At 45.8% G+C, this 70925-nt stretch overlaps 2 protein-coding genes across 6 annotated transcripts; both read left to right on the plus strand.

Moving 5' to 3' along the window:
• Positions 1-896: 896 nt before the first annotated feature.
• On the plus strand, positions 897-6436 carry STMN1 (stathmin 1). Its single transcript, XM_060142761.1, has 5 exons — positions 897-970; positions 2561-2633; positions 3135-3307; positions 5255-5446; positions 5874-6436. Exons 2-5 carry the CDS (start codon positions 2621-2623, stop codon positions 5943-5945), a joined length of 450 nt encoding a protein of 149 aa, XP_059998744.1. The 5' UTR covers positions 897-970; positions 2561-2620; the 3' UTR covers positions 5946-6436.
• A 30811-nt stretch (positions 6437-37247) lies between these two features.
• On the plus strand, positions 37248-47573 carry PAQR7 (progestin and adipoQ receptor family member 7). Of its 5 annotated transcripts, none has more exons than XM_060141001.1 (3): positions 37248-37382; positions 41451-41553; positions 45474-47573. In XM_060141001.1, the coding sequence occupies exon 3, from the start codon at positions 45495-45497 to the stop codon at positions 46545-46547; it is 1053 nt and encodes a 350-aa protein (XP_059996984.1). In that variant the 5' UTR covers positions 37248-37382; positions 41451-41553; positions 45474-45494; the 3' UTR covers positions 46548-47573. The 5 variants fall into 5 exon arrangements, with proteins under 5 accessions (XP_059996984.1, XP_059996985.1, XP_059996983.1 ...); XM_060141002.1 differs by having other exon boundaries at positions 37272-37347; XM_060141000.1 differs by lacking the exon at positions 37248-37382 and adding an exon at positions 37416-37621.
• The last annotated feature ends 23352 nt before the right edge of the window (positions 47574-70925 follow it).

The raw sequence follows: 70925 nt of genomic DNA on the forward strand, positions 1-70925 counted from the left end.
CCTTTGTGTATCTGCTGTGCTTCTGATCTATCCAGGGCAGGGGGAACCGTGACCTTGTGGCTTCTTTTGTTTTGATTCTTTAAAAGGGCCCCCACCGATCAGGGAGCACATGCTTCAAGAACAAAAGCAACACTTAACTGCAGTCTGTGTAGTAGTCTAGAACTGCTATTGCGCTTCCTTCCCTATCATCCGGCAAAAGGCTTGGCAGAACAGATGGGAGCCTGCATTTAAGCCGAGTGACTTTGTTAGACCAAAGGAGATCAAATTCCAGAGCCTCTTGCTTTCCCCCCACAGGTCTCTGGTCACCAGCTCAGGGACCCTAATATGGTAGCGAGAACTCACACAGTGAGTTAAGGGCCACGCCCGTCCCCTGTTAGGGCTGAGTGGGTTAGAAATTATGATGATGTCACAATACAGGTGACAGATGGGGGCGTCGAGTGGCATTGTCCTGTCACAAGGGCTTGGGCGTCTTAGGTGGCGGTACAGGGTGGGGCACCGAAGGGGCAATGCGCTGTCCGAGTGCTGCCCTTGGGGCGACGTGGGGCAAGTGGCTCAACAGACGCGGAGTCCAGGCGGCCACCGTCTGAGAGGTAGAAAGGGACCCTGCCCCGCCCTTTTCCTAAGGATGGGAGAACTGGTTCAGACCCAGGCAGGGTCACCGCATCACCCTCTTCCGCGGCCAGACGACCGTCCCAGCCCCCGGCTCACACCTGGAGACACCGCCAAGAAGCCCTCAGCCCTCGCATTGTCCTTCTGTCCCGCCAGCCTGAACTACACTTCCCGAGGTGCTCCGGGGTCCCCAGGGGCGGGGCTCACTTGGGCTGTCGGGGGTGGGGAGGGGCCGGCACGTGCCGCCTCTCTCAGCCAATGCGGAGCCCTGCGGGGAGGTCACGTGCCGCTGTTTGGCGCTTTTGTGCGCGCCCGGGTCTGTGGGTGCTCAGAGTGTGGCCAGGCGGCTCGGACCGAGCAGGTGGGTGCGGGGTTCCAGGAGGAGGTGGCGACGGCGGCTGCAGGCTGGGGGCAGCGAGAGGGACGCGGCCGGAGGGAGGGGCAGGGTCTTGGCAGCGACCCCTTGCTGGAGGGCGGCGGGCGGGGCCGCGGCCCCAGAGGGGCTGGCGGGCGGGGATCGCTCCGCTTTGTGTGTGGCTCGGGCGGAGCCTCGGCTTTGTCCCTGCTCCCCGGGGGCGCGGCTGTGGTGGGGAGGGGGCGCGGCCTGCTGGGCGAGCTCGGTGCGTTAGCCTCGGGAGGTCGTCGAGGAGACAATAGGGGGCGTAGGCCCTCGTTTGGCCCCCACCTTCCTCCTGCAGGCGCGGCCCCGCTGGGGTCCCCATTGTCTGAAGGGGCGGGGCGGCACCCCCGGGGAGCAGCGCCCGAGAGGTTGACACCCCATGAGAGCGCTCCAGTCCTCATGGCGTGGGGCGCGGACCGTTTGGGTGGCGGCAGATTGGGAGTGAAGGAAAGAGGTGGTGAGCCGATGGTGGGGTACCCCACGGTTTTTTTCCAGGGACTGCCCCACCCGCCCAGCTGCGGCGAGGGTGGGGGCCGCCGCAAGGTGTTTTTGGCGGGAGTTGGTGGGGGCGTCCGCACGGGGCGAGCCCGGGAAGGGCGGAGTTACCCGGATAGGACCGTTGGCCCCGCCTATCCCGCCCCTTCCCACGCGCGCGGGCTCCGGGGTGTTATGAGTTCGGGGAGATTCGAAAAGGCGCGGGGAGGAAGGGGGCGGGGCCAGAGGCCGGAGTGTAGGGCATGCTCTGATTGGTCGGGGGCGGCCTGCCGCTCTTCCTCGCTTGGGCCGGGGCCACGCCCACCCTGGATCTGGTGCTGAGTCTAATGATCCGCCGGGGTTAGACCGTGTTGCTGACTCGGATTTTAAGTTCCAGGTGTTGAGACCCTGTATTCCTACGGTTTTGGTACTAGTCTGGGGTCTACAAGAATCATGACCTTTAAAAAAAATCAAGGGATGTAGAATTTTTCATGAAAAAATTCTACACAAGGCAGCAACTATTGTAACCTAAAACCTAGAGGTTCATAAAAACTAATTAATGTTACCAGCTGTTGGACAAGGAGCTTAAACCGCAGGAACAGTGGGAGTTCGACATTATTGGTTAATATTAGCTTGGGCGTTTTGTTTTCCACATGGCAGACACAGACAAAGCAGGGTTGGGTATTTCATTTGCACAATGAGTTGTAGGCAGTGTTAAGATGGCTCCGGTCTCGCTAGGCGTTGAACCTGGAATATCTTCTCACCAGGGGGAAAATATAGGGGAGGAAAAAATCTTGTGACTTAAACTCCGTCTAATTTAAAAAATATAAGTATTTTTTGAACAGGCAAGCTCAGTTAACTTCATCTTCTGCAACCAGCGTTCTATTCAATTCACATTTTCCAGTGTTGGAGTATTTTATGGATTTTTATAATTTTCTAGTTAATGATGTCTTATTTAATTCCACAGTAGTGATTTTTCTGACATTGATTTATATGGATGTGATTTGAGGTCCCTTTGAAATCGATGGCATGGAAATGCAAAGAAATTGATCGCATGCTTTTGAAAATCGTTTCCAGGGTTTTCCTTGCTAGTGGATTGTGTAGAATACACTGCCAGTCTCTTGTCTTCTGTTCACCATGGCTTCTTCTGGTAGGTAATCTATTTGGAAAATCCGAAATTGTGATGGGCTTCTAATTTTAGGAGATGGCTCAAGTCTTAAGCTTATAATTTGGCACTTGTGTTTTGGTCTTACCAAAAAAAAAATCTATTTTATAAATCAGAGAATAATTAAAAAAGAAAAAAATATTATTACTTGAATGTACTGAGAGCTCATAATTATTGTTTCATTATTAGATGATTTGGCTTGGTGTAAAGCAAAATGTGGAGTTTTGCATAAGTCTTTGTTTTGTTCAGGGAAATGATTGTCAAATACTGATATCTTAGAATGGTATTTATTAATCCAAAAATGTTGAGCTTTGTTTTTCTGGGAGGTGGTATTTAGATAATAATTTCTTGCCTGTAAACACAGCTGCTTCATCAGCCCTAATTCTATTCATTAAATTGATTTGGTTTTTAGAAAACGGTAGAACAGTTTATTAGAATAGGAAAACTCCATTTTTCTGAATATATTATAAATATGATCAAATCCAGATATCCAGGTGAAGGAACTGGAGAAGCGTGCCTCAGGCCAGGCTTTTGAGCTGATTCTCAGCCCTCGATCAAAAGAATCTGTCCCAGAATTCCCCCTTTCCCCTCCAAAGAAGAAGGATCTTTCCCTGGAGGAAATTCAGAAGAAACTAGAAGCTGCAGAAGAAAGACGCAAGGTAAACATCAATTCACAGAAAACAGGATATTTATTTATTAATGTAATATGGCAAATCTGTGTTATTTTTATAAGAGGAAGAAAACAGAATTGTAGCCAGATGGTGATTATAACTGTGAAAATTACATATGCCAGTGGTGGGAACAAAATACCAGCCATCATTTATTGAGCTCCTATTGTGTACCATCTCCTTTACTTATATTCTCCTTTTCTACAGTGACCCTAGAGGGTAGGTGTTGTCTGAGATGCTAGATTAGAAAATGGTCTCAGGAATGTTGTCATTTTTCTGAGTCATATAGCTAGTGAGTATTGGAGCCAGAATTCAAGCCCAGGTCTGCCTGAAACCAAAGTTCATGCTTCTCATGCTTTCTTTTTGAAAAATAGATTTGTTGGTGGATGATTCTTTTTTTGTCTCTTAAGGTTTGGGATTTTTTTGTTTTGTTTGTTGGGTTTCTGTGTATGTCTGTGGTTTTTTTGTTTTGTTTTTTGAGAGCTGTACAATAAAAACATTTTAAATTGCTAGTTATGTGATTGTGTTGCTCAGCTGGCATACTGGTATTGTGGCAGCTATTATCTAAGTACTTCTGTTATAAAGTAGCTATCTTTAAAAAGAACTAGTCAGAAAAGTCAACAAATATTAATATGCTTGTTATAGAAAAATTGAGAACCGCAGAAGTTTATAAGTAGGAAATTAAAAGTATCCGTTATCTTACTTCGCAGAAATAACTATTGTTAACATTTTGGTGTATTTCCCTCTATTAAACGTTTCATTAAGAATTTTACAGAAATTCTCATTTAGTCCCCCTTTCCAACAACCTTGTTTGGGGTAAGTGGGTTTAATTTTAAAATTAGAGGAATGAAGGCACAAAAAGGTGAACTAGTAACCTGCCTACGACCAACACAGTTAGTGTTTTGAAGTCTGGTACATGTAACCACACACATACACTTTGGGCCCCTTTTTAAGCTGCTGTAGCATGTGCTGTGCACCTTTTGGTGCCGCATGTTTTATGTATGTGTGCTGACCCACTGTCAACATGGAATTATTTCCCCAGGAAGAGTGGCTGTGTTTGCAATGGTGTTTCATCTCCCACCTGCTCTTCTTTTTAGTCTGAGTTGATGGAGTTTGATGGAGTTCACTTAGTTTGAGTTCATGGAAGAGATGTAGCCAAAGGCTGGACAGAGACTTTTTTTAGGAATCAGTGCTGGCCCTGTAGTCATTAGTCTGCGCTTTACATAGTAACTGGCTAAATATAGTGAAACTCTTATCACGACTGGGATTTTGAAGAAGAGAATTAACAGAACTAGTGGCAGATGCTCTGAAGTTTTCATGCAAGTTGATGCTTCCAAACACATTGGAATCTGTTTGGCAATAAGCTATTCTGAGTCTGTTGAAGGAGGCACACCGTGGTAACAGAGCTCCAGTGGTCTGGAATTTAATGCAGCTTCCACAGAAAAAAGCTAATAAGCCTTTCCTTGAAACAAATCCTCTGACTTAAATAGTAATCTGGAGGCTTAGTCTTACATTTTCTATCATTGCCATGTATTTTCTTTTTATCAATATGGTTACATTTTTTATAATGACCTAATTTTCTTTAGGTAGCCTTTGAAGTTAAAAAACCAAAATTCTTTACAATAAAGTGTCATTCCTAAGTGCATGTCACTCAAGTCATCTTGATACCATTAAGCAGTAAATCTTACGAATATTTCCTTAAGGAATAATTGGGCAAGAATCTCTGAACAAATACGGGCAGTCTTCCAAAGTAAATACAAACACTAGAAAAAGAATATAATTTTCACGGTATTTTGATATGGATAATTCAGGTCCTGACTTCAGTATTATTTAGAGATCTAATTTTCTATCTTCAATCCTCAATTAATAATTTCTTTTGTGATTTTTAACTACGCTAAGTAACATTTCAGAGCGCCTAGCCTGTTAAATCTTTTCCAGTCCCATGAAGCTGAGGTCTTGAAGCAGCTTGCTGAGAAACGAGAGCATGAGAAGGAAGTGCTTCAAAAAGCGATAGAGGAGAACAACAACTTCAGTAAAATGGCAGAAGAGAAGCTGACCCACAAAATGGAAGCCAACAAAGAGAACCGAGAGGCACAAATGGCTGCCAAACTGGAGCGTTTGCGAGAGAAGGTTGGTGTCTCTTCCTGGCTTTGAGGGGCTTACGAGCTTGAGGTTTGATACACCAACGAAGTGGCTTGGACTCTGCCTTGATCACATGTGCTTGGTGTCTTTGTCATCAATTTTGGGGTTAACATGTTAAATCAGAGGCATCTTATATTAAATAAGAAGGAATATTCACCAATTCCCAGCATAATTGCACATTCTTTGGAAGAGCAGTAGAAGGCTGAATCATTAGGTTCCATGAGTGACCCAGGAAGTTCAAAGATGATGTCTTAGAACTCTAGTTATGTGATTCCCATAATATATAATTATATAATAATAGTATATTATTATATATGTTATATAACATACTTACTGATGCTGATTTGGGCCTCTTGGGGGTGTGACCTGGCAGGCTTTTTTTACTTGACTGATGGTATATACTGTTTCTTTACAGGACAAGCACATTGAAGAAGTGCGGAAGAACAAAGAATCCAAAGATCCTGCTGATGAGACTGAAGCTGACTAATTTGTTCTGAGAACTGACTTTCTCCCCCTCCCCTTCCTAAATATCCAAAGACTGTACTGGCCAGTGTCATTTTATTTTTGCCCTCCTGACAAATATTCTAGAAGCTGATGTAGGACTGTATAGGTAGATCCAGATTGTATGATGTTGTTTTAGGGGCTAAAGGGGAGAAACTAAAAGTGTTTTACTCTTTTTCTAAAGTGTTGAAGTCTTTCTAATGTAGCTATTTTTCTTGTTGCATCTTTTCTACTTCAGTACACTTGGTGTGCTGGGTTAATGGCTAGTACTGTATTGGCTCTGTGAAAACATGTTTGTGAAAAGAGTATGTAGTGGCTTCTTTCAAACTGTTAGATGCTGAATATCTGTTCACTTTTAAATCCCAATTCTGTCCCGATCTTAACAGATGCTACTGTACTTGAATGGTTAATAAAACTGCACAGTGCTGTTGGTGGCAGTGACTTCTTTCTGTCCAGGTAATAAATTGTCCAGTGATAGAGACCCTCCTAGTTTATATTTGTTCCAGATGGGGCCTTTAGGCTGGCGGAAATACCCAGCACACACATCACTGCGAGGTCTCTGCCCTGGAGTTTCTCGCTCCAGAGTCGTATGCATTGTCTTCTTCCACAATCGTCACTTTGTTGTGATGCCTCGGCTCCGATCAGCTGTTACGATAGTGTTTCAGATGTTTATTGGCAAACAAGCATTTTTTGTTTCTGTGCCCCCATTAAAAAGGCAAATGGTGTTTCTAGAGAATAGTTCAGAGAAATCTTAAGATCCTAGTTAGATATATTTGATGGTTTATTTGCTTTATGTTACAGCTGGGGGTGGCGTGAATCCTAATGCTTTCCTGCCATAGGAGCCATTTCTCAAGAATCAAAAGAGTAGTAAAACCTTGTGGACCACTATAGCAGCCCTTATGCACTGAGAAAGGGAACCTTATTTTCTGGAGCAGCATTGACTTGGGTGGTGAAGGTTGGCAGTTGCTTCATCTTGTATCCAGAGGTTACAGTGTTCACAGTTGTCAAGGATTGCCTCTCAATTCCGGGAAAGCCTTTGGTAGCTTTCCTAGGCTATTTGGGAAATAGCCTTAATTACATATGATTATTTGCTTCTCAGACATCTGTGGAAAAGCTCTTGGAAGCCACGCTCCTTGAAAGTTTCCAGGATGACTGCTAATACTGCAGTGGGGTCTGCATGTTGCCATGCTTATGCCTCTGCAGCTCTTGATTTGGGTTTCACCAAACTTAGAATAATAGCCTACCAACCTTTCTTCTATGTTGTTAGGATTAAGTGAGTGTGTGTGTGTGTGTGTGTGTGTGTGTGTGTAGAGCACACTTAGAACTGTATTTAGTATATATTTAGCACTATATATAAATAACTTTTTAACCAGAGGCTAGTGAGTGAGCTAAGTATATACTCTTGAGGTAGAAATGACTATGAAGCTTTTGTATGCCTTGAATTGACTTATAAATTTACAAGGTGATGAATTGTAGGGGTTCTGAAAGAAGGCTGAATTTAAAGAGTCATGACCATGTAGGGCAAACAGGAAAAGGATCAAGTGTAGTTCGGTTAATGATGGCAATACCTGAACACATAGGCAAAGGTGAGGCTTGTGTGCATATAGTAGGTATTAGAGGTTTGCATGGGTGAGGTGGTGCCTCTGGGAGTCTTTAAAGCACCAGTTCTGAGTAGTTGGGATATAAAGATGGCGTGAAGATAGAAATTTGGAGTAATGATCCTAGGTGTCCTACGGTTAGCAGTAAGTTTTTGTTTATATGGGACATGTAGGCTAAGTAACAGAGATCAGGAAAAAGCAAGAAGAGGATCAAGATGGGCTTGAGAGATCCCCCAGTTAGTTACAGCCAACCCCACAGTGGCCCTGACTTAGTATCAAAAAGTGGTCCTGAGCTCCCACCGTGTGACAACAATTGTCACAGGGAACTGAAGAGGATGCATCTTACCAACAAAATCAGAAGCCCTGGCTTTTCTATTTTACCTCTGACCTTTGGAGACGTACTAGTCCTGGGCCTCAGTTTTCTCCAGGATAAAATGAGAGGGTTGAACTAGGTTAAGTAATTTCCACGCAAAGTCTTTGCCTATAATTTGGAGGGAAGGAGGAGTGGGTGTTCAGGAGCTTCTGGGGAATGTCTGTCTGTGCTTTCCTGGGCCCGGGGACTCCGTCCTGTACTTAGAGTGAGCAGGGCCAGCCTCTCCTGGCAGGACTTATGTCATAGGTTGGGCTTGTAAGGCCAGAGTGGTTTGACTGTCACCACGGAGCACACCCTGTTTCCTTTGACTTGAGTGGAAAATGAGGTGCGTCCCTTCTTCCTGAGGCTTTTGTGCTTGGACATGGTGATTGAGTGGCCTCAGCAGAAGAGAGAGGTTTGAGGGATGAAGAAAGCCCTTAAATCCACGTTTAACAAGCTGCTAGAGTGTGCCCCACATTGAGCTATGTGCTAGCGATGAAAAGATGAGATGGGGTCCCAGCGCACCTTGTGCTTATGGATGAAGCGGGCAGGAGGGTTGTGGAACACTTTGCTGAGAATACGGTCTCGACCACATGCTTGTACTTGGCCAAGTGTGTTTTGGTGGTTTGGTGGAGAGTGTAACCACAGGCGTCGGTGGTCTGGAAAGCTTAATAGAGGAGGGAAGACTTGAGCCAGTCCTTTGAGAAGTCAGATGTTGACCCAAGCATGCACTGGTGAGCACGCACTTTTTGAGAACCTGCCATGATTACTGACTCATGGCAGGCTCTCACTCCCTTTATCCTAAGCAGTGGGGCTTTAGAACACAGGAGTGGTAGTGTTCAGTGAACAGAGCCATTTTGAGGGAGAGAAAATGGAGGCAGGGACAGGATGAATTGGAGAGAAGGCGATGGAGACCACAGCAGGAGGCTGTCTTAGCAGCACGGGGATGAAGTGATGAGCGTCTGAGCTGGAGGGCGCCACCCCTGTCCTCCCAGGTAATGGTTTGACCACCTTACTGTTAGTTTGGCTTCTGAATCACTGTTGAAAGTGATTTGTTTGGGAACAACAAGAAGATAAGGCCAGGCTCCTTATAGAGGAGATTCCCCCTTAGGACGGGAGGCTGGATTAGGTGCCCTGGAAATTCCCTTCCACATTCAAGACTAGTTGCAGGTCTTCGCTACCTGGTTAGATCAGGGACCAACCATATCTTGGCCATTGAGGATCCCTCCACTGAGCTGAACTTCAAGGCCCCAGAAACATCGCTGGCACTTAAGCGTCTTGCCGTCTGCCTCCTCCCTCTTTGCCCAGGTCAAATAGAAGGTCCACAGTGTCCCCATGGCTCAGGCCCCTGCCAGTGGAAGCTGGTGTTCTGCACTTCAGCGGCACCAGGAAGGTTTTCTGACTTGTTTTATACAGGCACTCAGATTTGTAAAACAGTTGCAGGGTTTGATAAGTTCTGAAATGCAGCAACCTCAGTGGAGGGGCTCTGGCCCATAGTGGGAAATGCCTAGCTTTCTCCCAGTGTGGTCAAGAGCAGTACCTTCCCTGTCCTTGGGCACCAATCCTACTAGGGGCCAGTGGGCTGTGAAATTGATCCAAGGGGAGAAGAAATAGGCGGGAGATTGGCCAGATGCCCGTGGCCGCTACAGCAGAATGGTGGGTACAAGGAGGACTGAGCTCTGGGGGTGCAGCAGTCCCTGGGCCTTGCTGGGAACAACAAGAAGATAAGGCCAGGCTCCTTACAGAGGAGATTCCCCCTCTGGATGGGAGGCTGGAGGCCTGTGGCCTCCCACTCCCCTCTCTGGGGAGAAGCTCCAGTATCGCTGGGATTGGGGGGGCCTTGGTGGGGTTCTCTGCGAAGCCTAGGCTCCCTCTTACGTGGTCTCACAGCTCTCTGTACTTCATGGCAGCGGCTAATAATTATTTGCATGATCTCAATGGATCCCCAGAACAACCCTATGACATTATCATGCCCATTTCACAGGCAAGAAACGAGGCAAGTGAGACAGGTTAAGGTATTTGCCCAAAGTGACATAACTGGCTAGGTGTGGAGTCAGGAATCTAACCCGAACTTTTTTTTTTTGCGGTACGCGGGCCTCACTGCCGCGGGCCTCTCACTGACGCGGCCTCCCCCACTGCGGAGCACAGGCTTTGGACGCGCAGGCCCAGCAGCCATGGCTCGCGGGCCCAGCCGCTCTGCGGCACGCGGGATCCTCCCGGACCGGGGCACGAACCCGCGCCCCCTGCATCTGCAGGCAGACCCCCCAACCACTGCGCCACCAGTGAAGCCCTAACCCGAACTTTTAACCCCCATGCTATGCTGCAGCTCCTCATGCTTCACAAATGAATTCATTATCATGCAATTATTTATTTCAGGTGTGTCTCTCTAGTTAAAAGGCAGCGTCCCCCAGAGCAGGAGCTGTGCCTGTCACATCACTGGATCTCCAGCACTGAGCCTGGCACATGGTGGGAGGTTAATAGGTGCTGAATTATGAGTGGGTGGTGACTCCTCTGGGCACCCGCTTTGTTCTTGTCCTGTGTAGACCCCGTGGGGAGTCAATCCGATTTTCTAGAAGCAAAGACTGGCTCTGTCCTGGCTTTGCAGACTGGCCTTGGAGGTGCCCAATCCTAAACAGCATCTTCCTAGATCCAAAGGCGCCAACTGGTGGCCTGCAGCCAGAGTCGGTCAGCAGGCGTGTTGTCTTCACTCCATGCTGTGCTTTAAATTTTTGAATTAGGTGACAATTAATTACACTTGGAAATATGATTTCAGGCTTATCTTGAAAAACCAGATCTGGCCGCCCTGGGCTCACAGTCCCACGGAGCAAGCTCTGGGCAGCTGCTGCCCCCTTGAGGTGGGATGTGTGCTCTCTAGCTCTCCATTCCTCTGATCCACCCACTTCCGTCCTTAAGGACTGCAGCCCCAGGTATAAATACAGGCCTAGAGTTTGCAGTTCCTGACATGGATGACAGCCACACGTTTTTTTTAGGTCAAAGTCCAATCAGTACAAAAGGATATATAAAAGTGCCACTCCTTCCCAACGTCCCCCAGCTCCCCTCCTGGAGGTCCCCGAGTCTCCTTCCACAGACATGCTGCACCACTATGACCACAGTCACTGAACACTCGAGGGCACCTCTTATGGGCCAGACACCAGCTGGGCATCAGAGTCACATGGCACTTTTTCAAAATACAGAGATTCAGGACCCTCATCAGACCTTTGGAGGTAGACTTTCTAAAATTGGAGCCCAGGTGTCTAGATCTCTGAAAAGCCCACAGTATTTTCTGTTGCTCAGCCAAGCAGAGACCACTGTACTCAGATGCAACATCCCAAACATGGGCGCCTCTCTGGAGTACCCCACAGTCTGGTGGAGATGGGCCCGGAACCCCAGTCATCAGCGCAGCTGCTCAGAGTTGTGCAGATAATACCCTGCGCAAGAGCGCCTAGCCAACGCCTGAAATCTGGCCAGACCCGCAAACCAAGGCCTACCATACCCCAGAAGAGTAGGCACCACTTTCAAATTTTCCACGTCAGCCATTCAATGAGAATACAGGGAGAAGTGTGCAGTGGGGGCTGGGGACGCCTCAGTTCCACTGTGGGCCTAGGATGACTTCCTGTAGGAGGTGATGCTTGGGCCAAGTTTGCTATAGGGGTTAGATCACAAAGAAGATCACAGTTCTACCCTGTACTTCTCTCTCTCCCAGTTCACCCCACTCCATCCCCTACCTCACCATTCCCTATACTTATCAGGGGCCACAAACGGGGACACATTATTAATAATGCACATCAAGAAGACCCTGGGAGAGAGACTAGGGTGGAAGAAGGGGTCCAGACATAATTCAGATCAGTGTGCCTGGTCTGGGGCTACTTGGGGTGACTGGCTTGGTATCCAGAAGTACCTGCTTGGGGAGCAGAAACCTTGTTCCTTCTGGAAGTTCTCCTGAGAGGCTCTGCAAAGCCAGAGTCCACCTCTCAGCAGCCTGAATCAGTACTATCAAAGAGCAGACCTGGGGCTTCCCTGGTGGCGCGGTGGTTGAGAGTCCGCCTGCCGATGCAGGGGACATGGGTTCGTGCCCCGGTCCGGGAGGATCCCACATGCCGCGGAGCAGCTGGGCCCGTGAGCCATGGCCGCTGAGCCGCAACGGGAGAGGCCGCAGCAGTGAGAGGCCCACAAAAAAAAAAAAAAAAAAGAGCAGTCTTGGGACCGCTGTCAGTTCACAAAATGTTACTGGTCTGCAATGAGATAAGTACAAAAATGGAAAGTAAGCATATAGAAACTCTCATAACAATCTTACAAGGTCTGTTGAAGACTATTAAAGTTGAGGCTAGCATTTTGAATCTTTTTTTTTTCATTTCATCAAAAATTTTTTTATTGTAAAATATACATAGCATAAAATGTACTGTATTAATCATTTCTAAGTGTACGATGCAGTGGCATTAAGAACATTCATAATGTGTAACCGTTACCACTATCTAGTGTATTTAATTTTACAAAAGTCTAAGTTCTTAGCAGATTAAAAACCAATTTTTTTTTTTTAGTTTGAGAAGCACTGACCTAAATCTTGACCTGTGGGCTCCCCAAAGCCTTGAAGATTTGGGGGGAAATATGCTCCTGATTGATTCATTGTTTTAGTTTCATTTCCCCAAACTGCTGAGCTGAGATTTGCCCTAGAGAGTGGGGGGTGCTGAGGCCCAGCCTCCCTGGGCTAGAGGCATGGAAGGATGGGCACCACCCTGGAAGGGAGGGGAGGAGGCATAGTGCTGCCTGGGGCTGGGGCAGGACGAGGGGCTCTCCCTGGGCAGGGCTGCCCTGTGCTCCCAGGGCAAGAAGCCCGCATGATAGGCTGTGGGGGTATCTGGCAGGCCTTCCTCCTGACTCAGCTGGGGGAGGCTTTTGTTTAGAATTCTAAGAATGTCAGCTCCAGCTGGAAGGGCCCTCAGTGACCAGTGTCTACCCTCCTTGTTTAGAGGAAGAGCTTGAGGCCAGAGAGAAAGGATTGCCCAAGGTTACAGCCAGTTAGTGTTGGTCCCAAATCCAGGCCTTTCAATTCCCAGGCAGAAGCGGGGCAGGGCTTTTTGGAGTCACACAGACTGAGGTTGAAGTTCTAGTTCTGTTAGCTCTTCAGGGGCGTTGGGCATCTGTGCCCTCACCTGTGAAATGGGCATAATCCCTCTCAGGCTGGATGAGTATTGAGTCTGTGCTGGGTTTAAGGAAGTGCCTCCTAGCACAGGGCCTGGGCAGGACAAGTCGGTCCCCTGCCCCTCCCTGCCCCTCCCTGTCCCTTCCTGCCCAGTGATCCTCTTCTCAGTCTGCTGTGCTCTGAGGGATCACTGTGGCTGAGGGGACAGGAAGGCAGACCCTCTCCCTCTGGACTGCAGAGAACAGGAAACGTAAGCCAGGGCACCGGCCCGTCTTTGCGGCTCCCTCCCCAGCTGGCCATCATCCCTCCACACTTGGCTCCTCTGCCAGCCCTCTGAGCATCTCAGAGACATTTTTGTTCTTTCTGGGACTCAGAACCTTTGTAAAATGAGGGTGTTGAACCAGAAGAACTCAAGTCCATTTTGGGGAGTGGGTGCTAAAGTTTGGATGCTTTACCTTTCTGTATCTTTTGTGGGAGAGTCAAACTTCCAGCGGGTCAGACTGGGCTGCCCCTGGGTTACCAGCCACCTGCCTCTCTCTGTCTTTCTGACTCTCTGCTGTCTCCCTTTCCTCCTCCTTTTATGGCTAAGGTGTTTTGAGCACTTACTATTTGCCACACACCATATAAGTGTTTTACATATTCCATCTTAATGAATCCTTAAAACTTTCTTGTGAATTAAATATTATTCTTATTCCATGAGAGGAAACTGAGGTTCAGAGAGGTTACAGTACTGACCCCATAGCTTGTCAGTGGCCAAGCCAGCAGGGGGCGCTCTCAACATTATTCCTCAGATGGTCGGAATAGAGCAGACTCCATGTGGTGCCCGCCTGTGCTCACCTCCTCCCTCCCGTTTTCCCCAAATGGGCTCTCACTTCCACCCCAGGGGCACTCTGCCTGGCAGGATCACTTGGGCAGTGAGGGAGGAGGGTTTGGATGTCGGTGGAAAGTTGGTCACTTGTTGGTTTCAGTTTCTGACTTATATCTCAGGTATCACGTTCCCTACCCCCAATCTCCTTCCTCTCCTTTCTATTTAGATGTCCAAGAGCTGGAAGTTTCCTTAAGGGAACACCCAAAACAAGCCTCTCCACTCATTCATTTATTCACTGAATAAATACTGAATCCTCCTACATGTCCGGCGCAGTTTTAGACCCTGGGGATACAGCTGTGCACAAGGCAGACATGGTCTCTGCCCTCATGAGCTTACATCCTGGTGGAGGAGAAAGACAGTAGAAAAGCTTATGAGGAGTGCATGGAGAACACGAAAGGGGTGATGTGTTGCAATAATAGGCAGTGACCATGGCAGGGAGTGAGGGGTCTCCACAGATAGATGGGCAGGGGGCAGTGTGTTCCCGGCAGAGGAAAGAGCTAGTGCAAAGACCCAAAGGCAGGAGCCAGCAGGTGTGAGGAAGGGGCACATACAAGGCCTGCTTAGCTGGATGAGGTGAGCAAGGAGGTCTGGGGCAAGGGAGGCTGTTAGGGCCCAGCCATGCAGGCCTGTGGGCCGCCGGGGTTGCATTATATTCTGTGTGATATGAAGCCTCTAGGGGCTCTAGGGAGTGATGTGATGGGGTTACGTTTGTAAGGGATCCTTCAGCCACTGTGAGGAGGATGGATGTAAAGTGAGCAGGAGTGCAGGAGGGAGAGATGAGGGTAGTTTGGACTAAGGTGGGGTCAACAGGATGGAGAGACAGGGTCGGATTCAGGATCTATGTCACAGTGGAGCCAACAGGATGCTGATGGGCCGGCTGTGGGCTGTGGGGTGAGGGCTGACCCCTGGGTTTTTCACGTGGGCGACTGAGTGGAGGGGTCATCTACTCCTATGAAGAAGTCTGGGGACGGAACAGATGTGGCGGCTGCAGGCTGGGGAGAAGCAATGACTCCATTTAGCCATCATGGCAGACGTTGCTGGCTGCCCTCCCCATATCAACTCTCTCCTTCCTTGTAACAGAAGCCTGACAGGCTTTTCTTTAAGTATTGACCTTTTGCCCTTTTCCCATCCTCCTCCTTCCTTCCTGGAATGGAGCCATGATACTAGAGGTACAGCATCCACCTTGTGACCACGAGGATAAAAGCCACATGATAAGATGGCTGGAGCAGGAAGGTAGATGGAGCCTGAGTCCTTGGTTATACCAGTGAGCTGACATACCTGGACTGCCTGCCCCCAAGTTCCTGTTATGGGGAGCAAGTTTTTCCTTTTACTTCTTTAAGCCACCATTTTGTGGCTTTTCATTGTATGCTGCTGAATGCAATTATAGCTAATGGAATCATGCTGAGTTTGAGATTTGGGTGGGGGGGAGCCAGAATTCAGTCATTCATTCAAGAAATGTTTATTGAGGACCTATTATGTACCAGACACCCTTCTAGGTGCTGAGAATTCAGCAGTGAATAAAACAGGCAAAAATACGTGCCCTCAAGGAGTTTACACTCTGGTGTAATCTGGAAGCCAGACCTGAGTTCTGGGCTGTACATTCTCACTTGATCCAAAGGTAGTAAGGTTTGAAGTACAGGCAGGTGACGGGGCTAGAGTGTGGCACATCTGTTCTCACAACCTTCCTCACCCACCCACTATGTTCGTAAATCAAAATGGTCAACGTATTTCTCTAGTGTTTTCTATGAGCCGAACACGGGGCTGCATTCTCTATGAGGCAGGTGTTTTATTATCACCCCCATCTTGCAGGAAGTTCAAGAAATCAGCCCCCTGGGACTTCCCTGGTGGCGCAGTGGTTAAGAATCCGCCTGCCAACGCAGGGCACATGGGTTCTATCCCTGGCCCGGGAAGATCCCACATGCTGTGGAGCATTAAGCCCGTGTGCCACAACTACTGAAGCCCGCAAGCACGAGAGAAGCCTGTGCAACGAGAAGCCACCTCAGTGAGAAGCCCGTGTACCGCACTGAAGAGTAGCCCCCGCTCCCGGCAACTCGAGAAAGCCTGCGCGCAGCAACGAAGACCCAACACAGCCAAAAATAAATTAAAAAAAAAGAAATCAGCCCCAGTCACACAGCTGATAAGCGGCTGTGCTGGGATTTGAACCCAGGACTTTCTGACTTCAGAAACTCCACTGTACTCACTGCCCCCCGGGCAACCTCGTGGCCCCTTTTCCCTACACCCCTTTTGGTCATTGTTTGACAAACCATTTCCTGATTTCCCCTTTCTCCTTGCTTTGGGCGGGGATTGTGTCTCTTTTTCGTCTGTCTAGTCCGGGCACCCTTCATTCATTCGTCCCATTTTTCAAGAGGATTTCTTTGCAGTGAGTGCTAGGAATGCAAGACAAGTCACAGAACAACACACTCAGCCCAGGAGGAGGACAGGCAATTAATAGGAGTCAGTGTACGGGGTGTTGGTATCAGAAGAGTCAACAGAAGCACAGAAAAGGACAACCAACTCAGATCGAAATAGTGGTGACCAGTCAGGGAGGACTTCTTGGAGGAGTTCACACCTGAGCTGAGTCCCAGAGGAGAAGCAGGAGTTGAGCAGGTGAAAAAAAACAGCGGTGGGTGTTTCAGACAAAGGGAGCGTTACGTGGAGGGCTGAGAGAGGCGAGGTGGCAACACAAGGGGGTGACTGGACTGTGGATGGAGGGGCAGTAGGGAGGCACGAGGCTGGGAGACCACGCAAGGCGTTGTCAGCCAGGACGAGGAGTTTGGACTTGATTTGGACTTGATTTGGTAGCCACTGGGGAGCCACCGATGGGTGGTGAGCAGGGTGGGTCCAGGTCAGATTTGTCTGGGCAACCCATAAACACTTGTTGCTGGAATGAACCCGTGGAAGAAGGAATGATAGCTATGGGGCTCCGTGCAGGGAGGGGACGGTTGAATGAGCTAACAGTGGAAGGACACATCAGGCAGCCACCTGGATGCTGGACACCACTTCTGTCACCTCCTCCTCCATGACTCCCATGACTGGACCAGCACCATCACTGTCTGGGATCTTTACGGGAGCCTCCACACTAGCCCCCCACAAATGCTGCCCCGGCACCTCTACAGTGTGTTCTCGAAGGCAGCCCCATGACCCTCTGGAGTCAAGTTCTCCACCCCAGCGCTCTGCCCGAGGCCTTTGCTACCTCGGCTACATCAACATGGAAGCAGCAACTGCCGCGCTCATGCAGCCCTTCACCCTCAACGACTCTGGCACGTGCAAAGCTGGCTTTAGCGGGAATGATGCCCCCAGAGCGTTCCATGGGACAGGACAGATATGTGAGTGATGAACCCAGAACAAGAATGGCTTCCTGAACCTGAAGGGCCCCCCCTTGACCTGGGCTGACATGGAGGAAGACCCGGCATCACGCCCTGTCTCACGGCTTCACCTTGCCCCGAGGAATACCCTGTTCCTTTCACCAAAGCTTCACCAAACTCTAAGACCAAGAGAGAGGATGACCCAGGTGGGATGTGAGACGTCCAGTCCCCCGTGCCCCCCGCCCCATGTGTGCTGCTGCCCAGCCTCTGTTCGTGCCACCGGGATGGTTGTGGACTCGGGAGCAGTGCCACCTACACGGTGCCCAACAGTGAGGGCTAGCCCTGCCCCCCACCAGCATCTGGGCTTGGCCAACAGTGACTTGAGAGACGACCTCATAGAGATCCTGACAGAAAGAGGTTATGGCTTCACTACCACAGCTGGGAGGGAACTGGTGCTTGACGTTGGGGGGACGCAGTGCTACGTCACCCTGGACCTGGAGCAGGAGACGGCCCTGCTGTGTCCTCCTCCTCCTTCCCCTAGAAGGGCCATGAGCTTCTGATGGCCAGGAGGTCGCCCCTGGCAAAGAGAGGTCCTGATGCCTGGCAGGAAACTCTCTGATCCCATCACCTTCTTCTCTTCCGCTGCTGTCCTCAGCAGGCCAGCCAAGGCCCTGCTTCAGGGCTTTTGTACAGCAGTCCCCCCTTATCCGTGGGGGATATGTTTCAAAACCCCCGGTGGATGCCTGAAGCCGCAGATAGTACCGAACCCTATCTACATATGTGATGTTTTCCCCTTTATCCTATGTATACATACATACCTATGATAAAGTTTAATTTATAAGTTAGGCGCAGTAAGAGATTAACAACAATAATAAAATAGAACAATTATAACCATATACTGTAATAAGTTATGTGAATGTGGTCTCTCTGTGGCTCTCTCTCAAAATTTCTTATTGTACAAATTTAATGCCTTTTCCATCTTAACTAAGCATTCGCTGTGCACAGTGGCCATAACTTTTGTAATTTGAAGCGTGACGGCAAAACTAGCTCGAATTTCTTTACCTTCTTGACAATTTCATGGATAGACGATTCAGTCAACCTCAGCGTAGAATTTTTTTTCTTTCCTTGTTAAGTCCACAACTTTCACCCTTTCACTTAAAGAAAAACTTTTCTCTTTGGTGCATCCGAATTGCCAGCATCACTGCTCTTGTGCTTTGGGGCCATTACTTAGTAAAATAACGGTTGCTTGAACACAAACACTGCGACTCCTGACAGGCGTCCTGATAACCCAGCTGGTTACTGAGTGAGTAGCGGGTGGGATGCACTGGACAAAGGGATGATTCTCGGCCTGGGCAGGACGGGGCTGGACCACACGAGATTTCATCACGTGACTCAGAATTGTTTACTTCTGTAAATTTCCCATTCATATTTTCTGGCTGTGGTTGTGGTGGGTAACTGAAACTGAGGTAAGGGAAACCGCGGATAACCGGAAACCATAGTACTTGCTGTTCCCCTGATAATCACACAAATGTCGCCTTATTCACAGCAAGGCCTTCTTTGGTCACCCTCCCGACCCTGCCCCCAGCATCACAGCCTTTTCCTTACCCTGCCTTGTTGTATTCACAGTATCTATGTATATTCTCTTTCCCCCATTAGGAGACAGGTGTCTGTCCAGTCCTGAGTCTGTCCTGTCCTGAGTCCCTGGCACCTGGAATAGGGCCCAGCACAGAGTAGGCGAGGTGCTTCACAACTACTTGTTGAAGGAAGATGGCTGGGCCACTGACAAAGCCTGTGTGGCCTATAACCAGGTGTTTGTCCCCCACGACCACTGCTGTGACCTCTCTGTTTCTCCAGCTCCAAGGCACTGTGTCTCCCACCAGCTGTCAGAGGGATAGTGGAAATTTCCATTAAAAACTGGAACAATAGCCACGTTCCCTGAGCTTGGCTAGAGGGGCTGAGAGGAAATTTCCAAGAACCATGTCTGGCAGCCTGACAGAGTGGCCCAGGAGCCCAGGGAGGGGCCAGGGGAGGACCAATCTCATGGACCTCTAAACCTGCCCCAGCCCAGACTGGTGTGCAGCATCCTTTGCAGATCTGCAGATCTGGAACTCCATCTGGGCTTATCTCACACTAGGCCCAACCTGCTGGGGCCTTGGGCATCCTCCAACCCTGGAGCCAGAGGGACCTTTAGCCATCATCAAGTTCAATCCCCTCCTTTTCAAGATGGAGAAACTGAGGCCCAGAGAAGGGAAGCAATTTGTCCCAGGTCACACAGAAAGTTAGTGACAGACAATGGACTGAAACTCACTGCTCTGCCTGGGTTTTTGTTCTCTTCTCTTCCATTCCTTCCCTCCCTCCTGCCCTTCCCTCCCATGGTCCTCCAGCTAATCTTTCCCAAGGGCCACTTCCGGCCAGCCCAGTGCCCTGGGCCCTGAGCTCCCCACCCTGGAACCTCAGGCCTTGAGGTTATGTCATTGCCACTTCCTCCTATGAGACCTCCAGTGCTCCCTGCCCCTCCACTCTATACCCTGTCCCTGCCACCAACTTTGCCACACATTTAAAAATCCTGATGCCCTGATTGTTCCCCATATCAATTAGATTAGAACGTCTGGGGGTGGGGTCCAGTCTTCAGTATTTTTTTAAAGATCCCTGGGTGATTCCATTGCAGCAAAGTTTGGAAGCCACGGTTTTGGCCTTGATTAATCTCACCTCCACCTCCTGTCCCTTTGCCCCGAGGTTGAAGATTAGCTGGTGATACAGTATATATATTTTTTCTTCCAGATCTACTTTCTGTTGCATGGGCCTGGGCCTCAAGCCAGACCTCAACTGAGCAAACCTCTCTCCCGCCTGCTCCTGCCCTTTGCCCAGCTCTGGGCTTCCAGTCTGACTAGATCTTGTGGTCTGACCGCCTCACCAGCACCAGGTGATCATTAAATATTTGCTATTAGTGATAGCGATGACCTCAGTCCGGCCAAGAGGATCTTTGATATGGAAGAAAGAAAATGGCTTTGGTGTCAGGCAAACCTGAATTCTAATTCTAGCCAGTTCTATTTGCTGTTTCTGGGTCTTAGTTTACTCAGCTATGAAGGGAGGTTGAGTGAGGGGTGAAAATGCCTACCTTATAGTTTGCTGTAAAGCTCAGATATACTACCTAATGTCGTGGTCCAAGCGTGGGTTGGAAAAGAATTTCCAGACACAAGGCAGAATGTAAGGAAGATAGAGTTTATTAAAGTGAAAGTGTCATTGCAAGAACAGAGGGCTGAATTCCTGGTAGCCAGGGAAAGTCGATAATGAGCATGGGTTGCTTATCTGTTTTTATAGCCACGGAACCTGTTAAGTCATCTGCTGACTGGGCAGAGTATGTATACTTTCAGTGTGCTGAGCGGGAGAAAAACAGGGCAAATGTCTTTCCTTATATGGATGGGAAAGGGACAGGCCATGCTGCTTGGGGGGGCTCTGGGACATTGCAATGGTCACATTGTGACAGAGTGATAGGAGTCCTGTAGGTCTTTGTCCTGGCAATATTGGCCCTTTGAGTTTACCTTGTTTTTTGTCCTTGGAGCACACCACGCCTAATACATGTAGAAGGCCCAGCAGCTCCCCATCCAGTTCCTGTGGGAACAGGCTGCTCCTGCCCAGATGGTGGGCAACTGTGACTGTTTCTGTGGGTGGGAGAAGTGGAGCCTTAGGAAGGAAGGTGGCTGTGACCCTGCCCAAGGGGGCTTCCTCCCAGGGCAAGGCACCTGCAGTGGAGAGGTGCATGGGGAAGGCAGAAGTGGAGGGGTGGGGGTCATAAGGGGTCAGCTGGAGAGTGCCGCCACCCTGCCTGGGATGCAGCATGAAGTCCTCGGTGGGACTTTCTCTTAGGAACCCACAAAAGCGTCCCATGAGGACAGAATCTGCACGTGGGGACCTGCCATGCCCAGAAGCACCAAAGTGCAACTGCAGCCATGCCAGACAAAGAATAGCTCTCCTACTTCTGTCTGTGCCTCCGAGGGGTCAGAGAGGGGAAGCTTTAGACCGAATAGAACCTGAAAATTTTAATGGAAAACAGGACTGGACTTTCTGTAACTCAGAAAATGAGACTGCGCTTGTACACCCAAGAGGGAAGGGGTACAGGAGCATCTTGAGCAGGAACAAGGGTCTTCAGAGAAATTAAAGGGGCGCCGGCAGGAACGAACCATGGGACTGCCGGTGCCAGGCCGAGTCCAGCCTGATCAGTGACCGGCTGCCCTTGTGTTTGTATTATGAAGCCAGTCTGTGCTGGGCACGGATGGAGCTGCTGCAAATTCCTGTGCTGCCTTGGCAAGGCCCTTTATTTCTCTGAGCCTCAGTTTCTCTAGCTGTGAAATGCCTCTGTTTTTAAATGGCCCTGCCAGACTTCGCCAGTCTGTAAAAACACCTGAGGTCTCGTAGTTTTAAGCAGGAAAATTAAGTGTGTCCTAAGCCCAAAGTCTGAAACAAACTCAGGTGGGCCTCAGGAGGCCAGGCAGCAAGCTGAAAAATGATCTCCTCCGATAGTGAGGAAATAAAACAGTTTTTTAATTTGTTGTTTAGAGGTTAATTACAATGTTATTTTAAACAGTTTTATTGAGACAAAATTTACATACCATAACATTTACCTCTGTGAAGGGTATAATCCAATGACCTTTAGTGAGTTTATAGAGGGGTACAACTCTCACCACAATCTAATTTTAGGACATTCGATCATCCTAAAGAGATCTCTCATGCCTGTTCCCACCCCCAGCCCTGGAAACCACTCATCTGTTTTCTGTCTTACAGATTTGCCTTTTCTGGCCATTTCATATAAATGGAATCGTGCAGTACGTGTTTTTTGCATCTGGCTTCTTTCACTGAGCACCGTGTTTCTGAGGTCCATCCACGTTGTACCGTGTGTCAGTACTTCATTCTTTTTTATGGCCAAGCAGTATTCAATTGTATGGATAGACCACATTTTATTTATCTTTTCATCATCGATAGATGTTTGGGTTGTTTCCACTTTTGGAAAATGCTTCCTTGAACATTTTTGTATACGTTTTTTTTTCTTCTTCTTCTTTTGGCCATGCCATGCGGCTTGCAGGATCTCAGTTCCCCAACCAGGGACTGAACCCACGCTCTCAGCAGTGAAGGTGTCAAGTCCTAACCGCTGGACTGCCAGGGAATTCCCATTTGTCTTTGGGAATTCCCATTTCCACATAAGTCTTCGTGTAGACATATGTTTTCAATTGTCTTGGATAGACTCCTAGGAATGAAATTGCTGGGTCATATGATAGATAGCTCTATGAGGAACTGCACATTGTTTTCCAAAGTGGCTGTATCATTTTTATATTCCCATCACCAGTGTATGAAAAGTGTTCCAGTTTCTTCACATCCTGACACTTGTTGTTTCCTTTCTTTTAAATTATAGCCATTCCAGTAGACATGAAGTGGTAACTCCTTGTGGTTTGGATTCGCATTCCTACAGTGACTAAAGATCCTGAGCATCTTCTCATGTGCTTATTCGCCATTCATAAATCCTCTATGGTGAAATAGCTATTCAAATACTTTGCCCATTTAAAAATTGAATTAGTTATCTTTTTTATTTAGTTGTAAGAGTTCTTTGTATATCCTAGATACAAGTTCATTAGCAGATATGTGATGTTTAGGAATATTTTTCTCCCAGTCTGACTTATCTTTTTTTTTTAGTTAATTTATCATAAATGTAAAGGTTTATTTCTGGACTCTCAATGTTATACCATTGATCTCTATATCTATTCTTATGTACTACAGTGTTTTGTTTATGTGGTTTGATAGTATATTTGAAATCTATTCTTATGCCAGTACCACAGTGTTTTGGTTAAGTGGTTTGATAGTATATTTTGAAATCATGAAGTATAAATCCTCCACTTTATTCTTCTTTTTCAGAATTGTTTTGCTTATTTTGTGTCCAATGCATTTTCCTATCTTAGGATCAGCCTTGGAGGCTGGATCAGGACCCGCTTGCCAATTTCTGCAAAAAAAAAATGTCTGCTGGGAGTTTGATAGGGATTGAAGTGAATATATAGATCAATTTGGGGAGAACTGCTATCTTAACAATACTGAATCTTCCATTCCATGAACATAGTTTGTCTCTCCATATATTTATATATTTTAAAATTTCTTTCAGCAATATTTTGTAGATTTCATTGTACAAGTCTTACACTATTTTTATTAGTACAAGTCTTGCACTATTTTTATTCCTCAGTGTTTACTCCCTTTTGATGTGATTATGGGCAATGTTATTTTATTTAATTTATATTTATTTATATATTATATTGAGGTATAATTGACATCTAACATTATATTAGTTTCAGGCATACAACATAATGATTCAATATTTGCATATATTTCAAACTCATTACCATAAGTCTACTTAACATCTGTCACCATACATACATAGGTACAAAATTTTTTTCTTATGATGAGAACTTTTTAAGATTTATTCTCTTGGCAACTTTCAAATAAGCAATACATTATTATTAACTATAGTCACCATACTATACATTATATCCCCATGACTTATTTATTTTATACCTGAACATTTGTACCTTTTGACCCGCTTCACCCATTTCATCCATCCTCTACCCTCCACCTCTGGCAACCACCAATCTGTCCTCTGTATCAATGAGCTCGGTTTTTTTGGTTGTTGTTGTTGTTTTAGATTCCACATAAGTGAGGTCATACAGTATGTGTCTTTCTCTGTCTGACTTATTTTACTTAACATAACACCCTCGAGGTCCATCCATGTTGTTGCAAATGGCAAGATTTCATTCTTTTTTATGGTTAAATAATATTCCATTGTATATATATATATATATGTGTGTGTGTGTGTGTGTGTGTGTGTGTGTATATATATATATATATATAATGCCACATTTTCTTTATCTATTCATCCACTGATAAATACTTAGGTTGTTTCCATGTGCAATGTTATTTTAACGCTGAAAGAAAAAGAGAAAGCAAGGAAAATAAAAATATCCTGAGTAGGCTTTTGATAAATGATCGAGCAAATGATTGTCTGTTCTACTGATGGGATATTCTGGGATTATTAAAAGTGGTTGTTATGTGTTTCCCCCAGAAGGATCATTCTGACCATGGAGAATGTAGAGGGTAGGGACAACACTGAATTCATCTCCCTTTTCCTGGGACTGAGCAGACAGCCAGACACAGACTAGACACTCCGTGTGGTAGCCACTCATGCCGGCCACCAAATATTTGTTTCTTCTCCTGTTGCACTTCCCCACCCCTTGAAGTTAATTGTGACCCTGTGACTTGCTTTAACCAATGAAATGGGAAAAGATATGCTATACGTCACTCCTGAGCAGAAACTTTAAGAGCCAGTGTGCAACTTACTATACTTTAACCTCTGCAGAGGTGGCCGATGCACCTCAAGGCTGCTCCATCAGCCTGGCCCTGGAATGAGGATAAGGAGTAGAGACTCTGCCAATGGACATGTAGAGTAAACAAGAAATACAACCTGCTTTACACTGCTGAGATATTGTTGTTGTTACTGTGGCATAACCTAGCTCATCCTGACTAGTATATGGATAAATGTTTGTTGAAAAAGATGAATGAAACTAAAGGGCAGAACATTAAATTCTGTCTTCTCTAAAACTATGAAAAACAATGTCTGAAAATGGGCTGTAAACTTAAGGAAATTAAAGTCAGCTAGAGTGTTAGAGGAGGGGATTTGGGGTGAACTGTTTCTCTTTTAAATGTGTTTTTTGGATTCCTGGACCTGATTCCAATGTCTGAGTTGGGGGTGGGGGGAACTTCTCACACAACACTGAGCAATTCTCATACCCAGCAGGGCTTCTGAGAATTCAACTCAATTTTGACACTTTCTACCCAGAGACAATGTCAGATTCCACAGGTTTAAGAGCTCAGTCCCACAAGAGTAACCCCTTCCCCCACTTCAGATGCCAGTTGCCAGCTCAGGTTATCACCTGTGCTTCTGACCAACCAGCTATAGATCGGAGGTTCCAACGACCCCCTCCTTGGATCTGATTAATTTGCTAGGGTGGATCACAGAACTCAGGGAAATACTTACTGACATTTACCAGTTTATTAAAGGATATGATAAAGGATACAGATGAACAGCTAGGTGAAGAGATACACAGAGTGAAAATTGAGAATTCTAAGCTTCTAATCATGGTTTGGTTTTTCTGGCTACAAGCCCCCATCCAGGAGCCATCCAGGAGCCCACCCAGAGTCACCTTAATCGAACAAAAGATGCTCCTGGTGCTCTTATCACTTAGGAAGTTATGAGGGTTTTAGGGGCCCTGTGTCAGGAACAGGGTCAAAGACAAATATTAGAACAAGAGATGCTCTTCGTGTTCTTATAACAGAGGAAATTACAAGGGTTTCAGGAGCTCGGTGCCAGGAACGGGGCCAAAGACCAAACACATATTTCTTATAATAAATCACAATATCACAGTGTGTTTTAATGGATATTCAGCCTCACTCGTAATTGGAGAAATGTGAAGTAAAAGAAAACCAAGTTTCCATGTTTCACGTAGCAGGATAGCAAAGAGGAAAAGGTTTGATAGCACACTCTGTTGGCAGGAGTGTAAATTAATACAATGTGAAGAAGCGCACTCCAGTGATATCTATCAGAATCCCCTTTGACCTGATAATTCTGCTTCTAGAACTTCATCCTTCGAAAATCCTTGCACACAGGCAAATGATGTACCAAAGAAAACAGCCTTGGGCGACTTCCCTGGCGGTCCAGTGGTTGAGACTCTGTGCTGCTTCCACCGCAGGGCCCGTGGGTTTGATTCCTGGTGGGGGAACTAAGATCCCACATGCCGTGCGGTGTGGCCAAAAAAAAAAAGAAAACAGCTTTGTCTTTTACCCCCACTTCCTGTTTAGACACTTTCTGCAGCTGTCCCTTGGTTGAAACTGAGAGCAGATTCCATGACTTCACTGGACGCTCTCAGATTTCAAAAGTTTCCAATCACTGTAAGTCACGAAACAGTTTCAGTAATTTGAAAGAGTGAAGAGTCGCAACTTCAGACCATTCAAAGATTTCCTCTCCCCCAGCCCAGGCTTGCTCCATGGGTGAAGACATCTTCTTTCCTTCTCCCCTTCCTCCTTCTTTTCCTCCCTCCCTCCATTCCCTTCATCTCTGTTGAGCACCTACTGTGTGTCAGGAACTGCTCCAGTCCTGGGGAAAGAGCGGTGTCCAGGAAGGACTGATGACCTCTGGGATCATCGGTATGGCAGGGGTGCTGAGTGCCCAGAAGGAAAATGAGGCTGGAAAGGGCTATCAGAGGTACCTGGTAGGATGCGGGTGCCAGTGGGTGCCGGGTACCAGTTTATATAGGTGGTCAGGGAAAGCCTCGCTGCTAAGGTGACATTTAAACAGAGATGTGAAGGAAGGGGTGGCCAGAAGTTCAGCTGTTTGGAGCCAGGCCCAGTTTCGTGGCCTTGGGACCTATGCAGTTCCACAGGGCCCTGCGCTCAGAAGGGTCCCACGCTTGGTTTAACGCTCTACTGTTGCTATCTTGACATTCTTATTTTTTGAACAAAGCCCTGCATTTTCATTTTGTACAGGACCCCAGAAATTATGTAGTAGGTCCTGTCTGGGGCAAACTGAGCTCCAGGCAGAAGGAACATCAAGTGCAAAGGTGAAGAGGTGGGAATGAGTTGGCAGCTTGAGTTTGGAGTAGGAAAGGAGCCATGGTGGGACCATGCCTGGCTTTTCTATTTCTGCCTTTTGAGCCTGCACCCCTCCCCCCATTGCCCACAGTGGTTCTGACGCCCCTCCCCCACAGGAGGGAGGGAGCAGGGAAGGTTATAGGGTCAGGAAGGGTGTGACTTAACTGCCCTGTCTTGAGCTAGTTTTCTCGCTCTCCAGGTTTGGCAGGGGTTTAAAGCTGACCATTTCTTCTTGGGGGTGGGGCCTCTTTCCTGGAAGTCTTGGTCTAGTGTTCTCCAAAATCAGAGCCTGAGACAGAGACTTAGGTACACACAGTTTATTTGGGAGGTGATCCCAGGAAGCAGAAGGGAGGGAGTAGGCACAGTGAGACAAGGAAGGAAGCAGAGTACAAAGGCAGAGGTGTCTGCCAGCCTGCCCTGCAGACAGAATGCCTCCAGAGTTGTCCTCGCTTGGACAGGAGGCTGGGGCTTTCTCCAGCAGCTTTGACACACCAGTGGGTGAGGACTGCTCCTGGGGCAGGAGATAGATGGGTCCCCCAGGGTAAACAGCTGGAGTTTGTTCCCTGTGGACCGATACTCCAAGATGAAAATAGCAGGACAATAGAGAGAGGAGGCAGGGGCTTGCCCAGATAAAAGATAAGAGACCACGTATTTCTCATTCTTGAAGTCAAGGAGACCTTCCCAGCTAGAAAGCTCTTTGGAGGTTAAAAGGGGAATGATGTCAAGGCTACCCATAGACCTCTTCACTGGAATCCATCTTGACTGAGAGATGCGAGTGCACGCATGGAAGGATCCTGAGATATACCAAATACGGACTCAGAACCAGGCAAATCAAAATGACTGGGGCCAAGAAGGTGTGACCTGGGCCATTCTTGTGTTTGCCACACACGGATAGGCACTGCAGGGTCTCCCACCTGCCTATCCCTTGCTTCCCTTGCTGAGAACAAAGTGTATCCACCAGCCAGTTGCTTACGATGCACCTACCCGAATCCCAAGACATCCCAGGACACCTGCAGCCTGTTTCTGCTGAGGCCTCATGGCCACTTCTGGAGACCTCTCTGGGCTGGATCTAAGGTCGCCCCAGGCTGACTCTCCCTTGTTGCCCAGTTCTGGTCTGGGGGCAGCACCGACCCATGGCCTGAGCACGCAGGAGTGAAGTTCCTTCCCACCACTGTGCTATTTTCTGCTACTACTAATCCCTTTGGGATTCTTGGGCAAGAGTCAGATATCAGGCCACGGAGTCCCAGGGGGTGCCCACCACCTCTCTGACTGGTCTCCCTGAAGCCCCCTCACCAGGCTTGAAGTGAGAGGAAAGCCACCCCGTCCTACCCAACTCTCCAGAAAAAAAACGCTCTCTCTAATCTCTAACTCCAGTCTCCACATCGCCTTCACAGTAAAGCCCTCCCATCTTGGTTAGGCTGTCTGCATTCTAGCCTCTCCCTACCTTTCTAATGTCATCTGTTGCCACCAGGTCTCCTATATTTCAGGCCCAGAGCCTGATTCTTTAAACTTACCCCACCACTCACACCTCTGCATCTTTGCACATGCTGTTCCCTCTGCCTGGAAAGTTCTCTCCCCTCCTCATGGCTTGGTGAACTCCTCCTCATCCTCTAAGACTCAACCCAAGTGAAAATGAATCTCTGTAGGAAATCAGTCCCTCCTGCATTGCACTCCCAATGCACCAGGTGTGGTTGAGATTGTGGTCTTGAGTCAGATTCCCTGGGTTTGAATTCTGGCTTCACTATGTGTATGAATCAGGAATTGCTTCAATGATGCTGTGTAACAAACCATCTCAAAATTTGGGGGCTTACCACAAGCCTTTATTTTCCTCACCTATTGGCAAAGGGAGGGAGTAAAGAGTTGAAATAGAGTGATAGTTGGCATTTATCAAGCAGTCACTCTATGCCAGCCTCTGTGAGCATGTCACATGTATTACTTCATTTACTCCTTATGCCAACCCTATATGATGGGTATTATTAACCTGTTTTAGAGTGGAGGAGATAGATGTCCAGAGAGGTTACATAACTTGCTGGTAAGTGGTAGAACTAAGATGTGAACCCAGGCAAAATACACTCATGTGTCTCACGGCTTTGCTGCCTCCAGTGAATGGAAGCACTTGTTTTGGGGAAAAGACAAGAATGTGTTCCAGACAGCTCAGGCACCCCCATTCATTCTTTCTCTTACTTTGAGTCTGCTGAAGCCCTTCCTGGTGGTCTCCCAGCTCAGAGCCTGACTTCTGAGGCCTTTGACTCCTTAGGCCTGCCCAGGGCTCCAGTCTCCCTGTTCCTTCAAGGGCTGAGCCTGGCACCTGGGAGGGCAGATGGATGATGCAGTTTACCGGATAGGTTCCCCTTTCCAGAGACTGGACTCAAAGTCTTATAGGGCTCTGGGATCCTGGAACAGTGGAGTCATTGGGCCTCAACCAGGTGGGCTGAGCTGCAGGAGGGCAGGGAAGGAAGGTGCCCTTGGCTGCCCTGGGGCTGCTCTCACCCTCCCTGGGCTGGAAGGAGTTGGAGCAGCAGAGCAGGGCAGGGAATGAAGTGTCCTAGCCCCATAGCTTCATTCTTTGATACCAGTACTGTGTAGGAGATAAGAACTGGCCTTTGATTAAGGTCTGACACTAGCCAGCTGGGTGGCCTTGGACAAGTAGGATCCTTCTGAGCCTGTTTCCTCATCCACAAACAGAGATGATGACAGAACCCTATTATGGCGTACAGTGTATCTAATGGACTTTGCACACGGCAAGTGCTCCACGACGGATCACTCTTCTTACTTTTATTATTTTTATCATTCAGCTCTCAAGTACCCACAACCAAGTTTCATGGTTAAGTGGCTTTTCTCCCCCAAGCACACCTCCAGGTTCATTTCCCAGAGCCTGGATACATTGGGAGCTCCATGACCGGGAATATGTCATTTCTCTTCACTCGGCTTCAGGTTTTCTATCCATAAAATGGGGACCAACACATTCAACATGCAGGAATGCATGAGGCCAAGTGAGATTTTTTGCGATTTAAAAAAATATGTATTTATTTAGGCTGCGCCATGTCTTAGTTGCCGCACGCGGGATCTTCCTTGTGGCATGTGGGCTGCTTAGCTGAGGCATGCAGACTCAGTTGTGGCATGCATGCGGGATTTAGTTCCCTGACCAGGGATTGAATCCAGGCTCCCTGCATTGGGAGTGCAAAATCTGACCCACTGGCCCACCAGGGAAGTCCCAAATGAGATAATTTAATAGTCCTGTGTCCCCTTGCTGAGCCTCAGTTTCCCAATTTGTAAAGGGTTAATAGGGTTATCTGGATCAAAGGAGGTAGTCATGGCAACTGTTTAGCACATGGCTCTGCAAGAGCTTAATAAACTAGAGCTTTAAAAACAAGTCTAGGGGCTTCCCTGGTGGTGCAGTGGTTGGGGGTCCGCCTGCCGATGCAGTGGACGTGGGTTCGTGCCTTGGTCCGGGAGGATCCCACATGCCGCGGAGCATCTGGGCCCGTGAGCCATGGTTGCTGAGCCTGCGCGTCCGGAGCCTGTGCTCTGCAACAGGAGAGGCCACGACAGTGAGAGGCCCGCGTACCGCAAAACAAACAAACAAACAAAAACAAACAAAAAAAACAAGTCTAGGACAGAGCAGGTGTTTCAAAAATGGAAGCTGAATCCAAGACACCTTTCAAGTTTTTATTCACTATGATAGGATATATTTCATTACGTAGAATATAATCTCCATATTGTCCTTACTTTTTTCATTTCCTACAGCCTACCTGTTCTAAATGATTGGATTTCCTATGCCACTTTTCCTAAGCATAAGGGTAGTAATGGGGATTTAAGTAATTCTTGTATGTTTGTCTGAACATGTTGAAGCAAAGACCTATTTCATCCTATTACATTATGATTATATACATTTTGTTATAATATAATAAAGAAATGTATGTTCCTCTAGTACATTGCAGTTGACAAACAACCTTCACATCCACTGTTTTATTTACTTCTCCTAACACCTCTGTCAGGTGGTATTATTATCTCCATCTTACAGGTAAAAAAACTCAGGCCCAGACAGCAGAAGCAAGAAGAACTACAATTCTGGAGCCTGTGGAAGGAAAACCACATTCACAGAAAGATAGACAAAATGAAAAGGCAGAGGACTTTGTACCAGATGAAGGAACAAGATAAAACCTCAGAAACCCAACTAAATGAAGTGGAGATAGGCAACCTTCCAGAAAAAGAATTCAGAATAATGATAGTGAAGATGATCCAGGACCTTGGAAAAAGAATGGAGGCAAAGATCAAGAAGATGCAAGAGGGCTTCCCTGGTGGTGCATGGTTGAGAATCTGCCTGCCAATGCAGGGGACACGGGTTTAAGCCCTGGTCTGGGAGGATCCCACATGCCGTGGAGCAACTGGGCCCGTGAGCCACAACTACTGAGCCTGTGCGTCTGGAGCCTGTGCTCTGCAACAAGAGAAGCTGCGATAGTGAGAGGCCCGTGCACTGCGATGAAGAGTGGCCCCCGTTTGCCTCAACTAGAGAAAGCCCTCGCACAGAAACGAAGACCCAACACAGCCAAACATAATTAATTAATTAATTAACAACAACAACAAAAAAAGAAGATGCAAGAAATGTTTAACAAAGACCTAGAAGAAATAAAGAACAAACAAACAGAGATGAACAATACAATAATTGAAATGAAAAATACACTAGAAGAAATCAATAGCAGAATAACCAAGGCAGAAGACAGATAAGTGACCTAGAAGACAGAATGGTGGCATTCACTGCTGTGGAACAGAATAAAGAAAAAAGAATGAAAATAAATGAAGACAGCCTAAGAGACCTCTGGGACAACATTAAATGCACCAACATTTGCATTATAGGGGTTGCAGAAGGAGAAGAGAGAGAGAAGGAACCCGAGAAAATATTTGAAGAGATTATAGTCGAAAACTTCCCTAACATGGGAAAGGAAATAGCCACCCAAGTCCAGGAAGCACAGAGAGTCCCAGGCAGGATAAACCCAAGGAGAAACATGCCGAGACACATAGTAATCAAAGTGACAAAATTAAAGATAAAGAAAAATTATTGAAAGCAACAGGGAAAAATGACAAATAATATACAAGGGAACTCACATAAGGTTAACAGCTGATTTCTCAGCAGAAACTCTACAAGCCAGAAGGGAGTGACACAATATATTTAAAGTGATGAAAGGGCAGAACCTACAACCAAGATTTCTCTACCTGGCAAGGATCTCATTCAGATTCGATGGAGAAGTCAAAAGATTTACAGACAAGCAAAAGCTAAGAGGGCTTCCCTGGTGGCTCAGTGGTTGAGAGTCCGCCTGCCAATGCAGGGGACACGGGTTCGTGCCCCAGTCCGGGAAGATCCCACATGCCGCGGAGCAGCTGGGCCTGTGAGCCATGGCCGCTGAGCCTGAGCATCCGGAGACTGTGCTCAGCAATGGGAGAGGCCACAACAGTGAGAGGCCCGCGTACCGCAAAAAAAAAAAAAAAAAAAGCTAAGCGAATTCGGCACAATCAAACCAGCTCTACAACAAATGCTAAAGGAACTTCTGTAAGTGGGAAACACAAGAGAAGAAAAGGACCTACAAAAACAAACCCATAACAATTAAGAAAATGGTACTAGGAACATACATATCGATAATTACCTTAAACGTGAATGGATTAAATACTCCAATCAAAAGACACAGGCTCGCTGAATGGATACAAAAACAAGACCCATATATATGCTGTCTACAAGAGACCCACTTCAGACCTAGGGACACATACAGACTGGCAGTGAGGGGATGGAAAAAGATATTCCATGCAAATGGAAATCAAAAGAAAGCTGGAGTAGCAATATTCATATCAGATAAAATAGACTTCAAAATAAAGAATTTTACAAGAGACAAGGAAGGACACTACATAATGATCAAGGGATTAATCCAAGAAGATATAACAATTATAAATATATATGCACCCAACATAGGAGCACCTCAATACATAAGGCAACTGCTAACAGCTATAAAAGAGGAAATTGACAGTAACACAATAATAGTGGGGGACTTTAACACCTCACGTACACCAATGGACAGATCATCCAAACAGAAAATTAATAAGGAAAAACAGCTTTAAATGACACAATAGACCAGATAGATTTAATTGATATTTATAGGACATTCCATCCAAAAAGAGCAGATTATACTTTCTTCTCAAGTGCACACAGAACATTCTCCAGGATAGATCACATCTTGGGTCACAAATCAAGCCTCGGTAAATTTAAGAAAATTGAAATCATATCAAGCATCTTTTCCGACCACAACGCTATGAGATTAGAAATCAATTACAGGGGAAAAAAACCATGAAACCACAAACACATGGAGGCTAAACAATATGTTACTAAATAACCAAGAGATCACTGAAGAAATCAAAGAGGAAATCAAAAAATACCTAGAGACAAATTACAATGAAAACACGATGATCCAACACCTATGGGATGTAGCAAAAGCAGTTCTAAGAGGGAAGTTTATAGCAATACAAGCCTACCTAAGAAACAAGAAAAATCTCTAATAAACAATCTAACCTTACACCTAAAGGAACTAGAGAAAGAAGAACAAACAAAACCCAAAGTTAGTGGAAGGAAAGAAATCATAAAGATCTGAGCAGAAATAAATGAAATAGAAACAAAGAAAACAATAGCAAAGATCAATAAAACTAAAAGCTGGTTCTTTGAGAAGATAAACAAAATTGATAAACCTTTAGCCAGACTCATCAAGAAAAAGAGGGAGAGGACTCAAATCAATAAAATTAGAAATGAAAAAGGAGAAGTTACAATGGACACTGCAGAAATACAAAGCATCCTAAGAGACTACTACAAGGAACTCTATGTCAATAAAATGGACAACCTGGAAGAAATGGAAAAATTCTTAGAAAGGTATAACCTTCCAAGACTGAACCAGGAAGAAATAGAAAATATGAACAGACCAATCACAAGTAATGAAATTGAAACTGTGATTAAAAATCTTCCAACAAACAAAAGTCCAGGACCAGATGGCTTCACAGGTGAATTCCATCAAACATTTAGAGAAGAGCTAACACCCATCCTTCTCAAACTCTTCCAAAATATTGCAGAGGAAGAAACACTCCCAAACTCATTCTATGAGGCCACCATCACCCTGATATCAAAAACAGACAGATACTACAAAAAAAGAAAATTACAGATCAATATCACTCATGAATATAGATGCAAAAAATCCTCAACAAAGTACTAGCAAACAGAATCCAACAACACATTACAAGGGTCATACACCATGATCAAGTGTGATTTATCCCAGGGATGCAAGGATTTTTCAATATACGCAAATCAATCAATGTGATATACCATATAAACAAATTGAAGAATAAAAACCATATGATCATCTCAATAGATGCAGAAAAAGCTTTTGACAAAATTCAACACCCATTTATGGTAACAACTCTCCAGAAAGTGGGCATAGAGGGAACCTACCTCAACATAATAAAGGCCATATACGACAAACCCACAGCAAACATCATTCTCAATGGTGAAAAATTGAAACCATTTCCTCTAAGATAAGGAACAAGACTAGGATGTCCACTCTCACCACTATTATTCAACACAGTTTTGGAAGTCCTAGCCACAGCAATCAGAGAAGAAAGAACTAAAAGGAATACAAATTGGAAAAGAAGAAGGAAAACTGTCACTGTTTGCAGATGACATGATACTATACATAGTGAAACCTAAAGGTGCCACCAGAAAATTTCTAGAGCTAATCAATGAATTTGGTGAAGTTGCAGGATACAAAATTAACACACAGAAATCTCTTGCATTCCTATACACTAACAACAAAAGATCAGAAAGAGAAATTAAGGAAACACTCCCATTCACCATTGCAACAAAAAGAATAAAATACTTAGGAATAAACCTGCCTCAGGAGGTAAAAGACCTGTACTCAGAAAACTATAAGACACTGATGAAAGAAATCAAAGATGATACAAACAGATGGAGAGATATACCATGTTCTTGGATTGGAAGAATCAATATTGTGAAAATGACTACACTACCCAAAGCAATCTACAGATTCAATGCAATCCCTATCAAATTACCAGTGCCATTTTTTACAGAACTAGAACAAAAAATCTTAAAATTCGTATGGAAACACAAAAGACCCTGAATAGCCAAAGCAGTCTTAAAGGAAAAAAATGGAGCTGGAGGAATCAGACTCCCTGACTTCAGACTATACTACAAAGCTACAGTAATCAAAACAATATATTACTGGCACAAAACAGAAATATAGATCAATGGAATAGGATAGAAAGCCCAGAGATAAACCCATGCACCTATGGTCAACTAACCTATGACAAAGGAGGCAAGGATATACAATGGAGCAAAGAGAGTCTCTTCAATAAGTGGTGCTGGGAAAACTGGACAGGTACATGTAAAAGAACACTCCCTAACACCATACATAAAAATAAACTCAAAATGGATTAGAGACCTAAATGTAAGACTGGACACTATAAAACTCTTAGAGGAAAACATAGGAAGAACACTCTTTGACATAAATCACAGCAAGATCTTTTTTGATCCACCTCCTAGAGTAATGGAAATAAAAACAAAAATAAACAAATGGGACTTAATGAAACTTAAAAGCTTTTGCAAAGCAAAGGAAACTACAAACAAGATGAAAAGACAACCCTCAGAATGGGAGAAAATATTTGCAAACAAATCAACAGACAAAGGATTAATATCCAAAATATATAAACAGCTTATGCAGCTCAATACTAAAAAAAAATCCAGTCCAAAAATGGGCAGAAGACCTAAATAGACATTTCTCCAAAGGAGACTTACAGATAGCCAAGAAGCACATGAAAAGCTGCTCAACATCACTAATCATTAGAGAAATGTAAATCAAAACTACAATGAGGTATCACCTCACACCAGTTAGAATGGGCATCATCAGAAAATGTACAAACAACAAATGCTGGAGTGGGTGTGGAGAAAAGGGAACCCTCTTGCACTGTTGGTGGGAATGTAAATTGATACAGCCACTATGGAGATTCCTTAAAAAACTAAAAATAGAATTACCATATGACCCAGCAATCCCACTACTGGGCATATACCCAGAGAAAACCATAATTCAAAAAGACACATGCACCCCAAATGTTCATTGCAGCACTATTTACAATATCCAGGTCATGGAAGCAACCTAAATGCCTGTCGACAGATGAATGGATAAAGAAGATGTGGTACATATATACAATGGAATATTACTCAGCCATAAAAAGGAATGAAATTGGATCATTTGTAGAGACATGGATGGATCTAGAGACTGTCATACAGAGTGAAGTAAGTCAGAAAGAGAAAAACAAATATCGTATATTAAGGCATATATGTGGAACCTAGAAAAATGGTACAGATGAACCGGTTTGCAGGGCAGAAATAGAGACACAGATGTAGAGAACAAACATATGGACACCAAGGCGGGAAAGTGGTGGGGGGTGGTGTGATGAATTGGGAGATTGGGATTGACATATATACACTAGTATGTATAAAAAAGATAGCTAATAAGAACCTGCTGTATAAAAAAAAATTAAATTAAATTAAAAAATAAAATAAAAATAAAAAGGAAAAAACCCCCAAAACTGAGCCCAGAGAGAACAAGGAGGAGCCTTGCCCAAAGTCACACGGTGAGTTGGGGTAACACCACCAGGACTTGGATCCTGTCATCAGGCCTGTGCCCCACAGCTGTCTCTCTGAATGGGCTCAGAGTTCCCTGAGGGCAAAGGGGTGTCCCTCCTAGACTGTCTTCTCTCAGCGGTCCATCCATCAGGCTGATGCTTCCAAGAAAGGTTGGGGTGTCTCCCCACTCTGCCTGGTCCAGGTCTTTGTACACCTGAGGAGCTGACACGCCCTGTCATTGTTGGTCCAATATTTACTGAGGGCCTACTATGTGCAGGGATTCCTCGCCCTTCAGGTACTTCCACTCCTGCAGGGAGATGTTACACTAGGAGTAGAAAGGTGTTTCAACAGAAGTCCTAACTCTGTGTCTTAGGCTGGGCATATCAGGCGAAGCTGCCCAAAGAAAGGGCTTTCGGTGGGAACTTAAATAAGTTAGGGGAGCAGAGGTGGGGTGGAGCTCCCCAGGCAGAGAGATGAAGATGGGGAAGGTCAGGTGTGTCCCGACCAGAAGCATCCTGGAGAGGTGGGCTGTGTGGGTTTAAGTGGCTTCAGGGTTGGGCCGCACGCTCTCGCTGGGAAACTCGGGTGCTCCTGCTACAACTTGCCCCCTCCCTCTCAGGTCAGCCAGTTCCAGACTGGGAAGCTTGTGGCCCAAGGCAGCCGGAAGTGGAAACTGCTCAGCTGGAGCGCTTGCTGAGCAACGACGTCTGCTCTCTGGGCCTCCGAGTTCCCATCAGCACGAAAACCACAGGAACTCCCAAGACTGTCGTCACCGGTGTGGGTGACCACTCTCGCCTCCACGTGCAACACGTGTACGCCATTGGGTAGAGGCTGCTGGCGCCCGGCCAGGCGGGCGCGATGGGCGGGCGGCGGCCTAGTCCTGGGCCCGGAGCCCCAAGCGAAGGCCCACTGCCGCCCGCCGCCGCCCCGCCCTCCCCCGGCTCGGGGAGGAGCCTCCGCCTGGCCGCCCCTTTATCTGCCCGCTTGTAGCCGGGATGCAGAGGGCCGCCGAGGGCCGCCGGGTCGCAGTCGGGCCTCCTTTTGCAACTCGGTACCGGGATGGGGGAAAAGTGGGAGGGGCGGGCGGCGGGCAGAGGGGGCTTTCCCCGCGGGGCGGAGCGCGGGGAGCTGTGTGCAGCTGAAACTCGGGGCTAGGTGAGGTGGGGGCACGTGGGGAGGGAGTGGGAGGCTGACAGCGGGGATCAGCTAGAGTGGGGGCGCCACTGAGGAGGGACTGGAGCAGGAAGGAGGAGCGGAGCTGGAGGCCGAGAGTCTCAGGGAGGAGTGGGAGGAGACTGGAGGAGAGGGGCCATCAGAGCCGGAGGGAAGCGCATCTGTGAGGGAGTGAGCAGAGGCGAGAGCTGGCCTGGGAGGGCCGTGGTGTCTTGGAAGAGAATAGGCACGGAGCACGCTCCTTCCACTGAAGGAGGAATCTAGTGAGATTCTGGGGGCAAAAAGGGGCGTGAGTACCTGGAACTGGGTGATGTGAGGGGCTCCCAGTTGGGAAACCGGAAACAGTGGTAAGAGCGCTGCTGGGGCTCAGAGGGGCTCTTGCTCCAAAGCAGCTTAGGTCCCGTGGGAGGAGGAAGCCTCCTTTGGTGTCGGGAGAGCATGAGGTTTCCTCCCACTCAGTGAGGGAAGCACTTGCCTCAAGACTATAGGCTTTGAGGACCTCTAGAGGTTTCCCTGGGGCATGCCACCGGCCCCCCCCTCCCCCTCCACTCCGCCCCAAGCCTGGTGGGAGTGAGAGGTCAGGTCAGGCCAAGGCTGGGGAGTTTAAGAGTTAGATGTATTCTCAGGGCCTGGCTGGCTACTCCTAGGTGGATGTCCCATTAGAGACGGACTCAGCCTCCCATCATGTGGTTTGTGCCACCGCTGAGCCCCTTAGTGAGAGGCTGCTTTTCCCCAGCCTCAGTTTCCCTGCCAAGAGGTCAGTGGTGAAACTGGTCAGTGGTAAAACCCAGGTCCCTTTTCTGTCCCCCTGGGCTGGAAACTAGCTAGTTCACCCAACCTCTCTGGGCCTGCTTTCCTCCACCAGGTGCTTCCTTTTCCTCAGAACAGTTCTGAGTCTGAGAGCCTAGGAATTCTTTTAAGAGTGATTTATTTCATGCTGATCACACTTTCCAGTACAAATGGAAGCCCAAAGTGCAGTTACAAAAACAAAAGCGTTTTCTGTTCAGTTTTGGAAGACATGGAGGAAACTTTTCTTTAAACACGTTGGGTAGAACTGGGGAATTGGTTTGCATTGAGGGAGGTGACCCAGTTGCTGAGATATCAAGAAGCCAGCCAGGGATGAAAACTTTGCTTGTACAATCTGTGGCCACCCACTGGGTGCCTGGGAGTTGACCACAGCAGTTGAAGGGCAAGAGCACTGGTTTTGGAGTAAGATGTGCTCTGCCATCCTGCCTCACTCTGGGGCTGTGACAACAGCTTAGCCACAGGTTCAAAGAGTTGCTGAGAGGGAGAGGTGAAATGTGTGTAAAAGTTCTTTGTAAACAGCAAGCTACTGTAAATTATTAATGTTAGTGCCTAGTCTTATTTTTTTTTTTTTTTAAATTTTTGCGGTACGCGGGCCTCTCACTGTTGTGGCCGCTCCCGTTGCGGAGCACAGGCTCCGGACGCGCAGGCTCAGCGGCCATGGCTCACGGGCCTAGCCGCTCCGCGGCATGTGGGATCTTCCCGGACCGGGGCACGAACCCGCGTCCCCTGCATCGGCAGGCGGACTCTCAACCACTGCGCCACCAGGGAAGCCCAGTGCCTAGTTTTATTAATAATATTTCAGGCTCTGCCATATTGTGTCATCCTTGTCAGGACCCCTCAAGAGGGTTTACCTCTGACAGCCCCATTGTTAACACTGGTCTGACTTTTTTGTTATTTTTATCTAATGAGGTTAAACTTTGCCTTTCATGGCAAGATAAAGTTGTCTTTAAGGGAGTTCCTGAAACATCAGGGCCCAGAGAAGCAACAATGAATATTTTGCATGCCAGGAAGGAGGCAAAAGAGGAAGTAGAATTATAATCAACTGATACTTAAAAGAGTTAGGTGCTATTTAGTTAGGCTGTTAAGCTCCAAATGGGCAGGGTATTAATACCCTTAGGGGTTACCCTTAGCTGTTAATTAGCTGGACTATTAGTTCTATGAGGGCGGTGTTTTAACTGCTTTGTTCACTGCAGAAGCTTCAGCTCTTGACACACAGTAAGCCTAAAACAAATATTGCTGGAATGTCTCAGCCGCTGAAGGGCCCTTTGAAGTCACTGGTGAATTTACTCTGTCCTTTGACATTTGGGGAAACAGGGCCAAGTGCGGAAGGGACTTGTCCAGGGTCACACTGGGATTGAGTGGCTGAGTCAGGACTAGAATCCAACAAAGATAGTGGAGCCCAAGCTGTGCCAGAGCCAACACCTAGCTAGCATCTGTGACTTTGTTTTGCTTGAGGTAGCTATTATTATCCTCCGATTTCAAATGAAGAAACAGGCCCAGAGAGGTAAAGGGACTTTAGCAAAGTCACACAGCTGGTAAGTTCCAGACCTGAAATCCCATCCTCACATAAAAATGGGGACCTGGGTTCTCTTGAAATATCTGCCCGAGGTGAGAGGTAGGTGCCCTCCCTGGGGGGAGCAGCTCTCTCCAGTTCTCCATGGTTACCACCTGGGTGGCTTCTCTCTGGGCTGGATTTTCCTGGGCCCAAGGCCATTTCATTTGTGTGGGTGAGCCCTGTCAGGGCAGGGAGCCTGTCTGCCTTGTAAACCATGTGCCCCTGCCTTGTGCCTGGCATATAGTAAATACTGAGTAAAATCTGTGGGATGGGTATAACCCAGGGCTCTCCCACTCCAAAGCCTATTCATTACCCCATCCCCACAACTTGGTCTGCTGTTTTGCCCCCAGAGGTATCAGGGGGAGACCAGGAGGAACTAGGGGTGGCAAGCCTTGGTTGAGGAAGGAGGTGAGGAGGTTGACCTTGAGTTTAGAAAAGGGGAATGTGAATTGGGAGGGCTGGGGAGTTAGGAGAGGAGAGGAGGAAGATGCTGCTCAGATTGACAGAATTCCCACCTGGGCGCTGGAGATCCCAGTTCTGAAGTTCAGCCAACCCAGGAGCCTCCCAAACCTGCAAGACATGCCCCAACCAGGCCACAGGCCTTTTGCATTACCTGCTAGCACAGTCTACCCCCTCTACCCTCCTGCTCTGGGATGGGGCTCCTGGGGCTGCTGAGCTTGAGGCCCTTTTCTCTGGGGATTTCACTTCCCAGCCACTTCTCTTGGGTCAGTGGGCAAGTGCAAATCTTCAGAGCCCTGTGAATCCAGGGAGGTTACTCTGAATGGTCTTTGCTGAGAACACTTTAATTATTAAACTCCAACCAAATTCCCTTGGTCCCTAAATGCATCCTCAGAGAAGGGTAGAGATTTAAAGAGACAGTTAACTTTCTAAGGCCTCCAAACCCAGTGGAACCAACTATCAAGGGCTAAAAGAGGACCGAGTTTTTTAAGAGAACCCCAAGTAAATTTTTCAAGCTGGGAATATTTTAAATACTAATACTCAGGCTGGGGATATTTCAAATACTACTACTCTTAATAATAATAATTACTACTACTATTAGTAATTAATACTAATAATAGGAATCATTTATTGAATCCCTAAACAGTGCTAAAACTGTTCTCATAAATTTAATCTTTGTAGCAATCTATGAGGTAGATAATATAATTCTTATGTGGGAGCTGAGGATCAGAGAAGGTGAGACACTTGTCTTAGGTCACACAGCTAGTATATTATGGAATCAGGAGTCAAACCTGGTTTGTCCAAATCTGAAGTCCATCTCCTTCACGAGCCTTTATAGTGTCTCTTTTCTCCTTGGTTCCTAACTTCCTTTCATTGTGATTCCCAGTGAGTAGAGGATAGAAGCCAGTCAAGTTTGCCTCACATCCATGAACCAGGCCCTGGACACCTGGTCTCAGCCTAGCTTTGCCCGCCTTGCTGTGTGATCTTGGGTAAGTCACAACATTTCAGCTAGCCCTCGGTTTCCCCAAATGTTTCATGCCAAGGTTAACCACGAGCTTCCTTCTGCAGCTGAGGCCTGGCTAGGGATGCAGAGTTTAGCCTGGATTTGACCAACGTGGGAGTGGTGATCGGGGGAGGGGAGAGGGTGGAGGTTGTCTTTAGCCCCACCCTCTGGTGACATCACACAAGACCCCTATAGTCCCTGGAAGCCCCACCCCTGTAGACCCTCACCTGTGGAAGTGCCACCCAGTGCTTGGCATCTGGCGAATTTGCCCTGTTCCACAGCAGAAGTCATCAGCCCCTGGGTTCAAGAGAAATCCTTAGGTAACCAGTGCAATTAGGGAGACTTGGAGGGGGGCCATGGAGGTGTACTGGATTGGGGTGGGATGCCTGGAACAGCCAGGTTCTGGCAGCCTGGTGGGCAGACTACTCAAAGGATGCCCTGAGGGTGCCCTCTGAATACTCACCCTCATCCTTCTGGCTCTTGCTAGACTCCTGCCCCTGCTTCTTTCCCCTGGATCCAGTGCCCCTTTCCATGGAGTCAGGAGATGGGAACTAACTCTGAAAATAGAGCTAGTCAAATGGAATGGGGCCACTGGTCTAAAGGTCTAAAGGAAATAGGGCAACTTGACCTCTGTCATCCCAGTATGCAGCCTCTGGGTTCTGTGCTTAGGGCCCACTGTGTCTGGGGGAGGGGAAGGGCTGCGAGTGAGCTATCGCCCACCTGAGGAGGTAGCTGTGAGCCAGGGCTTCATTGGTGCAGAGAGAGTGGGTAGCTGGCAACTGGGTGAGTCTGAGGTCCCTGGATGCAAGTCAGTTGCTAGAAGCCTAAGGAAATAATTTATGGGAAAGGACCTGGTTGCCTGCTTTAGACCAGTGTTTTCCAAAGTAGTTCTTTGGGATGCAGTTAGGTGTGACAAGAAGCAGGGCAGCAGGAGTGGCTGAGAGTATCTGTGCTTTGCAGTCGGGGAGCTGGGTCCGGATCCTGGCTCCATCTCTCTCTCTCTCTCTCTCTGTATGGCCTTGGCTAAGGAGCTCCCAACCTCTCTGAATTTCACTCAACAACAAAATGGGCATAGTAATACCTACCTTACAGGCTAGTTATGAGAATTAATTGCAACAAGGCTATGAAGAGTGAGCATATAGTAAACACTTACTACATTTCAGCTAGCTTTATAATATAATCATTACTGGGAAAGGAATCCTTGGTCATGTAAGCTTGGCAAATGTAGGTTCAACAAAGTGAAGCAGGCTTCTTTGGTGCAAACCTTCTCCGAGCCTTTAATATGCTGTTATTACTTGGGAAGTTCTAAGAGTGGGATGTGGAGCATCGGACTGGACTTAACAGATCACAGGGACTCAGGAACTAAGGCACCATCGAATGTCATCATTCCCTGGTCTTTGCCCTCATGGTGGAATGGAAACGTGGCTGGATTGGGCAACTCTGGGGAAGGGCTTGCTGTCTCTGGGCTCTTGTTTTCTCAATGTAAAACAAAAGAGCTGCGAGATGCTTTCAGAGGCCTTTTCTGGTCCCCTGAAGTTCTGAGTCGGGAAGACAAAGTTGTAGACAAGGGTAAAGGCCAGACTGTTGAGGCTAAAGCCCTGTCTCTTGGGGAGGAGAAGAAATCCAGTGCTGGCTCCTCAACCAGGGGAGTTCTTATGCTCTGGACAGAAGTGGCCCCACTAATTAGTTCATCAGCAAGGTCTTCTTCCTAAACCTGCCAGGCTGTCTGGGAATAGAAAGTAGTGGTGTAATGACATTTAATTCTTTCCTCCCTACCAGATGAGGAAAGGCCAGAGACCAGAGCTGACTCCAGAATGTAATGCAGGAGGAGCTCAGGGATGCAAATCAGGCTCGGGGTGTGCTAACACACCTCGTGTGTGGGCTGGGGGCTTGTCTTGATGTTGCCTTTGCATAGCAAGCACATTGCATTTACTTGGACCATGTGCGAATTATTGGGTGGCTTTGGGGGTGATCACGGTGCTGCTGGTGGCGGGGAAGTTGAGTGCAGATCTTCTTGCCTCTTAGAATGACTGGTGCAAAGGAAGTTGCAATAAATATCTGATGAATGATGGACAGAGTACATCTGGCTGCTGAGTCCAATAAGCTTCTTGGGGGAGAATATGAGGGAGGGGAGTTGTCTGTCTAGCTAGTTGTCTGGCTAGTTTTTCAACAGATATTTGATTTAATGAATGAAACAGTGGATAATGATAAGCCTGAATTAAGCAATTGGTACCAGGCAAAAGCAGTATATAATTATGAAATAATTAATAGTACTTGCCACCTTGTTTTGCAAAGGGCAGTTTAAGGAAGTGGTTAAGATTGCAAACTGAGTTTATATCATGCCTCTGCCACTTCCTAGGCAGGGTACTTAACTTCTCTGTGCCTTAGTTTCCTTATATGAAAAATGGGCATAATGATAATACCTATCTGATAGGGTGCTATGATGCTTAAATGAGTCAAATATGCATAAAGTGCTTAAGACACGGACACATAGCACATGCTGTGTAAGCATTTGCTATGCTTTGTTTTCCTCTCTGTTACCTCTACCATATCATGAAGTTCCTGAAGGCAGGGATCAAATTCTTTTCCACTCTCCTGCCCACCCCCACCTTTGGGACCCGGCACAGGACATGAAGCAGAGAAGGGGCTCAGTAAGTGTTTGCTAAAGGAATGAATGTGTTTTAACTGCTAAATTGTATAACCCATTATAGATCTCCCACAGGGAGAAGTAAGGGGGCATTAAGGAAGTCCCCCGGAGGTGACAGCTTGTACTGGTTTTAAAGGATTTCAGTAGAGGGAAAGGAAGTTGGCACAGGGTCTGACATTTGGGTTAGGTGGGAAATGAGGGTGGGAGCAGGTCATGGGGACTTGAATTCCAGGTGAGGGGTTAGATTGGATTTATTTGCAATTAGCAATGGTGGAAGGGCTGGAGGGGGGAACTTTTGAGTGAGGGTGTGGCTGAGGGAAAGGGCTGTTTTTATAGGATCAGTTGTTACTAGGGTCTTTTGGGAAAAAAGTGGCTTTTCGAGTTGGGCCTTGAAGGCTATGAAGTATTATCAGGATGCTATTATGTTGTTTTTTCATTCAACAAACATTGAGCACCAGCTACCTGCTAAGCACCAGGGGTTCACAAAATAATAAGACAAACTGCCTACCCTGGAGGAGCTCACATTAACAATTTAATGCCCGTGAGAAGTATTATAATGGTCAAAGGATTGTAGGCACTCAAGTTAGAGGGATCATCATCGGAGGACCTCCAGGGAAAGTGTCATAGAAGAAATGGGTTTTGAGGGATGAATAAGAGTTTGCCAGATGGGCAAGATGAGGTAAATGGCTCAGGTGGAGGGAACAGCTTGTGCAGAGCTATAGACATGTGAAACAGCAGGCCCACGGTTTTGATGAGGCTGTGGCTGGATGTGAAATGCACTGTGGTTGAGTAATAAGGCTAGGAAAGGTAGTAGGGACCAGATCATGTAGGGTGATGGAGGGTCAATGGCAGACCCTGGCCACTCCGAAGGAGTTAAAGGTAGAGGCAGCAGGTCTGTTAGCAAGGTCATTGTCAGGTAAACACTGATGGCAACATGAACACAGGAGAAAACAATGAGGGTTGCTGTATAGAGCCTGGACTGGAAAGAGGTAGGATGACATAGTGAGCCTCTTTAACACATGCCTCAAACATTTACTGAACACCTACTATGTGCCAGGCACTGTTCTAGGCACTCGAGATACAATAGGGAGAAGAACAATCATGAGTCAGAGCTGAGCTCTCCCTTAGGACAACTCCCCTCCTCTTAAACTCAGTGTAGGGATAAGGGGGTGGGGAAGAGCACAGCCCCCCAGCTGCTGCTCATGGGGCAGGAGGGTGAGGACACCAGCCCCCTAACCTTGCTCGGGCCTCTCTCCCAGCTCCTCGCCACGCCCACAGCCATGGCCACAATGGTGGCCCAGAAGCTCAGCCACCTCCTGCCCAGTTTGCGGCAGGTCCACCAGATGCCTCGGCCGTCTGTGCAGCCAGAGCCTGTGTTCACGGTGGACCGAGCCGAGGTGCCGCCCATCTTCTGGAAGCCATACATCTATGTGGGCTACCGGCCGCTGCATAGGACCTGGCGCTTCTACTTCCGCACACTGTTCCAGCAGCACAACGAGGCGGTGAACGTCTGGACCCACCTGCTGGCGGCCCTGGTGCTGCTGCTGCGGCTGGCCATCTTTGTGGGGACCGTGGACTTCCGGGGAGACCTGCACGCCCTGCCCCTTTTCATCATTGTTCTTGCCTCCGTCACCTACCTCTCCCTCAGTGCCTTGGCTCACCTCCTGCAGGCCAAGTCCGAGTTCTGGCATTACAGCTTCTTCTTCCTGGACTACGTGGGTGTGGCTGTGTACCAGTTTGGCAGTGCCCTGGCACACTTCTACTATGCCATTGAGCCCGCCTGGCATGCCCAGGTGCAGACCTTTTACCTGCCCATGGCTGCCTTTCTCGCCTGGCTTTCCTGCGCTGGCTCCTGCTACAACAAGTACATCCAGAAGCCCGGCCTGCTGGGCCGCACTTGCCAGGAGGTGCCTTCGGCACTGGCCTACGCACTGGACATCAGCCCCGTGGTGCACCGCATCCTCGTGTCCCCCAACCCTGCCACGGACGACCCGGCTCTTCTCTACCACAAATGCCAGGTGGTCTTCTTTCTGCTGGCGGCCACTTTCTTCTCTGCCTTCGTGCCTGAGCGCTGGTTCCCTGGCAGCTGCCATGTCTTTGGGCAGGGCCACCAGCTCTTCCATGTCTTCTTGGTACTGTGCACGCTGGCTCAGCTGGAGGCCGTGGCGCTGGACTACGAGGCCCGGCGGCCCATCTATGAGCCTCTGCACACCCGCTGGCCCCACAACTTCTCCGGCCTCTTCTTGCTTACTGTAGGCAGCAGCATCCTCACTGCATTCCTTCTGAGCCAGCTGGTACGGCGCAAACTCAGTCTCGATCGGAAGACCCAGTGAAGGGGGGTGGCAGCTTTTAGGGAGGGAGGTATAGTGGGGGCCCAAGGGTCTGGGCTTGGCTCCAGATGGGAACAAGGCCTGGTAAAATTGCTTGTGTCTGGCCCGCAGTGACTTCTCTGTGCACGCCTCAGCTGCCAAGGGGGGGCACTGGCCAGTCCTTGGATTTGAGGATTGGCTGGAGCTGCTGGGGTCCACTTCAGGGCCTGCCCCAGCTCCCTGCCCTGGGAGAGGGAAAGAGAGAGATGTGGGGCACCCTGGTTTGCCTCCCCCCATTGCCTCTCACTTAGGGGTGAGGATGGAGGATCAGCTGGGGCCAAGACCCTGGCCTGGGCCTTCCAGATTATCTCTGAGGGGTTGAAGTTGGGATTTAGGTCAGAGTCAAATCTGAGCTGAGAGATAGAGGAAGCGTCAGCAACTGCCCTCTACCCAGATTTCACTGGTGGATAGGGAAAGGGCAGGCCCAAAATATGTGCAGGATCTTACCATTCTTGAACCCCAGCCTGAAGTTTTGGTGCTGCAGAGAGCCCCCAAAGATAGAAGATTGTGCCAGGCAGAAATGGATCCCATCCAGTGCCCCATGCCTCTTCAGCCACTATCCCAGACAGTGAGCCCTGACCCTCCTACCTCTGGCCTCTACGTCCCACACATCCTGTTCCCAGTGTCTTTCCTGGTTCCCTTGTTCATGATTCAGTGTTTATCCATTCAGTGTTTCTTGGGCCTCTGCTCAGAGGCAGGCCACTGACTGGGCTCCGTGGATCAATGCAGGATGGTAAAGGCTTTAATATCGGAATGAACTGTCAGGGGAAGCACTGAGGAGGGAATAATTAGTGTTGCCTGGGATCCTCAGGGTCTTGGGTTGGGGAGGGTGAATAGGAGTTTACAGATGGAGAAGAGGAAGGGCATTCCACGTAGAGGGAAAAACCTGTCCAAAGGCCAAGAGGTATGGAAGAAGGAGTTCACTGCGGCTGGAATTAGGAGTGGTCTGGACTCTCGTGTCCTGGATACAATAAAGTGACTGTGATAAGAGCTGCCTCTTTGCTTTTTGTCTCCTATCCTAGAGAGGGAGCCCTGGTGCCCCTTGAATCTGTTCACTGTGTTGGAGGAGGTTTTCATGGGAAGGCTGGAGGTGGGCATAGGGAGGAGGGGACAGATCCTGTCTTATCTTTGCCTGGGGGTGGGGTTGGGGTCTTATTCACTATATATGTGAACTTTTTTTTTTTTGGTAGGAAAGGTGGGGCAGTTTTATTACTAAATAAGTTTTAGAAGTTAAAAGAATGTGTTTTAAAATACATGATCTGACAAAGATTTCACTTTTTGGTTTTTCAATCAAGGAAGATCTTATATGTTAACTTTTATGATATTGTTATATGTTAATGTTTACAGTGTTGCCTTTTCCACAGTACATAAGCAATGTATGGTAATATATGTACAGTGAAGGAAAATTAGGAAGTACAGGTAAGAAAAGCAAAAAAACCCCTGAATGAATAAGAAATGTCACTCCACTGCTAAAATATCCTGTTATACATATAGTACATCTATGGAGATTGTGGTTATGGTTGCCAGCATTTCTGCATCTCTGAGGGGCTCTCAGAATTTACAAAGTACTTTCACAAACCTTATTTGATCCTCTTTAAAATCCAAGGCCACACAGTAAGCGAGAAAAGCAATACTGAAAGCTAATTCTTGACTGCAAATTTTTAGTTTTATTCTACTTAATGTTTTCTAAATCTTCTCCCATGAGGTTTCATAGTTATACTTAGCTTTTTGTTTCTTGTTTTGAATTACAAAAGTAATCCATTTAAGGTAGCACTGAGGACCCCAGCTTTGCAGTTGGCGGATCAGCGCCTCCTCTCCTCTTCCTTTTGAGATGTGCCTGAGGATTCAGCGATAAGACAAGGAAAACCCTGAGCCCTGATAGTTATCAGTAAGAAAGTGCAACTAACTCAGCAAAAAGAAAATGTGCATTCCTTGTGCAGTGTCGCGAACGCGTTCACACAGCACAGTTCTGGAATACAACTTCTGAATGAGAAAACCAGCAAGAACGTGGCCTTGGTAACATTAAGGGGTCAGGCTGGAAGGGTTTAGGGAAGGGGCGGGGCTTGGGCCGGGGCGGAGCTGACGCTGGGGGCGGTGCCTGAGCGGGGGCGGCCGCGGCGTAGCTCCGTTCCCAGCGTTGGCGCGAGATTCGAACGTCGGCGGAGTCAGTTATGGCGGTTCCCTGAGGCGGCCGGACCCCCACTCCGTTATCCCGTAGTCTTAGTCTCCTGAGCGGCCATGAGGCGCAGAGGCCCGAAGGAGGAGGAGGCCTGCGGCGTGTGGCTGGACGCGGCGGCGCTGAAGAGGCGGAAAACGCAGGTAGGGCGTTGAGGCGAGAGAGGGTGTTGCGGGAGGGCTTAGAGGCCCGGAGATGTGAGAAGTGAGGAGTTTGGGAGGACCTGGATGTGATGTGGAGATAGACTCGGGGACCGAGAACGAATAGCTTTGGCTCTTCATGGGAGAGAGGGGCTGGAGTCTGAAGAAGGTTGAAAAATGGGGTTTGGGAAGGGTGGAGAGAAAATGGGGGCGGAAGGCAGGCAGGCTGGCGGGGTGGGGTGGGGTGGGGTGTGTGTGGAGAGACCGGGGCAGCGAGGTTTCGAGGTGAGGGAAGAGGGTGGAGAGAAAATTTGCTCCGAGGAGCGTAATGCAGCAGACCCCTTAACTCGGAGTCCCTTCAAGACGGTAGCAGAGGCTGAAATACGGAGGGGTGGGTGCATGTGCAAACTTCGGAAGTTCTCGCCCCGAGGTCCGTTTCTTCCCTACTTGTCAGGTTGCCGGCCATCTACCTGCCCAGAGCATGTAACTTTAGGGGAAAAAGAAGAAGAGACGGGGAGGGGAGCTGGCCTAATATTTATTAAGCATCCGCTGGGTGCCACATACTGTATGAAGCATTTAATATGTGTTATATGTGTCATCAGCCTTATGGAAATGAGGAAACTGAGGTGAGGTAGTGAACCCGGGTTCACCCAACTAGGAGAACTGGAAAGCCAGGTTTGGCACATACGCAAGATTCTCTGTTAGTCATTACAAAGAAACAAAAGTATGGGATAATAATAGTTAATGTTTATTGAGCATTTTAAGCTGGACACTGTGCTGGAATTTGTGGAGTTATCTTATTTGGTGGAATTCTATGTAGTAGTAATATAGTGATACCCATTTTACACATGAAAAACAGGCTCAAAGCAGACAGTAACGGCAGAGTTCTTGCTCTTAAGTTGCTTACAGTCTTGTGGGGAAGAAAAGATGTACAGATAATAACAATATGTAATTTATTGATTACTTTCTATGTGTCAGGCACTATGCTGGGACGTTACATGCCTTATCAGTGGCAGGTACTCAAAATTCAATGAAGTAGGTACTGTCATTATCTCTGTTTTATATTTTTCATATATATTTGGTCTTTGTCTTTGGTTCTTGGCTCACAGCTCCTAAAACCCTTGGAATTTCCTGTGTTATGAGTGATAATGGTGTCTTTTATATTTAATGAGGTGACTTTTGGAAAGCCCTTAGGTAACTTAAGGATGGGCTGGTTGCCAGGAAAGCCATCCACGTGATTAGAGGGTTGGAACTTTCACTCCCTCCATTCCCCTACCTCTAAGGAGAGAAGGGCTGGAGATTTAATTCAGTTGCCAATGGCCATTGCCTAAATCAATCATGTCTATGTAATAAAGCCTCCATTAAAAACCCAAATGGACAGGGTTCAGAGAGTTTCCAGGTTGGTGAACATGTGGAGGTGCAGGGAGAGTGGCGCGCCTGGAGAGGGCATGGAAGCCCCGTACCCCTTCCCACATACCTTGCCCTATGCGTCTCTTCTATCTGGCTGTTCCTGAGTTATATCCTTTTATAATAAACCGGTGATCTAGCAAGTAAAATGTTCCTGTGAGCCACTCTAGCAGTTGAACCTAAGGAGGGGGTTGTGGGGACCTCTGATCTATAGCCAGCTGGTCAGAAGTATAGTTAATAACCTGGATTTGGGATTGGCATCCTGAGTAGGAGGGGGTTGTTGGAACCCCGAATCTATAGCCAATTGGTCAGAAGCACAGATAATAGATAGATAGATAGATAAATAAATATATGGATGTATTTCCCCCACAAATGAGATTATATCAGACAGTTTGTTCTGCTACTCACCTTTCACTAAATATATGATGGAGCACTTTCCATGTGAGACATACGGGTTTTAGTATGGGTTTTTAAAAAGACCATTTTGGGACGTCCCAGGTGGTCCAGTGGCTAAGGCTCAGCGCTCCCAATGCAGAGGGCCTGGAGGTAAAAAGATTTAGGGCTTCCCTGGTGGCGCAGTGGTTGAGAGTCCACCTGCCAATGCAGGGGACACGGGTTCGTGCCCCGGTCCGGGAGGATCCCACATGCCGTGGAGTGGCTGGGCCCGTGAGCCATGGCTGCTGGGCCTGCGCGTCTGGAGCCTGTGCTCTGCAACGGGAGAGGCCACAACAGTGAGAGGCCCGTGTACCACAAAAAAAAAAAAGATTTAGCATTTGATTTGTATATTTGCTGTCTCTTAAGTGTATTATATTTAAAATGTCATTATAACTTAGAAAATAATTTCTGTTTCTTCTTCATCTATGATGCAGTTTAGTTCCCTACCCTTGAGATATGTAGCAGAGAAGGAGAAGTGGACATAACTAAGAGGGAGACGGAAATGCAAAGATATCAGAAATCTTGGCCAAGTCATCAGTGGTTTCTCCGCCAGCCTTGGAGGAGCACTGAATGCCACTCTGACATTCTGCAACTTTATTAACTTTCAGTCCATCAGCAAATGCTATGGACTGTGCCTTCAAATGTATTTAGAATGTCATCCTTTCCTACTGTTTCTACTGCTGCCACCTGAGCCAGAGTGACCCTTTGCTCACTGTTAAGTTTAAAACCATCTAGTGGTTTCTTACCTTCTAGTAAAAACCAAAATCTTTTTAATACCCGTAAGACACCATCTGGTCTTGTGTGCCCTCTTATGCCTTTTAGACCTCATCTACTCTTCGCTCTGCCTCTGCTCCAACCATACTGGCCTTGCTGTCTTTCAAGGCAAGTACATATGTGCTTGGGACTTTTATATACTTGTGCCTGAAGTGCAAAGGGATTAGAGAGCCACATTTCTCTGCTCCTTCATTTGTTCAAATGTGAACTTAACTGAGTTTTTTCTTAACCATCCTTTCCCTTATCCTCTACTCTCCATACTTCTAACTACCTTAATCTTGCTTTGTTTTTCTCCATAGCACTTTTCACCATCAGACATATTATATGCTGCATATTTACTTTTTCATTTATTGTCTTTCTTCCTCTACTAGAATGAAAGTTCCATTAGGCAGTCCTTCAGAAACTTTCTGGCATGTAATAGGTGCTCAGTAAATATTTATTGAATGAGCAAATGAGTGAATGGGTTAATCTATCTGGTGGGCTTGGCTTTCAGAAATGCAAATGGAATGGAGCAGTGGGTGGCAGCTGGAAGGACTTTGAAGGGAATGCTAGTGAAAGCTTGAAGAGCTTTTAAAGAACTGTTTCTAGAAGTCTGATGACCTTTGAGGAGGCTGTGGGAAAGGAAAGTGAGAAAAATCTTGGAAACTGGTTACGTGTTGACAAAGTTTAGCAACACTGTTGGCTGTAGTAAAGTGGAAGGTAGAAAATGTACCTAATGAACTGGATGATGTAGCCAAGGAGATTTCCAGGCAGAGTGTTAAATGTGCTAGCTGGGTTTTTTTTTGGCTGGTTATAGCAGAAAGCTAGAGGAGAGAGAGAAGCTGAAGGAAGGTCTGTTAAAAAGAAGCATAGCCTAGCTGGTTTTTGAAAATTCCCAGCCTCTCCAGGCAGCACACAGTGGCATTTATTTATTTAGTTAGTTACTTATATTAAACTAAAAAAAATTGTAGTTGCTGTACAATATTATATAAGTTAAAGGTGTACAATATAGTGATTCACAGTTTTTAAAGGTTATACTTCATTTATAGTTATAAAATACTGGCTATATTCCCTTTGTTGTACAATATATCCTTGTAGCTTATTTTATTTTATTTATTTTTTAATAGATCTTTATTGGAGTATAATTGCTTCACAATACTGTGTTTGTTTCTGTTGTACACCAAAGTGAATCAGCCATATGCATACATATGTCCCCATATCCCCTCCCTCTTGAGCCTCCCTCCCATCCTCCCTACCCCACCCATCTAGGTCATTGCAAAGCACAGAGTTGATCTCCCTGTGCTATGCTGCTATTCCCACTAGCTAACTATTTTACATTCAGTAGTGTATATATGTCAATGCTACTCTCACTTTGCCCCAGCTTCCCCCTCCCACCCCATGTCCTCAGGTCTATTCTCTGTGTCTACATCTTTATTCCTGCTCTGCAACTAGGTTCATCAGTACCATTTTTTTCTTTTTTTTTTAGATTCCATATATATGTGTAAGAATACGGTATTTTTCTCTTTCTGACTTACTTCACTCTGTATGACAGACTCTAGGTCCATCCACCTCACTACAAATAACTCAATTTTGTTTCTTTTTATGGCTGAGTAATATTTCATTATATATATGTGCCACATCTTCTTTATCCATTCATCTGTCGATGGACACTTAGGTTGGTGCCATGTCCTGGCTGTTGTAAGTAGTGCTGCAGTGAACATTGTGGTACATGTCTCTCTTTTTAAAATTTATTTATTTTTGGCTGCTTTGGGTCTTTGTTGCTGTGCGTGAGCTTTCTCTAGTTGCAGTGAGCGGGGGCTACTCTTTATTGCAGTGTGTGGGCTTCTCATTGCGGTGGCTTCTCTTTGTTGTGGAGCACGAGCTTTAGGCGTGTAGGCTTCAGTAGCTGTGGCATGTGGGCTCAGTAGTTGTGGCTCACGGGCTCAAGAGCACAGGCTCAGTAGTTGTGGCACACTGATTTAGTTGCTCCGCGACATGTGGGATCTTCCTGGACTGGGGCACAAACCTGCATCCCCTGCATCGACAGGCAGACTCTCAACCACTGCGCCACCAGAGAAGCCCTGTTTCTAGATTTTTGATAATAGCCATCATGACTGGCGTGAGGTGATACCTCATTGTAGTTTTGATATGCATTTCTCTAATAATTAGTGATGTTGAGCATCTTTTCATGTGCCTCTTGGCCATCTGTATGTCTTCCTTGGTGAAATGTCTATTTTGGTCTTCTGCCCATTTTTTAATTGGATTGTTTTGTTTTTTTGATATTGAGCTCCATGAGCTGTTTGTATATTTTGGAAATTAATCCTTTGTCCATTGTTTCATTTGCAAATATTTTCTCCCATTCTGAGAGTTGTCTTTTTGTCTTGTTTATGGTTTCCTTTGCTGTGCAAAAGCTTTTAAGTTTGATTAAGTCCCATTTGTTTATTTTGGGTTTTATTTCCGTTACTCTAGAAGGTGGGTCAAAAAAGCTCTTGCTGTGGTTTATGTCAAAGAGTGTTTTTCCTGTGTTTTCCTCTAAGAGTTTTAGAGTGTCTGGTCTTACATTTAGGTCTTTAATCCATTCGGAGTTTATTTTTGCGTATGGTGTTAGATGGTGTTCTAATATCATTCTTTTACATGTAGCTGTCCAGTTTTCCCAGCACCACTTATTGAAGAGGCTGTCCTTTCTCCATTGTATGTTCTTGCCTCCTTTGTCGTAAATTAGGTGACCATATGTGCGTGGGTTTATCTCTGGGCTTTCTATCCTGTACCATTGATCTATATTTCTGTTTTTGTGCCAGTACCATACTGTCTTGATTACTGTAACTTTGTGGTATAGTTTGAAGTCAGGGAGCCTGATTCCTCCAACCATGTTTTTCTTTCTCAAGATTGCTTTGGATATTTGGGGTCTTTTTTTTTTTTTTTTTTCTGCGGCACGCGGGCCTCCCACTGCCGTGGCCTCCCCCATCGCGGAGCACAGGCTCCGGACACGCAGGCCCAGCGGCCATGGCTCACAGGCCCAGCCGCTCCGCGGCATGTGGGATCCTCCCGGACCGGGGCACGAACCCGCGTCCTCTGCATCGGCAGGCGGACCCCTCAACCACTGCGCCACCAGGGAAGCCCCTGGGGTCTTTTATGTTTCCATACGAATTGTAAAATTTTTTGTTCTAATTCTGTGAAGAATGCCATTGGTAGTTTGATGGGGATTGCATTGAATCTGTAGATTGCTTTGGGTAGCATAGTCATTTTCACAATATTGATTCTTCCAATCCAAGAACATGGTATATTTCTCCATCTGTTTACGTCATCTTTGATTTCTTTCATCAGTGTTTTATAGTTTTCTGAGTACAGGTCTTTTGCCTCCTGAGGCAGGTTTATTCCTAGGTATTTTATTCTTTTTGTTGTGATGGTAAATGGGATTGTTTCCTTAATTTCTCTTTCTGATTTTTCATTGTTGGTGTATAGGAATGCTGGTGATTTCTGTGCATTAATTTTGTATCCCGCAGCCTTACCAAATGCATTGATTAGTTCTAGTAGTTTTCTGGTGGCATATTTAGGATTTTCTGTGTATACAGTGATGCAAACAGTGACAGTTTTACTTCTTCTTTTCCAATTTGTATTCCTTTCATTTCTTTTTCTTCTCTGATTGCTGTGGCTAGGACTTCCAAAACTATGTTGAATAAGAGTGGCGAGAGTGGACATTCTTGTCTTGTTCCTGATCTTAGTGGAGATGCTTTCAGTTTGTCACCATTGAGTATGATGCTAGCTGTGGGTTTGTCGTATATGGCCTTTATTATGTTGACGTAGGTTCCCTCTGTGCCCATTTTCTGGAGAGTTTTTATCATAAATGGGTGTTGAATTTTGTCAAAAGCTTTTTCTGCATCTGAGAGGATCATACGGTTTTTATTCAATTTGTTAATGTGGTGTATCACATTGATTGATTTGTGTATATTGAAGAATCCTTGCACACCTGGGATAAATCCCACTTGATCATGGTGTATGATCCTTTTAATGTGTTGTTCGATTTCTTTTGCTAGTATTTTGTTCAGGATTTTTGCATATGTGTTCATCAGTGATATTGGTCATTAATTTTATTTTTTTGTGATATCTTTTTCTGGTTTTGTTATCAGGGTGATGGTGGCTTCGTAGAATGATTTTGGGAGTGTTTCTACCTCTGCAATTTTTTGGAAGAGTTTGCGAAGGACTGGTGTTTGCTCTTTGAATGTTTGGTAGAATTCTCCTGTGAAGCCATCTAGTCCTGGACTTCCGTTTGTTGGAAGATTTTTAATTACGGTTTCAGTTTCATTACTTGTGATAGGTCTGTTTATATTTTCTAATTCTTCGTGGTTCAGTCTTGGAAAATTGTACCTCTCCAAGAATTTGTCCGTTTCTTCGTGGTTGTCCATTTTATTGGCATATAGTTGTTTGTAGTAGTCTCTTATAATCCTTTGTATTTCTACAGTGTCAGTTGTGATTTCTCCTTTTTCATTTCTAATTTTATTGATTTGAGTCCTCTCCCTTTTTTTCTTGATGAGTCTGGGTAAGGGTTTATCATTTTTGTTTATCTTCTCAAGGAACCAGCTTTTAGTGTTATTGGTCTTTGCTATTGTTTTCTTTGTTTCTATTTCATTTATTTCTGCTCTGATTTTTATGATTTCTTTCCTTCTACTGACTTTGGGTTTTCTTTGTTCTTCTTTCTCTAGTTTTTTTTTTTTTTTGTGGTACATGGGCCTTTCACTGCTGTGGCCTCTCCTGTTGCGGAGCACAGGCTCTGGACGTGCAGGCTCAGTGGCCATGGCTCACGGGCCCAGCTGCTCTGCGGCATGTGGGATCCTCCTGGACCAGGGCACGAACCCGCGTCCCCTGCATCAGCAGGTGGACTCTCAACCACTGCGCCACCAGGGAAGCCCTCTCTAGTTGTTTTAAGTGTTGGGTTAGATAGTTTATTTGAGATTTTTCTTGTTTCTTTTCTTTTTCTTTTTTAAGGATTTTTTTTTAAACATCTTTATTGGGGTATAATTGCTTTACAATGGTGTGTTAGTTTCTGCTTTATAACAAAGTGATCAGTTATACATATACATATGTTCCCATATCTCTTCCCTCTTGCGTCTCCCTCCCTCCCACCCTTCCTATCCCACCCCTCCAGGCTGTCACAAAGCACCAAGCCGAAATCCCTGTGCCGTGCGGCTGCTTCCCACTAGCTATCTACCTTATGTTTGTTAGTGTGTATATGTCCATGACTCTCTCTCGCCCTGTCACAGCTCACCCTTCCCCCTCCCCATATCCTCAAGTCTGTTCTCCAGTAGGTCTGTGTCTTTATTCCTGTCTTACCCCTAGGTTCTTCATGACATTTTTTTCCCCTTAAATTCCATATATATGTGTTAGCATACGGTATTTGTCTTTTTCTTTCTGACTTACTTCACTCTGTATGACAGACTCTAGGTCTATCCACCTCATTACAAATAGCTCAATTTCGTTTCTTTTTATAGCTGAGTAATATTCCATTGTATATATGTGCCACATCTTCTTTATCCATTCATCCGATGATGGGCACTTAGGTTGTTTCCATCTCCGGGCTATTGTAAATAGAGCTGCAGTGAACATTTTGGTACATGACTGTTTTTGAATTTTGGTTTTCTCAGGGTATATGCCCAGTAGTGGGATTGCTGGGTCATATGGTAGTTCTATTTTTAGTTTGTTAAGGAACCTCCATACTGTTCTCCATAGTGGCTGAACCAATTCACATTCCCACCAGCAGTGCAAGAGTGTTCCCTTTTCTCCACACCCTCTCCAGCATTTATTGTTTCTAGATTTTTTGATGATGGCCATTCTGACTGGTGTGAGATGATATTTCATTGTAGTTTTGATTTGCATTTCTCTAATGATTAATGATGTTGAGCATTCTTTCATGTGTTTGTTGGCAGTCTGTATATCTTCTTTGGAGAAATGTCTATTTAGATCTTCTGCCCATTTTTGGATTGGGTTGTTTGTTTTTTTGTTATTGAGCTGCATGAGCTGCTTGTAAATTTTGGAGATTAATCCTTTGTCAGTTGCTTCATTTGCAAATATTTTCTCCCATTCTGAGGGTTGTCTTTTGGTCTTGTTTATGGTTTCCTTTGCTGTGCAAAAGCTTTGAAGTTTCATTAGGTTCCATTTGTTTATTTTTGTTTTTATTTCCATTACTCTAGGAGGTGGGTCAGAAAGGATCTTGCTGTGATTTATGTCATAGAGTGTTCTGCCTATGTTTTCCTCTAAGAGTTTGATAGTTTCTGGCCTTACCTTTAGGTCTTTAATCCATTTTGAGCTTATTTTTGTGTATGGTGTTAGGGACTGATCTAATCTCATACTTTTACATGTATCTGTCCAGTTTTCCCAGCACCACTTATTGAAGAGGCTGTCCTTTCTCCACTGTACTTTCCTGCCACCTTTATCAAAGATAAGGTGTCCATATGTGCGTGGGTTTATCTCTGGGCTTTCTATCCTGTTCCATTGATCTATCTTTCTGTTTTTGTGCCAGTACCATACTGTCTTGATTACTGTAGCTTTGTAGTATAGTCTGAAGTCAGGGAGCCTGATTCCTCCAGCTCCTTTTTTCGTTCTCAAGATTGCTTTGGCTATTCGGGGTCTTTTGTGTTTCCATACAAATTGCGAAATTTTTTGTTCTAGTTCTGTGAAAAATGCCAGTGGTAGTTTGATAGGGATTGCATTGAATCTATAGATTGCTTTGGGTAGTAGAGTCATTTTCACAATGTTGATTCTTCCAATCCAAGAACATGGTATATCTCTCCATCTATTTGTATCATCTTTAATTTCTTTCATCAGTGTCTTATAATTTTCTGCATACAGATCTAAACCTACCTTAGGTAGGTTTATTCCTAGATATTTTATTCTTTTTGTTGCAGTGGTAAATGGGAGTGTTTTCTTGATTTCAATTTCAGATTTTTCATCATTAGTATATAGTATATATAGTATGTAGTATATAGGAATGCCAGAGATTTCTGTGCATTAATTTTGTATCCTGCTACTTTACCAAATTCATTGATTAGCTCTAGTAGTTTTCTGGTAGCATCTTTAGGATTCTCTATGTATAGTATCATGTCATCTGCAAACAGTAACAGCTTTACTTCTTTTCTGATTTGGATTCCTTTTATTTCCTTTTCTTCTCTGATTGCTGTGGCTAAAACTTGCAAAACTATGTTGAATAAGAGTGGTGAGAGTGGGCAACCTTGTCTTGTTCCTGATCTTAGTGGAAATGCTTTCAGTTTTTCACCATTGAGGATGATGTTGGCTGTGGGCTTGTCATATATGGCCTTTATTATGTTGAGGAAAGTTCCCTCTATGCCTACTTTCTGCAGGGTTTTTATCATAAATGGGTGTTGAATTTTGTCAAAAGCTTTCTCTGCATCTATTGAGATGATCATATGGTTTTTCTCCTTCAGTTTGTTAATATGGTTTATCACATTGATAGATTTGCGTATATTGAAGAATCCTTGCATTCCTGGAATAAACCCCACTTGATCATGGTGTATGATCCTTTTAATGTGCTGTTGGATTCTGTTTGCTAGTATTTTGTTGAGGATTTTTGCATCTGTGTTCATCAGTGATATTGGCCTGTAGTTTTCTTTCTTTGTGACATCCTTGTCTGGTTTTGGTATCAAGGTGATGGTGGCCTCGTAGAAGGAATTTGGGAGTGTTCCTCCCTCTGCTATATTTTGGAAGAGTTTGAGAAGGATAGGTGTTAGCTCTTCTCTAAATGTTTGATAGAATTTGCCTGTGAAGCCATCTGGTCCTGGGCTTTTGTTTGTTGGAAGATTTTTAATCACAGTTTCAATTTCAGTGCTTGTGATTGGTCTGTTCATATTTTCTATTTCTTCCTGATTCAGTCTTGGCAGGTTGTGCATTTCTAAGAATTTGTCCATTTCTTCCAGATTGTCCATTTTATTGGCATAGAGTTGCTTGTAGTAATCTCTCATGATCTTTTTTATTTCTGCAGTGTCAGTTGTTACTTCTCCTTTTTCATTTCTAATTCTATTGATTTGAGTCTTCTCCCTTTTTTTCTTGATGAGTCTGGCTAATGGTTTATCTATTTTGTTTATCTTCTCAAAGAACCAGCTTTTTGTTTTATTGATCTTTGCTATTGTTTCCTTCATTTCTTTTTCATTTATTTCTGATCTGATCTTTATGATTTCTTTCCTTCTGCTAGCTTTGGGGTTTTTTTGTTCTTCTTTCCCTAATTGCTTGAGGTGCAAGGTTAGGTTGTTTATTCGAGATGTTTCCTGCTTCTTAAGGTGGGCTTGTATTGCTATAAACTTCCCCCTTAGAACTGCTTTTGCTGCATCCCATAGGTTTTGGGTCGTTGTGTCTCCATTGTCATTTGTTTCTAGGTATTTTTTTATTTCCTCTTTGATTTCTTCAGTGATCACTTCATTATTAAGTAGTGTATTGTTTAGCCTCCATGTGTTTGTATTTTTTACAGATCTTTTCCTGTAATTGATACCTAGTCTCATGGCGTGTGGTCGGAAAAGATACTTTATACAATTTCAATTTTCTTAAATTTACCAAGGCTTGATTTGTGACCCAAGATATGATCTATCCTGGAGAATGTTCCATGAGCACTTGAGAAAAATGTGTATTCTGTTGTTTTTGGATGAAGTGTCCTATAAATATCAATTAAGTCCATCTTGTTTAATGTATCATTTAAAGCTTGTGTTTCCTTATTTATTTTCATTTTGGATGATCTGTCCATTGGTGAAAGTGGGGTGTTAAAGTCCCCTACTATGAATGTGTTACTGTCGATTTCCCCTTTTATGGCTGTTAGTATTTGCCTTATGTATTGAGGTGCTCCTATGTTGGGTGCATAAATATTTACAATTGTTATATCTTCTTCTTGGATTAATCCCTTGAGCATTATGTAGTGTCCTTCTTTGTCTCTTTTAATAGTCCTTATTTTAAAGTCTATTTTGTCTGATATGAGAATTGCTACTCCAGCTTTCTTTTGGTTTCCATTTGCATGGAATATCTTTTTCCATCCCCTTACTTTCAGTCTGTATGTGTCTCTAGGTCTGAAGTGGGTCTCTTGTAGACAGCATATATAAGGGTCTTGTTTTTATATCCATTCAGCCAATCTGTGTCTTTTGGTTGGAGCATTTAGTCCATTTACATTTAAGGTAATTATCGATATGTATGTTCCTATTCCCATTTTCTAAATATTTTTGGGTTCGTTATTATAGGTCTTTTCCTTCTCTTGTGTTTCTTGTCTAGAGAAGTTCCTTTAGCATTTGTTGTAAAGCTGGTTTGGTGGTGCTGAACTCTCTCAGCTTTTGCTTGTCTGTAAAGGTTTTAATTTCTCCATCAAATCTGAATGAGATCCTTGCTGGGTAGAGTAATCTTGGTTGCAGGTTTTTCTCCTTCATCACTTTCAATATGTCCTGCCACTCCCTTCTGGCTTGTAGGGTTTCTGCTGAGAGATCAGCTGTTAACCTTATGGGGATTCCCTTGTGTGTTATTTGTTGTTTTTTCCTTGCTGCTTTTAATATGCTTTCTTTGTATTTAATTTTTGACAGTTTGATTAATATGTGTCTTGGCGTATTTCTCCTTGGATTTATCCTGTATGGGACGCTCTGTGTTTCCTGGACTTGATTAACTATTTCCTTTCCCATATTAGGGAAGTTTTCAACTATAATCTCTTCAAATATTTTCTCAGTCCCTTTCTTTTTCTCTTCTTCTTCTGGAACCCCTATAATTCGAATGTTGGTGCATTTAATGTTGTCCCAGAGGTCTCTGAGACTGTCCTTAGTTCTTTTCATTCTTTTTTCTTTATTCTGCTCTGCAGTAGTTATTTCCACTATTTTATCTTCCAGGTCACTTATCCGTTCTTCTGCCTCAGTTATTCTGCTATTGATCCCATCTAGAGTACTTTTAATTTCATTTATTGTGTTGTTCATCGTTGCTTGTTTCACCTTTATTTCTTCTAGGTCCTTGTTAACTGTTTCTTGCATTTTGTCCATTCTATTTCCAAGATTTTGGATCATCCTTACTATCATTAGTCTGAATTCTTTTTCAGGTAGACTGCCTATATCCTCTTCATTTGTTAGATCTGGTGCATTTTTATCTTGCTCCTTTATCTGCTGTGTGTTTTTCTGTCTTCTCATTTTGCTTATCTTACTGTGTTTGGGGTCTCCTTTTTGCAGGCTGCAGGTTCGTAGTTCCTGCTGTTTTTGATGTCTTCTCCAGTGGCTAAGGTTGGTTCAGTGGGTTGTGTAGGCTTCCTGGTGGAGGGGACTAGTGCCTGTGTTGTGGTGGATGAGGCTGGATCTTGTCTCTCTAGTGGGCAGGTTCACGTCTGGTGGTGTGTTTTGGGGTGTCTGTGGCCTTATTATGATTTTAGGCAGCCTCTCTGCTAATGGGTGGGGTTGTGTTCCTGTTTTGGTAGTTGTTTGGCATAGGTTGTCCAGCACTGTAGCTTGCTGGTCGTTGAGTGAAGCTGGGTGCTGGTGTTAAGATGGAGGTCTCTGGGAGATTTTTGCCGTTTGATATTATGTGGAGCTGGGAGGTCTCTTGTTGACCAGTGTCCTGAAGTTGGCTCTCCCACCTCAGAGGCAGAGCCCTGACTCCTGGCTGGAGCACCAAGAGCCTTTCATCCACACGGCTCAGAATAAAAGGGAGAAAAAGTAGAGAGAATTAATAGAAGTATGAGGAAAGAAAGAAAGAAAGAAAGGAGGGAAGGAAGGAAGGAAGAAAGAAAGAAGCAAAGAAGGAAAGAAGGCAAGAAGGAAAGAAAGGAGGGAGGGAGGGAGGGAGGAAGGAAGGAAGGAAGGAGGGAAGGAAAGAAAAAAGACAGAAAGAAAGAAGATACAGTAAAATAAAATAAAGTATAATAAAGTTATTGAATTAAAAAATAATTATTTAGAAAAAAAAAGGGACGGATAGAACCTTAGGACAAATGGTGGAAGCAAAGCTATACAGACAAAATCTTACACAGAAGCATACACATACACCCTCACAAAAAGAGGTAAAGGGGAAAAAAATCATAAATCTTGCTCTCAGAGACCACCTCCTCAATTTGGGATGATTTGTTGTCTAAAGGAGGGAAGGAAGGAAGGAAGAAAGGAAAGAAAGAAAGAAAGAAAGAAGGTAAAGTATAATAAAGTTATTAAAATTAATTATTAAGAAAAAAATTAAAAAAAAACCGTGGACGGATAGAACCCTAGGACACATGGTGGAAGCAAAACTATACAGACAAGATCTCACACAGAAGCATACACATACACATTCACAAGAAGAGGAAAAGGGGAAAAAATCAGATCTTGCTCTCGAAGCCCACCTCCTCAATTTGGGATGATTCGTTGTCTATTCATGTATTCCACAGATGCAGGGTACATCAAGTTGATTGTGGAGCTTTAATCCGCTGTTTCTGAGGCTGCTGGGAGAGATTTCCCTTTCTCTTCTTTGTTCTCACAGCTCACAGGGGCTCAGCTTTGGATTTGGCCCTGCCTCTGCGTGTAGGTCGCTGGAGGGCGTCTGTTTTTTGCTCAGACAGGACAGGGTTAAAGGAACCGCTGATTCGGGGGCTCTGGCGCACTCAGGCGGGGGGGAGGGAGGGGCACTGCGTGCGGGGTGGGCCTGCGGCGGCAGAGGCCGGCGTGACGTTGCACCAGCCTGAGGCCCGCCGTGCGTTCTCCCGGGGAAGTTGTCCCTGGATCCCGGGACCCTGGCAGTGGCGGGCTGCACAGGCTCCGCGGAAGAGGGGTGTGGATAGTGACCTGTGCTCGCACACAGGCCCCTTGGTGGCGGCAGCAGCAGCCTTAGCGTCTCCCGCCCGTCCCTGGGGTCCGTGCTTTTAGCCGCGGCTCGCGCCCGTCTCTGGAGTTCCTTTAAGCAGCGCTCTTCAACCCCTCTCCTCGCGCACCAGGAAACAAAGAGGGAAGAAAAAGTCTCTTGCCTCTTTGGCAGGTGCAGACTTTTTCCCGGACTCCCTCCCGGCTAGCCGTGGTGCACTAATCCCTTCAGGCTATGTTCAAGCTGCCAACCCCAGTCCTCTCCCTGCGCTCCGACCGAAACCGAGCCTCAGCTCGCAGCCCCGCCCGCCCCGGCGGGTGAGCAGACAAGCCTCTCGGGCTGGTGAGTGCTGGTCGGCACCGATCCTCTGTGCGGGAATCTCCCTGTTTTGCCCTACGCACCCCTGTTGCTGTGCACTCCTCCGTGGCTCCGAAGCTCCCCCCTCCGCCTCCCGCAGTCTCCGCCCGCGAAGGGGCTTCCTAGTGTGTAGAAACTTTTCCTCCTTCACAGCTCCCTCCCACTGGTGCAGGTGCCGTCCCTATTCTTTTGTCTCTGTTTTTTCTTTTTTTCTTTTGCCCTACCCAGGTACGTGGGGAGTTTCTTGCCTTTTGGGAGGTCTGAGGTCTTCTGCCAGCCTTCAGTAGGTGTTCTGTAGGAGTTGTTCCACGTGTAGATGTATTTCTGGTGTATCTGTGGGGAGGAAGGTGATCTCCGCGTCTTACTCTTCCGCCATCTTCAAGGTCCCCCCTCTTGTTTCTTGAGGTGAGATTGAATTGCTATAAACTTCCCTCTTAGAACTGCTTTTGTTGCGTCCCACAGGTTTTGGGTCATCGTGTTTTCGTTGTCATTTGTTTCTATGTATTTTTTAATTTGTTCTTTGATTTCTTCGGTGATCTCTTCGTTATTTAGTAGCGCATTGTTTAGCCTCCATGTATTTGTGTTTTTTACAGTTTTTTCTGTAATTGATTTCCGGTCTCATAGCGTTGTGGTCAGAAAAGATGCTTGATATGATTTCAATTTTCTTAAATTTTCTGAGGCTTGATTTGTGACCCAAGATGTGATCTATCCTGGAGAATGTTCCATGTGCACTTGAGAAGAAAGTGTATTCTGCCACTTTTGGGTGGAATGTTCTATAAATATCAATTAAATCTATCTGGTCCATTGTGTCATTTAAAGCTTGTGTTTCCTTATTTATTTTCTGTTTGGATGATCTGTCCATTGGTGTAGCGGTGTGTTAAAATCCCCTACTATTTTTTCTTTTTTTTTTTTTTGCGGTACGTGGGCCTCTCACCGTTGTGGCCTCTCCTGCTGCGGAGCACAGGCTCCGGACACGCAGACCCAGCGGCCATGGCTCACGGGCCCAGCCGCTCCGTGGCATGTGGGATCCTCCTGGACCGGGGCATGAACCCGTGTCCCCTGCACCAGCAGGCAGACTCTCAACCACTGCGCCACCAGGGAAGCCCCAAATCCCCTGCTATTATTGTGTTACTGTCCTTTCATGGTTGTTAGCGTTTGCCTTATGTATTGAGGTGCTCCTATGTTGGGCCCATAAACATTTATAATTGTTATATCTTCTTCTTGGATTGATCCTTTGATCATTATGTAGTGTCCTTTTTTGTCTCTTATAATAGTCTTTATTTTAGAGTCTATTTTATCGGATATGAGTATTGCTACTCCAGCTTTCTTTTGATTTCCATTTGCATGGAGTATCTTTTTCCATCCCTTCACCTTCAGTCTGTATGTGTCCCTAGGTCTGAAGTGGGTCTCTTGTAGACAGTGTATATATGGGTCTTGTTTTTGTATCCATTCAGCCAGTCTGTGTCTTTTGGTTGGGGCATTTAATCCATTTACATTCAAGGTTATTTTATTTATTTTTTATTTTTTTGCGGTACGCGGGCCCCTCACTGTTGTGGCCTCTCCCGTGGCAGAGCACAGGCTCTGGATGCGCAGGCTCAGCGGCCATGGCTCACGGGCCTAGCCGCTCCACGGCATGTGGGATCTTCCCGGACCGGGGCATGAACCCGTGTCCCCTGCATTGGCAGGTGGACTCTCAACCACTGTGCCACCAGGGAAGCCCCAAGGTTATTATTGATATGTATGTTCCTATTACCGTTTTCTTAATTGTTTTGGGTTTTTGTGGGTCTTTTTCTTCGCTTCTGTTTCCCACCTAGAGAAGTTTCCTTAGCATTTGTTGTAAAGGTGGTTTGGTGGTGCTAAAATTCTCTTAGCTTTTGCTTGTGTGAAAAGCTTTTGACTTCTCCATCGAATCTGAATGAGATCCTTGCTGGGTAGAGTAATCTTGGTTGTAGGTTTTTCTCTTTCATCACTTTCAGTATATCCTGCCACTCCCTTCTGGCCTGCAGAGTTCCTGCTGAAAATTCAGCTGATAACCTTATGGGGATTCTTTTATATGTTGTTTTTTTCCCCTTGCTGCTTTTAATATTTTTTCTTTGAATTTAATTTTTGTTAGTTTGATTAATATGTGTCTCAGTGTGTTTTTCCTCGGGTTTATCCTGTATGGGACTCTCTGATTCCTGGACTTGAGTGACTATTTTCTTTCCCATTAGGGAAGTTTTTGACTATAATCTCTTCAAATATTTTCTCATATCCATTCTTTTTCTCTTCTTCTGGGACCCCTATAATTCAAATGTTGGTGCATTTGGTGTTATCCCAGAGGTCTCTGAGACTGTCTTCAATTCTTTACATTCTTTTTTCTTTATTCTGCTCCTCGGCAGTTATTTCCACCATTTTGTCTTCCAGCTCACTTATTCGTTCTTCTGCCTCAGTTAATTCTGTTATTGATTCCTTCTGGTGTATTTTTTATTTCATTTATTGTGTTGTTTATCTCTGTTTGTTTGTTCTTTAGTTCTTCTAGATCTTTGTTAAACATTTCTTGTATTTTCTCAATCCGTGCCTCCATTCTATTTCTGAGATTCTGGATCATCTCTACTATCATTACTCTGCATTCTTTTTCAGGTAGATTGCCTATTTCCTCTTCATTTATTTGGTCTTGTAGGTTTTTACCTTGCCCCTTCATCTGTGACATATTTTTTTGCTGTCTCTCTTTTTTTTTAATGAATGGGAATATGTTCCTGTCTTACTGGTTGTTTGGCCTGAGGCTTCCAACACTAGAGTTTGTAGGCTGTTGGATAGAGCTGGGTCTTGGTGCTGAGATGAGGACCGCTGTGAGACCTCACTCTGATGAATAATCTCTGGGGTCTGAGGTTCTCTGTTTGTCCAGTGGTTCTGACATGAAGCTCCCACTGCAGGAGCTTCGACCTGACCCCTGGCTCGTGAACCAAGATCCCGCAAACTGTGTGGGGTGGCAAAAAAATAAAAAAAAAAAGAGAGAACAATAACAAAGTTAAAAATAAAATTAGACTCGGAAACTAACAGGCATGTTAGAAAGAATATAAAAATAAAAATATAGATGAATCAACAACCAGAAGGTACAACAGTACCACAATAGTAAAAAAGAAGAGGGAAAAGAGATAAAAACAAATAAAAAAGAAAGCCCAGGAAAAGGCCTTGGCTGTGGAGGGTGGGGCCTAAGCAAGGGTGAGGTTTGGGTGGTGGGCGGGACCTATGCTTAGGACCCACAGGGCTGGAAAAGGCACTGGGGGCTGTGCGGGGTGGGCTTAGGCTCAAGGAACAGAAGGGGCACAGGCGTTCCCCCCCCACCTGGTCTCAGAGGGCGGGGGACCTCACCTGGGAGCCCAGCAGGCTTCCTGGGCTCGAGTGGGTGGGGCAAACTCGAGGTCTCCTCTCCTCTCCTGCTCCTCCTGCTCCTCCTGTCTTGGAGGGCCCCTCCTACCTGCCTCTCCTGTTTTCCCCTTGGCCTTCTTCCTATGCCCCCAGGACCCACGTGGCCTGGAGAGGGCTTTGGAGGGCAGGGGACCGGCCTGGGAGCTCAGCGGGCTCCTGGGCCCAAGTGGGCAGGGCAAATGCCCTCTGCTCCTTTGTCACTCCTCCCAGAGGGCCCCTCTTGCCTACCTCTCCTGATCTCCCTGGCCTCAGGGGCGCCAATCCTGTCTGGCCTCCACTTCTCCTTCCCCCATGTCCTACTGGTTCACTTGGGGGTTCCTCCCATCTCATTGGGTGTCAGGGTGTCCCACCAACGGCCGGCAGCCACCCTAGTTGTGGGGAGATGCTAACTCAGTGTCTTCCCACACCTCCATCTTCACTCTGCCTTCTGTAGTTCATTTTATATCTAATAGTTTGTACCTCTTAAGCCCCTACCCCGTATTACCCATCCTCCCCCGCCATTGGTAACCACTAGTTCTGAGTCTGCTTCTTTTTTGTTACATTCACTAGTTTGTTGTATTTTTTAGATTCCACATATAAGTGATATCATACAGTATTTGTCTTTCTCTGTCTGACTTGTTTCACTTAGCATAATGCCCTCCAAGTTGTTGCTGCAAATGGCAAAATTTCATTCTTTTTTATGGCTGAGTAGTATTCCACAGTATGTATGTATGTATACATATATTGTAAATACCATGTCTTTATCCATTCATCTGTCAATGGAACGGTGGGCTTTTTTTTTTGCAGGAAGTTTTAAAATTACTAGTTCAGTCTCTTTATCTATTCAGGTAGAGACTTGATACTCAACATTTTTAGTCATTAGGGAAATGCAAATCGAAACCAGAATGAGATACCACTTCACACATGCTAGGTTGGCTGTAATCAAAAAGACTGATAATATCAAGTGTTGACAAGCATGTGGACAAATTGGAGCTCTCATAAACTGCTGGTGCACATAAAATGGTTTAGGCAGTTTGGAAAATAGTTTGGCAATTCCTCAAAATGTTAAACATAGTTACCATATGACCCAATAGTTTTACTCCTAGGTATATACCCAGTGGACATGAAAACATATGTCCACACAGAAACTTGTACATGAATGTTCACAGTAGCATTTCTCATAATAGCTAAAGAGTAGAAACAACCCAATTGTCCATTAATTGATGAATGGATAGATAAAATGGTGTATCTATACGGTGGAATATTATTTGTCAATAAAAGGGGAATGAAGTTACCTATACACGCTAAAACATGGATGAACCTCCAAAATGTGCTCAGTGAAAGAAGCCAGTCACAAAAGACCAATATTGTATGATATATGAAAGGTCCAGAATTGGTAAATCCTTAAGAGACAGAAAGTAAGTCAGTGGTTTCTTGGGGCTGGGGTAGGATGAGAATGGGGAATGACTGCTAATGGATACAGGGTTTCTTTGGGGGGTAATGAAAAATATTCTAAAATTAGATTGTGGTGATGTTTACATAATTCTGTGAATATACTAAAAAACACTTAACTGTATACTTAAATGGGTGAATTTTATGGTAACTGAATTATATCTCAATAAAACTGTTACAATAGAAAGGCTTTGTGGAAGGTGGCATTTGAGGTAGACCTTAAAGCAGGGGTTAGATATTGTTGGAAAGCAGTGGAGGTGAAGTAGGTATTCTAGGGACATTATGAATAGTGGCATAGTGGCAGGAAATATAAGAGATGTTTGTGAAACAGCGGGTGAAAGTTAGAGAATCCCCAGGACCACCCTCACTTCTGACATCCAACTCCATGTTTGCGGTTATAGGTGTTACCAAATCATGTTCGTTTGCCCAGTGCACAGCAAGCCAAACACTGAGACACCAAGTGGTGTTTGCAGCAGAGAAAATGTTTATTCAGGAGGCAGCCAAGCTAGGAGACTGGGAGAACAAATCTCATGTCCACCTCCCTGAAGATAGGGTTTAAGGATATTTATGGGATAAAGAGGCAGGGTAGTTCGAGGTGTGGGGAAAGGTGATTGGAGGTAAGAGAAGTGAGGTAATCAGTGGTCTGTGCAGGTGTAGTTAAGCTTCATGGCTCTTCATAGGATGCATGTTTTTTTTTTTTAGAAATGCATGTTTTTTTTTTTTAGAAAATTGTGGCATGTTCTGAGGGTGGAGTTTTTGGCCCTCTGGCATCAAAAGGTCATCCATTGGACACTCACAAAGGCCCAGTTGAATGGTCGGTGGTTTCAACTGGTCTGAACTGGGCAAGAACTAGCTCCAAGTACCTGAAAAACAACTTAAGCAACTGTTAGTATAGTGATTCATACGTCAGAGGGCGTATGAATCTATCTATTTATCTATCTTGGCTACTGACTGTTAGCTATATGGGTTTTTAAATGAACTAAAAGCAAGGGATTAAAAGCAAGAGAGGCAGGTTAGGTTTGGCGGGCCTAATCAGGTTAGCCCTCTGTTTCATGGGGGAGGAAAAATAATATTCCATCTGCCCTCCTAGGTTCTTGGCTTAGACACCCCTGTAATAAAAGACAAATTAATGGGAGAAAAACAAACAAGTTTAATAACATATGTCTCCTTTATACTGGGAGATACCCAGGAAAACTGAGTAGCTACCATAAATGGCCCAAGCCATCACTTTAAATAACATCTCCCACTAAAGACAAAAGATGTTGGGGGTTGGGGAAGGCCAGTTATGGGAGGTTATTAGGAAAAGCACAGTAAACAAGGGTAAGGTTGTTATACAGATTTAAGCCTTTGCCTTTTCTGTTGATAAGAGTTTCTAGAGATGTAGAGTCATCCTTCTCTTCCAGGTACAGAGAGGAGGACACCCTTACAAATGGAGATTTCCCTTATAAATGTAAATTTCTTTTACAAAAGGGTAACTTCTTGGTTTTCAGAGCTTCTCCTGTGTATGCTCTTAAAAATAATCAGCCTAGGACTTCCCTGGTGGCGTAGTGGTTAAGAATCCGCCTGCTAATGCAGGGGACACGAGTTCGAGCCCTGGTCCAAGAAGATCCCACATGCTGCGGAGCAACTAAGCCTGTGGGCCACAACTGCTGATCCTGTGCTCTAGAGCCCACAGCAACAACTACTGAGCCCGTGAGCCACAACTAATGAAGTCCGTGCATCTAGAGCCCGTGCTCTGCAACAAGAGAAGCCACCGCAATGAGGAGCCCATGCACTGCAATGAAGAGTGGCCCCCGCTTGCCACAACTAGAGAAAGCCCACGCGCAGCAACAAAGACCCAACATAGCCAAAAATAAATAAATAAATTAAAAAAAATAATCAGTCTAAAATAATCCTTTTGCCAAACAGACATACTTTAGGGTGGCAAATTTTGCTTCCCCTCAGGGGTCCCGCAAACCATTGACAGGTTTGATAATACTTAGAAGGACTCACAGAACTCACTGAAAGCTGTTATACTCATGGTTACAGTTTCTTAAATTGTTATTTTTAATTGAGGTGTAGTTGATTTACAATATTATATTAGTTTCAGGTGTACAACAGTGATTCAAAATTTTTATAGATTATACTCTATTTATAGTTATTTTAAAATATTTGCTATAGGGCTTCCCTGGTGGCGCAGTGGTTGAGAGTCCGCCTGCCAATGCAGGGGACACGGGTTCGTGCCCCGGTCCGGGAAGATCCCACATGTCGCGGAGCAGCTGGGCCCGTGAGCCATGGCCACTGAGCCTGCGCGTCTGGAGCCTGTGCTCTGCAACAGGAGAGGCCACAACAGTGAGAGGCCCGCGTACCGCAAAAAAAAAAAAGAAAAAAAGATTTGCTATATTCCCTGTACTGTACAATATACCCTTGTAGCTTATTTTATATGTAGTAGTTTGTATTTCTTAATCCTTTACCCCTATC

This window comes from Lagenorhynchus albirostris, chromosome 2 (assembly GCF_949774975.1).
Source record: "Lagenorhynchus albirostris chromosome 2, mLagAlb1.1, whole genome shotgun sequence".
NCBI classification, from domain to species: Eukaryota; Metazoa; Chordata; class Mammalia; order Artiodactyla; family Delphinidae; genus Lagenorhynchus; species Lagenorhynchus albirostris.

Excerpts from the sequence above, each read along its gene's own strand:
- STMN1 (XM_060142761.1), top strand. Across the intron at positions 3,308-5,254 it reads CTGCAGAAGAAAGACGCAAG|TCCCATGAAGCTGAGGTCTT; the intron begins GTAAACATCAAT and ends AATCTTTTCCAG. Across the intron at positions 5,447-5,873 it reads TGGAGCGTTTGCGAGAGAAG|GACAAGCACATTGAAGAAGT; the intron begins GTTGGTGTCTCT and ends GTTTCTTTACAG.
- PAQR7 (XM_060140998.1), top strand. The coding sequence starts at position 44,030 with ATGCATAAAGTGCTTAAGACACGGACACATAGCACATGCTGTGTAAGC. Across the intron at positions 44,219-45,473 it reads TGAAGCAGAGAAGGGGCTCA|CTCCTCGCCACGCCCACAGC; the intron begins GTAAGTGTTTGC and ends CCTCTCTCCCAG.